This window comes from Salmo salar, chromosome 19 (genome assembly GCF_965601325.2).
Source record: "Salmo salar chromosome 19, fSalSal1, whole genome shotgun sequence".
Classification (NCBI taxonomy): Eukaryota; Metazoa; Chordata; class Actinopteri; order Salmoniformes; family Salmonidae; genus Salmo; species Salmo salar.
In genome coordinates this window covers 56,408,918-56,481,006 of record NC_138309.1, presented here as the reverse complement: position 1 = coordinate 56,481,006, position 72,089 = coordinate 56,408,918, and the positions used below count along the sequence as shown (strand labels likewise).

The following is a 72,089-nucleotide window of genomic DNA, read 5'->3' as shown; positions in this document are numbered from 1 at the left end:
TACTACATTGAGTAGCAGAGATATTACTACATTGAGTAGCAGAGTAGATTACTACATTGAGTAGCAGAGTACCTTACTACATTGAGTAGCAGAGTACCTTACTACATTGAGAAACAGAGTACCTTACTACATTGAGTAGCAGAGTACCTTACTACATTGAGTAGCAGAGTACCTTACTACATTGAGTAGCAGAGTACCTTACTACATTGAGTAGCAGAGTACCTTACTACATTGAGTAGCAGAGTACCTTACTACATTGAGTAGCAGAGTATATTACTACATTGAGTAGCAGAGATATTACTACATTGAGTAGCAGAGTAGATTACTACATTGAGTAGCAGAGTATATTACTACATTGAGTAGCAGAGTACCTTACTACATTGAGTAGCATAGTATATTACTACATTGAGTAGCAGAGATATTACTACATTGAGTAGCAGAGTAGATTACTACATTGAGTAGCAGAGTATATTACTACATTGAGTAGCAGTGTACCTTACTACATTGAGTAGTTGAGTCGCAGAGTAGATTATTACATTGAGTAGCAGAGTACCTTTCTACATTGAATAGCAGAGTACCTTTCTACATTGAGTAGCAGAGTACCTTTCTACATTGAGTAGCAGAGTATATTACTACATTGAGTAGCAGAGTATATTACTACATTGAGTAGCAGAGTACATTACTACATTGAGTAGCAGAGTACCTTACTACATTGAGTAGCAGAGTATATTACTACATTGAGTAGTTGATTAGCAGAGTAGATTACTACATTGAGTAGCAGAGTGCATTACTACATTGAGTAGCAGAGTATATTACTACATTGAGTAGCAGAGTACCTTACTACATTGAGTAGCAGAGTAGATTACTACATTGAGCAGCAGATTGCATTACTACATTGAGTAGCAGAGTATATTACTACATTGAGTAGCAGAGTATATTACTACATTGAGTAGCAGAGTACATTACTACATTGAGTAGCAGAGTATATTACTACATTGAGTAGCAGAGATATTACTACATTGAGTAGCAGAGTAGATTACTACATTGAGCAGCAGAGTGCATTACTACATTGAGTAGCAGAGTAGATTACTACATTGAGTAGCAGAGTACCTTACTACATTGAGTAGCAGAGTATATTACTACATTGAGTAGCAGAGTACCTTACTACATTGAGTAGCAGAGTACATTACTACATTGAGTAGCAGAGTACCTTACTACATTGAGTAGCAGAGTACCTTACTACATTGAGTAGCAGAGTACCTTACTACATTGAGTAGCAGAGTACCTTACTACATTGAGTAGCAGAGTACCTTACTACATTGAGTAGCAGAGTACCTTACTACATTGAGTAGCAGAGTATATTACTACATTGAGTAGCAGAGATATTACTACATTGAGTAGCAGAGTAGATTACTACATTGAGCAGCAGATTGCATTACTACATTGAGTAGCAGAGTATATTACTACATTGAGTAGCAGAGTATATTACTACATTGAGTAGCAGAGTACATTTCTACATTGAGTAGCAGAGTATATTACTACATTGAGTAGCAGAGATATTACTACATTGAGTAGCAGAGTAGATTACTACATTGAGCAGCAGAGTGTATTACTACATTGAGTAGCAGAGTATATTACTACATTGAGTAGCAGAGTATATTACTACATTGAGTAGCAGAGTACCTTACTACATTGAGTAGCAGAGTACCTTACTACATTGAGTAGCAGAGTATATTACTACATTGAGTAGCAGATATATTACTACATTGAGTAGCAGAGTAGATTACTACATTGAGCAGCAGAGTGCATTACTACATTGAGTAGCAGAGTAGATTACTACATTGAGTAGCAGAGTACCTTACTACATTGAGTAGCAGAGTACCTTACTACATTGAGTAGGAGAGTACCTTACTACATTGAGTAGCAGAGTATATTACTACATTGAGTAGCAGAGATATTACTACATTGAGTAGCAGAGATATTACTACATTGAGTAGCAGAGTAGATTACTACATTGAGCAGCAGAGTGCATTACTACATTGAGTAGCAGAGTAGATTACTACATTGAGTAGCAGAGATATTACTACATTGAGTAGCAGAGATATTACTACATTGAGTAGCAGAGTAGATTACTACATTGAGCAGCAGAGTGCATTACTACATTGAGTAGCAGTGTACCTTACTACATTGAGTAGTTGAGTCGCAGAGTAGATTACTACATTGAGTAGCAGAGTACCTTTCTACATTGAGTAGCAGAGTACCATTCTACATTGAGTAGCAGAGTACCTTTCTACATTGAGTAGCAGAGTAGATTACTACATTGAGTAGCAGAGTGCATTACTACATTGAGTAGCAGAGTAGATTACTACATTGAGTAGCAGAGTACCTTACTACATTGAGTAGCAGAGTACATTACTACATTGAGTAGCAGAGTACCTTACTACATTGAGTAGCAGAGTACCTTACTACATTGAGTAGCAGAGTACCTTACTACATTGAGTAGCAGAGTACCTTACTACATTGAGTAGCAGAGTATATTACTACATTGAGTAGCAGAGATATTACTACATTGAGTAGCAGAGTAGATTACTACATTGAGCAGCAGATTGCATTACTACATTGAGTAGCAGAGTATATTACTACATTGAGTAGCAGAGTATATTACTACATTGAGTAGCAGAGTACATTACTACATTGAGTAGCAGAGTACCTTACTACATTGAGTAGCAGAGTAGATTACTACATTGAGCAGCAGAGTGCATTACTACATTGAGTAGCAGAGTATATTACTACATTGAGTAGCAGAGTATATTACTGCATTGAGTAGCAGAGTACCTTACTACATTGAGTAGCAGAGTACCTTACTACATTGAGTAGCAGAGTACATTACTACATTGAGTAGCAGAGATATTACTACATTGAGTAGCAGAGTAGATTACTACATTGAGCAGCAGGGTGCATTACTACATTGAGTAGCAGAGTAGATTACTACATTGAGTAGCAGAGTACCTTACTACATTGAGTAGCAGAGTACCTTACTACATTGAGTAGCAGAGTACCTTACTACATTGAGTAGCAGAGTACCTTACTACATTGAGTAGCAGAGTACCTTACTACATTGAGTAGCAGAGTACCTTACTACATTGAGTAGCAGAGTACCTTACTACATTGAGTAGCAGAGTATATTACTACATTGAGTAGCAGAGATATTACTACATTGAGTAGCAGAGTAGATTACTACATTGAGCAGCAGAGTGCATTACTACATTGAGTAGCAGAGTAGATTACTACATTGAGTAGCAGAGATATTACTACATTGAGTAGCAGAGATATTACTACATTGAGTAGCAGAGTAGATTACTACATTGAGCAGCAGAGTGCATTACTACATTGAGCAGCAGAGTACCTTACTACATTGAGTAGCAGAGTATATTACTACATTGAGTAGCAGAGATATTACTACATTCAGTAGCAGAGTACCTTAATACATTGAGTAGCAGAGTACCTTACTACATTGAGTAGCAGAGTACCTTACTACATTGAGTAGCAGAGTACATTACTACATTGAGTAGCAGAGTATATTACTACATTGAGTAGCAGTGTACCTTACTACATTGAGTAGTTGTGTCGCAGAGTAGATTACTACATTTAGTAGCAGAGTACCTTTCTACATTGAGCAGCAGAGTACCTTTCTACATTGAGTAGCAGAGTACCTTTCTACATTGAGTAGTTGAGTAGCAGAGTAGATTACTACATTGAGTAGCAGAGTGCATTACTACATTGAGTAGCAGAGTATATTACTACATTGAGTAGCAGAGTACCTTACTACATTGAGTAGCAGAGTAGATTACTACATTGAGCAGCAGATTGCATTACTACATTGAGTAGCAGAGTATATTACTACATTGAGTAGCAGAGTATATTACTACATTGAGTAGCAGAGTATATTACTACATTGAGTAGCAGAGTACATTACTACATTGAGTAGCAGAGTATATTACTACATTGAGTAGCAGAGATATTACTACATTGAGTAGCAGAGTAGATTACTACATTGAGCAGCAGAGTGCATTACTACATTGAGTAGCAGAGTAGATTACTACATTGAGTAGCAGAGTACCTTACTACATTGAGTAGCAGAGTATATTACTACATTGAGTAGCAGAGTACCTTACTACATTGAGTAGCAGAGTACCTTACTACATTGAGTAGCAGAGTACCTTACTACATTGAGTAGCAGAGTATATTACTACATTGAGTAGCAGAGATATTACTACATTGAGTAGCAGAGTAGATTGCTACATTGAGCAGCCGATTGCATTACTACATTGAGTAGCAGAGTATATTACTACATTGAGTAGCAGAGTATATTACTACATTGAGTAGCAGAGTACATTACTACATTGAGTAGCAGAGTACCTTACTACATTGAGTAGCAGAGTATATTACTACATTGAGTAGCAGATATATTACTACATTGAGTAGCAGAGTAGATTACTACATTGAGTAGCAGAGTACCTTACTACATTGAGTAGCAGAGTACCTTACTACATTGAGTAGCAGAGTACCTTACTACATTGAGTAGCAGAGTACCTTACTACATTGAGTAGCAGAGTACCTTACTACATTGAGTAGCAGAGTACCTTACTACATTGAGTAGCAGAGTATATTACTACATTGAGTAGCAGAGATATTACTACATTGAGTAGCAGAGTAGATTACTACATTGAGTAGCAGAGTATATTACTACATTGAGTAGCAGTGTACCTTACTACATTGAGTAGTTGAGTCGCAGAGTACCTTACTACATTGAGTAGTTGAGTCGCAGAGTAGATTACTACATTTAGTAGCAGAGTACCTTTCTACATTGAGCAGCAGAGTACCTTTCTACATTGAGTAGGAGAGTACCTTTCTACATTGAGTAGCAGAGTATATTACTACATTGAGTAGCAGAGTATATTACTACATTGAGTAGTTGAGTAGCAGAGTAGATTACTACATTGAGTAGCAGAGTGCATTACTACATTGAGTAGCAGAGTATATTACTACATTGAGTAGCAGAGTACCTTACTACATTGAGTAGCAGAGTAGATTACTACATTGAGCAGCAGATTGCATTACTACATTGAGTAGCAGAGAATATTACTACATTGAGTAGCAGAGTATATTACTGCATTGAGTAGCAGAGCATATTACTACATTGAGTAGCAGAGTACATTACTACATTGAGTAGCAGAGTATATTACTACATTGAGTAGCAGAGATATTACTACATTGAGTAGCAGAGTAGATTACTACATTGAGCAGCAGAGTGCATTACTACATTGAGTAGCAGAGTAGATTACTACATTGAGTAGCAGACTACCTTACTACATTGAGTAGCAGAGTATATTACTACATTGACTAGCAGAGTACCTTACTACATTGAGTAGCAGAGTACCTTACTACATTGAGTAGCAGAGTAGATTACTACATTGAGCAGCAGATTGCATTACTACATTGAGTAGCAGAGTATATTACTACATTGAGTAGCAGAGTATATTACTACATTGAGCAGCAGAGTATATTACTACATTGAGTAGCAGAGTACATTACTACATTGAGTAGCAGAGTATATTACTACATTGAGTAGCAGAGATATTACTACATTGAGTAGCAGAGTAGATTACTACATTGAGCAGCAGAGTGCATTACTACATTGAGTAGCAGAGTAGATTACTACATTGAGTAGCAGAGTACCTTACTACATTGAGTAGCAGAGTATATTACTACATTGAGTAGCAGAGTACCTTACTACATTGAGTAGCAGAGTACCTTACTACATTGAGTAGCAGAGTACCTTACTACATTGAGTAGCAGAGTATATTACTACATTGAGTAGCAGAGATGTTACTACATTGAGTAGCAGAGTAGATTGCTACATTGAGCAGCCGATTGCATTACTACATTGAGTAGCAGAGTATATTACTACATTGAGTAGCAGAGTATATTACTACATTGAGTAGCAGAGTACATTACTACATTGAGTAGCAGAGTACCTTACTACATTGAGTAGCAGAGTATATTACTACATTGAGTAGCAGATATATTACTACATTGAGTAGCAGAGTAGATTACTACATTGAGTAGCAGAGTACCTTACTACATTGAGTAGCAGAGTACCTTACTACATTGAGTAGCAGAGTACCTTACTACATTGAGTAGCAGAGTACCTTACTACATTGAGTAGCAGAGTACCTTACTACATTGAGTAGCAGAGTACCTTACTACATTGAGTAGCATAGTATATTACTACATTGAGTAGCAGAGATATTACTACATTGAGTAGCAGAGTAGATTACTACATTGAGTAGCAGAGTATATTACTACATTGAGTAGCAGTGTACCTTACTACATTGAGTAGTTGAGTCGCAGAGTACCTTACTACATTGAGTAGTTGAGTCGCAGAGTAGATTACTACATTTAGTAGCAGAGTACCTTTCTACATTGAGCAGCAGAGTACCTTTCTACATTGAGTAGCAGAGTACCTTTCTACATTGAGTAGCAGAGTATATTACTACATTGAGTAGCAGAGTATATTACTACATTGAGTAGTTGAGTAGCAGAGTAGATTACTACATTGAGTAGCAGAGTGCATTACTACATTGAGTAGCAGAGTATATTACTACATTGAGTAGCAGAGTACCTTACTACATTGAGTAGCAGAGTAGATTACTACATTGAGCAGCAGATTGCATTACTACATTGAGTAGCAGAGTATATTACTACATTGAGTAGCAGAGTATATTACTACATTGAGTAGCAGAGCATATTACTACATTGAGTAGCAGAGTACATTACTACATTGAGTAGCAGAGTATATTACTACATTGAGTAGCAGAGATATTACTACATTGAGTAGCAGAGTAGATTACTACATTGAGCAGCAGAGTGCATTACTACATTGAGTAGCAGAGTAGATTACTACATTGAGTAGCAGACTACCTTACTACATTGAGTAGCAGAGTATATTACTACATTGACTAGCAGAGTACCTTACTACATTGAGTAGCAGAGTACCTTACTACATTGAGTAGCAGAGTACCTTACTACATTGAGTAGCAGAGTATATTACTACATTGAGTAGCAGAGATATTACTACATTGAGTAGCAGAGTAGATTGCTACATTGAGCAGCCGATTGCATTACTACATTGAGTAGCAGAGTATATTACTACATTGAGTAGCAGAGTATATTACTACATTGAGTAGCAGAGTACATTACTACATTGAGTAGCAGAGTACCTTACTACATTGAGTAGCAGAGTATATTACTACATTGAGTAGCAGATATATTACTACATTGAGTAGCAGAGTAGATTACTACATTGAGTAGCAGAGTACCTTACTACATTGAGTAGCAGAGTACCTTACTACATTGAGTAGCAGAGTACCTTACTACATTGAGTAGCAGAGTACCTTACTACATTGAGTAGCAGAGTACCTTACTACATTGAGTAGCAGAGTACCTTACTACATTGAGTAGCATAGTATATTACTACATTGAGTAGCAGAGATATTACTACATTGAGTAGCAGAGTAGATTACTACATTGAGTAGCAGAGTATATTACTACATTGAGTAGCAGTGTACCTTACTACATTGAGTAGTTGAGTCGCAGAGTAGATTATTACATTGAGTAGCAGAGTACCTTTCTACATTGAATAGCAGAGTACCTTTCTACATTGAGTAGCAGAGTACCTTTCTACATTGAGTAGCAGAGTATATTACTACATTGAGTAGCAGAGTATATTACTACATTGAGTAGTTGAGTAGCAGAGTAGATTACTACATTGACTAGCAGAGTGCATTACTACATTGAGTAGCAGAGTATATTACTAAATTGAGTAGCAGAGTATATTACTACATTGAGTAGCAGAGTACCTTACTACATTGAGTAGCAGAGTAGATTACTACATTGAGCAGCAGATTGCATTACTACATTGAGTAGCAGAGTATATTACTACATTGAGTAGCAGAGTATATTACTACATTGAGTAGCAGAGTATATTACTACATTGAGTAGCAGAGTACATTACTACATTGAGTAGCAGAGGATATTACTACATTGAGTAGCAGAGATATTACTACATTGAGTAGCAGAGTAGATTACTACATTGAGCAGCAGAGTGCATTACTACATTGAGTAGCAGAGTAGATTACTACATTGAGTAGCAGAGTACCTTACTACATTGAGTAGCAGAGTATATTACTACATTGAGTAGCAGAGTACCTTACTACATTGAGTAGCAGAGTACCTTACTACATTGAGTAGCAGAGTACCTTACTACATTGAGTAGCATAGTATATTACTACATTGAGTAGCAGAGATATTACTACATTGAGTAGCAGAGTAGATTACTACATTGAGCAGCCGATTGCATTACTACATTGAGTAGCAGAGTATATTACTACATTGAGTAGCAGAGTATATTACTACATTGAGTAGCAGAGTACATTACTACATTGAGTAGCAGAGTACATTACTACATTGAGTAGCAGAGTATATTACTACATTGAGTAGCAGATATATTACTACATTGAGTAGCAGAGTATATTACTACATTGAGTAGCAGAGATATTACTACATTGAGTAGCAGAGTAGATTACTACATTGAGTAGCAGAGTACCTTACTACATTGAGTAGCAGAGTACCTTACTACATTGAGAAACAGAGTACCTTACTACATTGAGTAGCAGAGTACCTTACTACATTGAGTATCAGAGTACCTTACTACATTGAGTAGCAGAGTACCTTACTACATTGAGTAGCAGAGTACCTTACTACATTGAGTAGCAGAGTACCTTACTACATTGAGTAGCAGAGTATATTACTACATTGAGTAGCAGAGATATTACTACATTGAGTAGCAGAGTAGATTACTACATTGAGTAGCAGAGTATATTACTACATTGAGTAGCAGTGTACCTTACTACATTGAGTAGTTGAGTCGCAGAGTAGATTATTACATTGAGTAGCAGAGTACCTTTCTACATTGAATAGCAGAGTACCTTTCTACATTGAGTAGCAGAGTATATTACTACATTGAGTAGCAGAGATATTACTACATTGAGTAGCAGAGTAGATTACTACATTGAGCAGCAGAGTGCATTACTACATTGAGTAGCAGAGTAGATTACTACATTGAGTAGCAGAGTACCTTACTACATTGAGTAGCAGAGTATATTACTACATTGAGTAGCAGAGTACCTTACTACATTGAGTAGCAGAGTACCTTACTACATTGAGTAGCAGAGTACCTTACTACATTGAGTAGCAGAGTATATTACTACATTGAGTAGCAGAGATATTACTACATTGAGTAGCAGAGTAGATTACTACATTGAGCAGCCGATTGCATTACAACATTGAGTAGCAGAGTATATTACTACATTGAGTAGCAGAGTATATTACTACATTGAGTAGCAGAGTACATTACTACATTGAGTAGCAGAGTACCTTACTACATTGAGTAGCAGAGTATATTACTACATTGAGTAGCAGATATATTACTACATTGAGTAGCAGAGTATATTACTACATTGAGTAGCAGAGATATTACTACATTGAGTAGCAGAGTAGATTACTACATTGAGTAGCAGAGTACCTTACTACATTGAGTAGCAGAGTACCTTACTACATTGAGAAACAGAGTACCTTACTACATTGAGTAGCAGAGTACCTTACTACATTGAGTAGCAGAGTACCTTACTACATTGAGTAGCAGAGTACCTTACTACATTGAGTAGCAGAGTACCTTACTACATTGAGTAGCAGAGTACCTTACTACATTGAGTAGCAGAGTATATTACTACATTGAGTAGCAGAGATATTACTACATTGAGTAGCAGAGTAGATTACTACATTGAGTAGCAGAGTATATTACTACATTGAGTAGCAGAGTACCTTACTACATTGAGTAGCATAGTATATTACTACATTGAGTAGCAGAGATATTACTACATTGAGTAGCAGAGTAGATTACTACATTGAGTAGCAGAGTATATTACTACATTGAGTAGCAGTGTACCTTACTACATTGAGTAGTTGAGTCGCAGAGTAGATTATTACATTGAGTAGCAGAGTACCTTTCTACATTGAATAGCAGAGTACCTTTCTACATTGAGTAGCAGAGTACCTTTCTACATTGAGTAGCAGAGTATATTACTACATTGAGTAGCAGAGTATATTACTACATTGAGTAGCAGAGTACATTACTACATTGAGTAGCAGAGTACCTTACTACATTGAGTAGCAGAGTATATTACTACATTGAGTAGCAGATATATTACTACATTGAGTAGCAGAGTATATTACTACCTTGAGTAGCAGAGATATTACTACATTGAGTAGCAGAGTAGATTACTACATTGAGTAGCAGAGTACCTTACAACATTGAGTAGCAGAGTACCTTACTACATTGAGAAACAGAGTACCTTACTACATTGAGTAGCAGAGTACCTTACTACATTGAGTATCAGAGTACCTTACTACATTGAGTAGCAGAGTACCTTACTACATTGAGTAGCAGAGTACCTTACTACATTGAGTAGCAGAGTACCTTACTACATTGAGTAGCAGAGTACCTTACTACATTGAGTAGCAGAGTATATTACTACATTGAGTAGCAGAGATATTACTACATTGAGTAGCAGAGTAGATTACTACATTGAGTAGCAGAGTATATTACTACATTGAGTAGCAGTGTACCTTACTACATTGAGTAGTTGAGTCGCAGAGTAGATTATTACATTGAGTAGCAGAGTACCTTTCTACATTGAATAGCAGAGTACCTTTCTACATTGAGTAGCAGAGTATATTACTACATTGAGTAGCAGAGATATTACTACATTGAGTAGCAGAGTAGATTACTACATTGAGCAGCAGAGTGCATTACTACATTGAGTAGCAGAGTAGATTACTACATTGAGTAGCAGAGTACCTTACTACATTGAGTAGCAGAGTATATTACTACATTGAGTAGCAGAGTACCTTACTACATTGAGTAGCAGAGTACCTTACTACATTGAGTAGCAGAGTACCTTAATACATTGAGTAGCAGAGTATATTACTACATTGAGTAGCAGAGATATTACTACATTGAGTAGCAGAGTAGATTACTACATTGAGTAGCAGAGTATATTACTACATTGAGTAGCAGTGTACCTTACTACATTGAGTAGTTGAGTCGCAGAGTAGATTATTACATTGAGTAGCAGAGTACCTTTCTACATTGAATAGCAGAGTACCTTTCTACATTGAGTAGCAGAGTACCTTTCTACATTGAGTAGCAGAGTATATTACTACATTGAGTAGCAGAGTATATTACTACATTGAGTAGTTGAGTAGCAGAGTAGATTACTACATTGACTAGCAGAGTGCATTACTACATTGAGTAGCAGAGTATATTACTACATTGAGTAGCAGAGTATATTACTACATTGAGTAGCAGAGTACCCTACTACATTGAGTAGCAGAGTAGATTACTACATTGAGCAGCAGATTGCATTACTACATTGAGTAGCAGAGTATATTACTACATTGAGTAGCAGAGTATATTACTACATTGAGTAGCAGAGTATATTACTACATTGAGTAGCAGAGTACATTACTACATTGAGTAGCAGAGTATATTACTACATTGAGTAGCAGAGATATTACTACATTGAGTAGCAGAGTAGATTACTACATTGAGCAGCAGAGTGCATTACTACATTGAGTAGCAGAGTAGATTACTACATTGAGTAGCAGAGTACCTTACTACATTGAGTAGCAGAGTATATTACTACATTGAGTAGCAGAGTACCTTACTACATTGAGTAGCAGAGTACCTTACTACATTGAGTAGCAGAGTACCTTACTACATTGAGTAGCAGAGTATATTACTACATTGAGTAGCAGAGATATTACTACATTGAGTAGCAGAGTAGATTACTACATTGAGCATCCGATTGCATTACTACATTGAGTTGCAGAGTATATTACTACATTGAGTAGCAGAGTACCTTACTACATTGAGTAGCAGAGTACCTTACTACATTGAGTAGCAGAGTACCTTACTACATTGAGTAGCAGAGTACCTTACTACATTGAGTAGCAGAGTAGATTACTACATTGAGTAGCAGAGTACCTTACTACATTGAGTAGCAGAGTACCTTACTACATTGAGTAGCAGAGTACCTTACTACATTGAGTAGCAGAGTATATTACTACATTGAGTAGCAGAGATATTACTACATTGAGTAGCAGAGTAGATTACTACATTGAGCAGCAGAGTGCATTACTACATTGAGTAGCAGAGTAGATTACTACATTGAGTAGCAGAGATATTACTACATTGAGTAGCAGAGATATTACTACATTGAGTAGCAGAGTAGATTACTACATTGAGCAGCAGAGTGCATTACTACATTGAGCAGCAGAGTACCTTACTACATTGAGTAGCAGAGTATATTACTACATTGAGTAGCAGAGATATTACTACATTGAGTAGCAGAGTACCTTACTACATTGAGTAGCAGAGTACCTTACTACATTGAGTAGCAGAGTACCTTACTACATTGAGTAGCAGAGTACATTACTACATTGAGTAGCAGAGTATATTACTACATTGAGTAGCAGTGTACCTTACTACATTGAGTAGTTGAGTCGCAGAGTAGATTACTACATTGAGTAGCAGAGTACCTTTCTACATTGAGCAGCAGAGTACCTTTCTACATTGAGTAGCAGAGTACCTTTCTACATTGAGTAGCAGAGTATATTACTACATTGAGTAGCAGAGTATATTACTACATTGAGTAGTTGATTAGCAGAGTAGATTACTACATTGAGTAGCAGAGTGCATTACTACATTGAGTAGCAGAGTATATTACTACATTGAGTAGCAGAGTACCTTACTACATTGAGTAGCAGAGTAGATTACTACATTGAGCAGCAGATTGCATTACTACATTGAGTAGCAGAGTATATTACTACATTGAGTAGCAGAGTATATTACTACATTGAGTAGCAGAGTACATTACTACATTGAGTAGCAGAGTATATTACTACATTGAGTAGCAGAGATATTACTACATTGAGTAGCAGAGTAGATTACTACATTGAGCAGCAGAGTGCATTACTACATTGAGTAGCAGAGTAGATTACTACATTGAGTAGCAGAGTACCTTACTACATTGAGTAGCAGAGTATATTACTACATTGAGTAGCAGAGTACCTTACTACATTGAGTAGCAGAGTACATTACTACATTGAGTAGCAGAGTACCTTACTACATTGAGTAGCAGAGTACCTTACTACATTGAGTAGCAGAGTACCTTACTACATTGAGTAGCAGAGTACCTTACTACATTGAGTAGCAGAGTACCTTACTACATTGAGTAGCAGAGTACCTTACTACATTGAGTAGCAGAGTATATTACTACATTGAGTAGCAGAGATATTACTACATTGAGTAGCAGAGTAGATTACTACATTGAGCAGCAGATTGCATTACTACATTGAGTAGCAGAGTATATTACTACATTGAGTAGCAGAGTATATTACTACATTGAGTAGCAGAGTACATTTCTACATTGAGTAGCAGAGTATATTACTACATTGAGTAGCAGAGATATTACTACATTGAGTAGCAGAGTAGATTACTACATTGAGCAGCAGAGTGTATTACTACATTGAGTAGCAGAGTATATTACTACATTGAGTAGCAGAGTATATTACTACATTGAGTAGCAGAGTACCTTACTACATTGAGTAGCAGAGTACCTTACTACATTGAGTAGCAGAGTATATTACTACATTGAGTAGCAGATATATTACTACATTGAGTAGCAGAGTAGATTACTACATTGAGCAGCAGAGTGCATTACTACATTGAGTAGCAGAGTAGATTACTACATTGAGTAGCAGAGTACCTTACTACATTGAGTAGCAGAGTACCTTACTACATTGAGTAGGAGAGTACCTTACTACATTGAGTAGCAGAGTATATTACTACATTGAGTAGCAGAGATATTACTACATTGAGTAGCAGAGATATTACTACATTGAGTAGCAGAGTAGATTACTACATTGAGCAGCAGAGTGCATTACTACATTGAGTAGCAGAGTAGATTACTACATTGAGTAGCAGAGATATTACTACATTGAGTAGCAGAGATATTACTACATTGAGTAGCAGAGTAGATTACTACATTGAGCAGCAGAGTGCATTACTACATTGAGTAGCAGTGTACCTTACTACATTGAGTAGTTGAGTCGCAGAGTAGATTACTACATTGAGTAGCAGAGTACCTTTCTACATTGAGTAGCAGAGTACCATTCTACATTGAGTAGCAGAGTACCTTTCTACATTGAGTAGCAGAGTAGATTACTACATTGAGTAGCAGAGTGCATTACTACATTGAGTAGCAGAGTAGATTACTACATTGAGTAGCAGAGTACCTTACTACATTGAGTAGCAGAGTACATTACTACATTGAGTAGCAGAGTACCTTACTACATTGAGTAGCAGAGTACCTTACTACATTGAGTAGCAGAGTACCTTACTACATTGAGTAGCAGAGTACCTTACTACATTGAGTAGCAGAGTATATTACTACATTGAGTAGCAGAGATATTACTACATTGAGTAGCAGAGTAGATTACTACATTGAGCAGCAGATTGCATTACTACATTGAGTAGCAGAGTATATTACTACATTGAGTAGCAGAGTATATTACTACATTGAGTAGCAGAGTACATTACTACATTGAGTAGCAGAGTACCTTACTACATTGAGTAGCAGAGTAGATTACTACATTGAGCAGCAGAGTGCATTACTACATTGAGTAGCAGAGTATATTACTACATTGAGTAGCAGAGTATATTACTGCATTGAGTAGCAGAGTACCTTACTACATTGAGTAGCAGAGTACCTTACTACATTGAGTAGCAGAGTACATTACTACATTGAGTAGCAGAGATATTACTACATTGAGTAGCAGAGTAGATTACTACATTGAGCAGCAGGGTGCATTACTACATTGAGTAGCAGAGTAGATTACTACATTGAGTAGCAGAGTACCTTACTACATTGAGTAGCAGAGTACCTTACTACATTGAGTAGCAGAGTACCTTACTACATTGAGTAGCAGAGTACCTTACTACATTGAGTAGCAGAGTACCTTACTACATTGAGTAGCAGAGTACCTTACTACATTGAGTAGCAGAGTACCTTACTACATTGAGTAGCAGAGTATATTACTACATTGAGTAGCAGAGATATTACTACATTGAGTAGCAGAGTAGATTACTACATTGAGCAGCAGAGTGCATTACTACATTGAGTAGCAGAGTAGATTACTACATTGAGTAGCAGAGATATTACTACATTGAGTAGCAGAGATATTACTACATTGAGTAGCAGAGTAGATTACTACATTGAGCAGCAGAGTGCATTACTACATTGAGCAGCAGAGTACCTTACTACATTGAGTAGCAGAGTATATTACTACATTGAGTAGCAGAGATATTACTACATTCAGTAGCAGAGTACCTTAATACATTGAGTAGCAGAGTACCTTACTACATTGAGTAGCAGAGTACCTTACTACATTGAGTAGCAGAGTACATTACTACATTGAGTAGCAGAGTATATTACTACATTGAGTAGCAGTGTACCTTACTACATTGAGTAGTTGTGTCGCAGAGTAGATTACTACATTTAGTAGCAGAGTACCTTTCTACATTGAGCAGCAGAGTACCTTTCTACATTGAGTAGCAGAGTACCTTTCTACATTGAGTAGTTGAGTAGCAGAGTAGATTACTACATTGAGTAGCAGAGTGCATTACTACATTGAGTAGCAGAGTATATTACTACATTGAGTAGCAGAGTACCTTACTACATTGAGAAGCAGAGTAGATTACTACATTGAGCAGCAGATTGCATTACTACATTGAGTAGCAGAGTATATTACTACATTGAGTAGCAGAGTATATTACTACATTGAGTAGCAGAGTATATTACTACATTGAGTAGCAGAGTACATTACTACATTGAGTAGCAGAGTATATTACTACATTGAGTAGCAGAGATATTACTACATTGAGTAGCAGAGTAGATTACTACATTGAGCAGCAGAGTGCATTACTACATTGAGTAGCAGAGTAGATTACTACATTGAGTAGCAGAGTACCTTACTACATTGAGTAGCAGAGTATATTACTACATTGAGTAGCAGAGTACCTTACTACATTGAGTAGCAGAGTACCTTACTACATTGAGTAGCAGAGTACCTTACTACATTGAGTAGCAGAGTATATTACTACATTGAGTAGCAGAGATATTACTACATTGAGTAGCAGAGTAGATTGCTACATTGAGCAGCCGATTGCATTACTACATTGAGTAGCAGAGTATATTACTACATTGAGTAGCAGAGTATATTACTACATTGAGTAGCAGAGTACATTACTACATTGAGTAGCAGAGTACCTTACTACATTGAGTAGCAGAGTATATTACTACATTGAGTAGCAGATATATTACTACATTGAGTAGCAGAGTAGATTACTACATTGAGTAGCAGAGTACCTTACTACATTGAGTAGCAGAGTACCTTACTACATTGAGTAGCAGAGTACCTTACTACATTGAGTAGCAGAGTACCTTACTACATTGAGTAGCAGAGTACCTTACTACATTGAGTAGCAGAGTACCTTACTACATTGAGTAGCATAGTATATTACTACATTGAGTAGCAGAGATATTACTACATTGAGTAGCAGAGTAGATTACTACATTGAGTAGCAGAGTATATTACTACATTGAGTAGCAGTGTACCTTACTACATTGAGTAGTTGAGTCGCAGAGTACCTTACTACATTGAGTAGTTGAGTCGCAGAGTAGATTACTACATTTAGTAGCAGAGTACCTTTCTACATTGAGCAGCAGAGTACCTTTCTACATTGAGTAGGAGAGTACCTTTCTACATTGAGTAGCAGAGTATATTACTACATTGAGTAGCAGAGTATATTACTACATTGAGTAGTTGAGTAGCAGAGTAGATTACTACATTGAGTAGCAGAGTGCATTACTACATTGAGTAGCAGAGTATATTACTACATTGAGTAGCAGAGTACCTTACTACATTGAGTAGCAGAGTAGATTACTACATTGAGCAGCAGATTGCATTACTACATTGAGTAGCAGAGAATATTACTACATTGAGTAGCAGAGTATATTACTGCATTGAGTAGCAGAGCATATTACTACATTGAGTAGCAGAGTACATTACTACATTGAGTAGCAGAGTATATTACTACATTGAGTAGCAGAGATATTACTACATTGAGTAGCAGAGTAGATTACTACATTGAGCAGCAGAGTGCATTACTACATTGAGTAGCAGAGTAGATTACTACATTGAGTAGCAGACTACCTTACTACATTGAGTAGCAGAGTATATTACTACATTGACTAGCAGAGTACCTTACTACATTGAGTAGCAGAGTACCTTACTACATTGAGTAGCAGAGTAGATTACTACATTGAGCAGCAGATTGCATTACTACATTGAGTAGCAGAGTATATTACTACATTGAGTAGCAGAGTATATTACTACATTGAGCAGCAGAGTATATTACTACATTGAGTAGCAGAGTACATTACTACATTGAGTAGCAGAGTATATTACTACATTGAGTAGCAGAGATATTACTACATTGAGTAGCAGAGTAGATTACTACATTGAGCAGCAGAGTGCATTACTACATTGAGTAGCAGAGTAGATTACTACATTGAGTAGCAGAGTACCTTACTACATTGAGTAGCAGAGTACCTTACTACATTGAGTAGCAGAGTACCTTACTACATTGAGTAGCAGAGTACCTTACTACATTGAGTAGCAGAGTATATTACTACATTGAGTAGCAGAGATATTACTACATTGAGTAGCAGAGTAGATTGCTACATTGAGCAGCCGATTGCATTACTACATTGAGTAGCAGAGTATATTACTACATTGAGTAGCAGAGTATATTACTACATTGAGTAGCAGAGTACATTACTACATTGAGTAGCAGAGTACCTTACTACATTGAGTAGCAGAGTATATTACTACATTGAGTAGCAGATATATTACTACATTGAGTAGCAGAGTAGATTACTACATTGAGTAGCAGAGTACCTTACTACATTGAGTAGCAGAGTACCTTACTACATTGAGTAGCAGAGTACCTTACTACATTGAGTAGCAGAGTACCTTACTACATTGAGTAGCAGAGTACCTTACTACATTGAGTAGCAGAGTACCTTACTACATTGAGTAGCATAGTATATTACTACATTGAGTAGCAGAGATATTACTACATTGAGTAGCAGAGTAGATTACTACATTGAGTAGCAGAGTATATTACTACATTGAGTAGCAGTGTACCTTACTACATTGAGTAGTTGAGTCGCAGAGTACCTTACTACATTGAGTAGTTGAGTCGCAGAGTAGATTACTACATTTAGTAGCAGAGTACCTTTCTACATTGAGCAGCAGAGTACCTTTCTACATTGAGTAGCAGAGTACCTTTCTACATTGAGTAGCAGAGTATATTACTACATTGAGTAGCAGAGTATATTACTACATTGAGTAGTTGAGTAGCAGAGTAGATTACTACATTGAGTAGCAGAGTGCATTACTACATTGAGTAGCAGAGTATATTACTACATTGAGTAGCAGAGTACCTTACTACATTGAGTAGCAGAGTAGATTACTACATTGAGCAGCAGATTGCATTACTACATTGAGTAGCAGAGTATATTACTACATTGAGTAGCAGAGTATATTACTACATTGAGTAGCAGAGCATATTACTACATTGAGTAGCAGAGTACATTACTACATTGAGTAGCAGAGTATATTACTACATTGAGTAGCAGAGATATTACTACATTGAGTAGCAGAGTAGATTACTACATTGAGCAGCAGAGTGCATTACTACATTGAGTAGCAGAGTAGATTACTACATTGAGTAGCAGACTACCTTACTACATTGAGTAGCAGAGTATATTACTACATTGACTAGCAGAGTACCTTACTACATTGAGTAGCAGAGTACCTTACTACATTGAGTAGCAGAGTACCTTACTACATTGAGTAGCAGAGTATATTACTACATTGAGTAGCAGAGATATTACTACATTGAGTAGCAGAGTAGATTGCTACATTGAGCAGCCGATTGCATTACTACATTGAGTAGCAGAGTATATTACTACATTGAGTAGCAGAGTATATTACTACATTGAGTAGCAGAGTACATTACTACATTGAGTAGCAGAGTACCTTACTACATTGAGTAGCAGAGTATATTACTACATTGAGTAGCAGATATATTACTACATTGAGTAGCAGAGTAGATTACTACATTGAGTAGCAGAGTACCTTACTACATTGAGTAGCAGAGTACCTTACTACATTGAGTAGCAGAGTACCTTACTACATTGAGTAGCAGAGTACCTTACTACATTGAGTAGCAGAGTACCTTACTACATTGAGTAGCAGAGTACCTTACTACATTGAGTAGCATAGTATATTACTACATTGAGTAGCAGAGATATTACTACATTGAGTAGCAGAGTAGATTACTACATTGAGTAGCAGAGTATATTACTACATTGAGTAGCAGTGTACCTTACTACATTGAGTAGTTGAGTCGCAGAGTAGATTATTACATTGAGTAGCAGAGTACCTTTCTACATTGAATAGCAGAGTACCTTTCTACATTGAGTAGCAGAGTACCTTTCTACATTGAGTAGCAGAGTATATTACTACATTGAGTAGCAGAGTATATTACTACATTGAGTAGTTGAGTAGCAGAGTAGATTACTACATTGACTAGCAGAGTGCATTACTACATTGAGTAGCAGAGTATATTACTACATTGAGTAGCAGAGTATATTACTACATTGAGTAGCAGAGTACCTTACTACATTGAGTAGCAGAGTAGATTACTACATTGAGCAGCAGATTGCATTACTACATTGAGTAGCAGAGTATATTACTACATTGAGTAGCAGAGTATATTACTACATTGAGTAGCAGAGTATATTACTACATTGAGTAGCAGAGTACATTACTACATTGAGTAGCAGAGGATATTACTACATTGAGTAGCAGAGATATTACTACATTGAGTAGCAGAGTAGATTACTACATTGAGCAGCAGAGTGCATTACTACATTGAGTAGCAGAGTAGATTACTACATTGAGTAGCAGAGTACCTTACTACATTGAGTAGCAGAGTATATTACTACATTGAGTAGCAGAGTACCTTACTACATTGAGTAGCAGAGTACCTTACTACATTGAGTAGCAGAGTACCTTACTACATTGAGTAGCATAGTATATTACTACATTGAGTAGCAGAGATATTACTACATTGAGTAGCAGAGTAGATTACTACATTGAGCAGCCGATTGCATTACTACATTGAGTAGCAGAGTATATTACTACATTGAGTAGCAGAGTATATTACTACATTGAGTAGCAGAGTACATTACTACATTGAGTAGCAGAGTACCTTACTACATTGAGTAGCAGAGTATATTACTACATTGAGTAGCAGATATATTACTACATTGAGTAGCAGAGTATATTACTACATTGAGTAGCAGAGATATTACTACATTGAGTAGCAGAGTAGATTACTACATTGAGTAGCAGAGTACCTTACTACATTGAGTAGCAGAGTACCTTACTACATTGAGAAACAGAGTACCTTACTACATTGAGTAGCAGAGTACCTTACTACATTGAGTATCAGAGTACCTTACTACATTGAGTAGCAGAGTACCTTACTACATTGAGTAGCAGAGTACCTTACTACATTGAGTAGCAGAGTACCTTACTACATTGAGTAGCAGAGTACCTTACTACATTGAGTAGCAGAGTATATTACTACATTGAGTAGCAGAGATATTACTACATTGAGTAGCAGAGTAGATTACTACATTGAGTAGCAGAGTATATTACTACATTGAGTAGCAGTGTACCTTACTACATTGAGTAGTTGAGTCGCAGAGTAGATTATTACATTGAGTAGCAGAGTACCTTTCTACATTGAATAGCAGAGTACCTTTCTACATTGAGTAGCAGAGTATATTACTACATTGAGTAGCAGAGATATTACTACATTGAGTAGCAGAGTAGATTACTACATTGAGCAGCAGAGTGCATTACTACATTGAGTAGCAGAGTAGATTACTACATTGAGTAGCAGAGTACCTTACTACATTGAGTAGCAGAGTATATTACTACATTGAGTAGCAGAGTACCTTACTACATTGAGTAGCAGAGTACCTTACTACATTGAGTAGCAGAGTACCTTACTACATTGAGTAGCAGAGTATATTACTACATTGAGTAGCAGAGATATTACTACATTGAGTAGCAGAGTAGATTACTACATTGAGCAGCCGATTGCATTACAACATTGAGTAGCAGAGTATATTACTACATTGAGTAGCAGAGTATATTACTACATTGAGTAGCAGAGTACATTACTACATTGAGTAGCAGAGTACCTTACTACATTGAGTAGCAGAGTATATTACTACATTGAGTAGCAGATATATTACTACATTGAGTAGCAGAGTACCTTACTACATTGAGTAGCAGAGTACCTTACTACATTGAGTAGCAGAGTACCTTACTACATTGAGTAGCAGAGTACCTTACTACATTGAGTAGCAGAGTACCTTACTACATTGAGTAGCAGAGTACCTTACTACATTGAGTAGCAGAGTACCTTACTACATTGAGTAGCAGAGTACCTTACTACATTGAGTAGCAGAGTACCTTACTACATTGAGTAGCAGAGTATATTACTACATTGAGTAGCAGAGATATTACTACATTGAGTAGCAGAGTAGATTACTACATTGAGTAGCAGAGTATATTACTACATTGAGTAGCAGAGTACCTTACTACATTGAGTAGCATAGTATATTACTACATTGAGTAGCAGAGATATTACTACATTGAGTAGCAGAGTAGATTACTACATTGAGTAGCAGAGTATATTACTACATTGAGTAGCAGTGTACCTTACTACATTGAGTAGTTGAGTCGCAGAGTAGATTATTACATTGAGTAGCAGAGTACCTTTCTACATTGAATAGCAGAGTACCTTTCTACATTGAGTAGCAGAGTACCTTTCTACATTGAGTAGCAGAGTATATTACTACATTGAGTAGCAGAGTATATTACTACATTGAGTAGCAGAGTACATTACTACATTGAGTAGCAGAGTACCTTACTACATTGAGTAGCAGAGTATATTACTACATTGAGTAGCAGATATATTACTACATTGAGTAGCAGAGTATATTACTACCTTGAGTAGCAGAGATATTACTACATTGAGTAGCAGAGTAGATTACTACATTGAGTAGCAGAGTACCTTACAACATTGAGTAGCAGAGTACCTTACTACATTGAGAAACAGAGTACCTTACTACATTGAGTAGCAGAGTACCTTACTACATTGAGTATCAGAGTACCTTACTACATTGAGTAGCAGAGTACCTTACTACATTGAGTAGCAGAGTACCTTACTACATTGAGTAGCAGAGTACCTTACTACATTGAGTAGCAGAGTACCTTACTACATTGAGTAGCAGAGTATATTACTACATTGAGTAGCAGAGATATTACTACATTGAGTAGCAGAGTAGATTACTACATTGAGTAGCAGAGTATATTACTACATTGAGTAGCAGTGTACCTTACTACATTGAGTAGTTGAGTCGCAGAGTAGATTATTACATTGAGTAGCAGAGTACCTTTCTACATTGAATAGCAGAGTACCTTTCTACATTGAGTAGCAGAGTATATTACTACATTGAGTAGCAGAGATATTACTACATTGAGTAGCAGAGTAGATTACTACATTGAGCAGCAGAGTGCATTACTACATTGAGTAGCAGAGTAGATTACTACATTGAGTAGCAGAGTACCTTACTACATTGAGTAGCAGAGTATATTACTACATTGAGTAGCAGAGTACCTTACTACATTGAGTAGCAGAGTACCTTACTACATTGAGTAGCAGAGTACCTTACTACATTGAGTAGCAGAGTATATTACTACATTGAGTAGCAGAGATATTACTACATTGAGTAGCAGAGTAGATTACTACATTGAGTAGCAGAGTATATTACTACATTGAGTAGCAGTGTACCTTACTACATTGAGTAGTTGAGTCGCAGAGTAGATTATTACATTGAGTAGCAGAGTACCTTTCTACATTGAATAGCAGAGTACCTTTCTACATTGAGTAGCAGAGTACCTTTCTACATTGAGTAGCAGAGTATATTACTACATTGAGTAGCAGAGTATATTACTACATTGAGTAGTTGAGTAGCAGAGTAGATTACTACATTGACTAGCAGAGTGCATTACTACATTGAGTAGCAGAGTATATTACTACATTGAGTAGCAGAGTATATTACTACATTGAGTAGCAGAGTACCCTACTACATTGAGTAGCAGAGTAGATTACTACATTGAGCAGCAGATTGCATTACTACATTGAGTAGCAGAGTATATTACTACATTGAGTAGCAGAGTATATTACTACATTGAGTAGCAGAGTATATTACTACATTGAGTAGCAGAGTACATTACTACATTGAGTAGCAGAGTATATTACTACATTGAGTAGCAGAGATATTACTACATTGAGTAGCAGAGTAGATTACTACATTGAGCAGCAGAGTGCATTACTACATTGAGTAGCAGAGTAGATTACTACATTGAGTAGCAGAGTACCTTACTACATTGAGTAGCAGAGTATATTACTACATTGAGTAGCAGAGTACCTTACTACATTGAGTAGCAGAGTACCTTACTACATTGAGTAGCAGAGTACCTTACTACATTGAGTAGCAGAGTATATTACTACATTGAGTAGCAGAGATATTACTACATTGAGTAGCAGAGTAGATTACTACATTGAGCATCCGATTGCATTACTACATTGAGTTGCAGAGTATATTACTACATTGAGTAGCAGAGTATATTACTACATTGAGTAGCAGAGTACATTACTACATTGAGTAGCAGAGTACCTTACTACATTGAGTAGCAGAGTATATTACTACATTGAGTAGCAGATATATTACTACATTGAGTAGCAGAGTATATTACTACATTGAGTAGCAGAGATATTACTACATTGAGCAGCAGAGTAGATTACTACATTAAGTAGCAGAGTACCTTACTACATTGAGTAGCAGAGTACCTTACTACATTGAGAAACAGAGTACCTTAGTACATTGAGTAGCAGAGTACCTTACTACATTGAGTATCAGAGTACCTTACTACATTGAGTAGCAGAGTACCTTACTACATTGAGTAGCAGAGTACCTTACTACATTGAGTAGCAGAGTACCTTACTACATTGAGTAGCAGAGTATATTACTACATTGAGTAGCAGAGATATTACTACATTGAGTAGCAGAGTAGATTACTACATTGAGTAGCAGAGTATATTACTACATTGAGTAGCAGTGTACCTTACTACATTGAGTAGTTGAGTCGCAGAGTAGATTATTACATTGAGTAGCAGAGTACCTTTCTACATTGAATAGCAGAGTACCTTTCTACATTGAGTAGCAGAGTACCTTTCTACATTGAGTAGCAGAGTATATTACTACATTGAGTAGCAGAGTATATTACTACATTGAGTAGTTGAGTAGCAGAGTAGATTACTACATTGAGTAGCAGAGTGCATTACTACATTGAGTAGCAGAGTATATTACTACATTGAGTAGCAGAGTATATTACTACATTGAGTAGCAGAGTATATTACTACATTGAGTAGCAGAGTATATTACTACATTGAGTAGCAGAGTATATTACTACATTGAGTAGCAGAGTATATTACTACATTGAGTAGCAGAGTACATTACTACATTGAGTCGCAGCGTAGATTACTACATTGAGAAGCAGAGTATATTACCAGCTTGAAATATACTTATTAATGTTACCATACTATAGCTTATTGATTACTTTATATGCATAAGGAATGTATATGTTAGGGGTCAAGGAAGGGTCAAGAGAAACATGGTGTGTGTAAAGTTACTGAGTGATATGTAAAGTTACTGAGTGAGAAAAGGGGAAGAGCAGAAAGTTGCCATTCTGTTCAAATATATTATTGTTGAATATGAATGTTCCTGAGGAGGAAGGCAAAGGGCAACAGTCTAATTTCAGTTCTTGATAAGGGAGGCCAGTTCGTGCGGAACAAGGACCATGAGGGATGTAGAACTCAACTCGAGACAAGGTCAACAGTTGACGAGAGAAGATACTGCCAGGGTGAGAGCCTGGGTATCTGCTGCCAAGAGTCAGTTAACATATTTTATAGTGACAGACAAAATACTTTATCTCCCTTGACACTTTATCCTCCCCTTGATCTTTTCTGGTTCACTCTCTCTATCCCCCTCTTATTCACAATATCTCTACCTTCCTCTGTCCCTCCACCTACCTACATTGTAGAATAATAGTGAAGACAAACTATGAAATAACACACATGAAATCATGTAGTAACCCAAAAAGTGTTAAACAAATCAAAATGTATTCTATATTTGTAAGGGCTGTCTTCAGGAATGGACCAAAATGCAGCGGAGTTAGTATTCATCTTTCAATTTAATTAGAAAGAACACTATAACAAACAAAACAAGGAAACTGACAGCCAACAGTCCTGTCAGGTGCAAACACACTAAACAAGAAACAATTACCCACAAAACCCAAAGGAAAAACATGCTCCTTATGTGTGACTCCCAATCAACCACAACCCTCTACAGCTGTGCTTGATTGGAAGTCACACGGCCAAAATCAATGAAACAATAAAAAACACACACTCCCTTCTGCCACGTCCTGACCCAACTACACCCTCTACTGGTCAGGACGTGACAATATTTTAAATTCTTCAGCTTTGCACACTTAGCATTCTCTCAACCTGCTTCACATGGGAATGCTTTTCCAACAGATACACATGGGAAATATTGTCCATACATTGGCTCTTTGTATCCACTTAATGGGAACCCCATAACTCTGCCTCCTTGTCTAGTCGGCCTGCCTGATCCAGGCAATTTGTCCCTTTCAAAATGCTTGCAGCCTGCCAGCATTCTTCTGGTCATTGCAAGCCCTATGTCCTGCATAGCAACACTAAGCAAAGGATATAGCTTGTCAATTTGTTGGAACACAATACAGTACTATGAATGAGAGAGCCCTTTTATGAATGATTGCACATTTCTGGGGGTGCTTGTTGTACAAGCATTGTGGTTGAGGATTCCATGGAGTTGGTAGCAGGTGTGATGTATTCATTCTCAGTGGTTGGTTCTGTGACCAGTACTGTGTCATGACACCGAAACCAAACAAGAAAGTGTTAGGACATGGCCTGTTGGCTGTAACGCTGACCTATTTTTAGTCACAAATCTGACTGAACTCCTTATGTATTTAAAATATTGCATGTGATTACTAAGATTCTTTCTTTCCTTCATTATTCTACTGAGCCAGGTCATTTAATGGAGGACCAAGGGCAATGGACGGAGGTCTTTGAGGGCTTTGACAGACAAGAGAACTCTGGTGGGGAGGATGATCTGCTGGGTAGCTCCATGCTCTCCTTGGCTCCTTTTGTGGCCAGCCCCTCCTCCCCTTCCTGTTCGCCGCTCCCAGCCAATCATCATCCACAGAAGCAGGTAGCTGACATGACTTACACAAAGGCCATGACTCAATAGCAATTGACACACGTTTTACACTTGCCACCGGCTCAGCAGTCACCGAGTTATGTTCTGATATTGAGTCATGTCACATGTTGTTTTTGTAACCTTCATAAATAGACTTTATCCTAAAAAGAGAAACTATTTTAATGGAAATGTATTGTGTACTTTATTGGTTATATTGTGTGAAGAGAAAAAAAACACGTTTCCCTTTGATATTTTTATACATTTTATCCAGGCCTCATTTGCGACTCACTTGTTCCATTTTCTGTTATTTTGTTTAGCAAAATTTTCCAGAATGAAAAGCTGGAACTGTCCTCCTTTGTTCCTCTATGCCCAATCCCTTTCCAGAGATGTGCAGCTCCTCTCAATCCCCAATCCCGATTGGCTCTCATTCACCTCTAAAAAGTGACACACGTTTAAATTCAAGGGCTCAATTCAGTCAAGCCTCCATGATATTGTTATTATAATGTGATTGGCTGTGCGGTCTTCAGGGATATTGTTCTGAATTCATTTGATTGGGTGTCACATTGATAACAATAGCTAAGTTACCATCCAATTTGGAAAGACTTTCATGCAAATGTTATAAAATCTGCTAAATAAATGGAATTGTGTTTCCATCAGACTGACTTTGTTACTGATAAAAGGCTGTGCGTGATTACGTTGGGCACAAACAATTTTGTGGTTTTGTTTTCATGTGTCTAAAAAAAAAATGTGTCCAATCAGATTTTCGCGTATGCTCTCTAGACAACATTTATGTGATGAAGTGGACACTGGACAAGTTTGGTTATAAAATTAGATGGATAGGCGCAATATCATTTTTATTTGTTAATTGGCAGTTAAGCACGGATCATCATGTCCCTAGCATACAAATTAAGAGCCTTGATTTTATTGGAAAGGCGCATGAAGCTCATCACTGTGCACTTTCGAGACTGTAGCCTAAACCGTGCATGCATTTCCAAGTCGCAGTGGGAGGACCACACAACATAGCATTGTGTGACTGCAAATTTACCTCGAAATGATGGTTATATATCAACAATTGCGCAAGAAATCTTTTCCACCTCAATTTGTCGCATAATTAATTTTACAGACACAAAAAGTACTCCACCATGTCAAACGAACAGATTGTCTGTCAACTTTTATAAAATTGTGCTGACACTTTCGGTTTACCAACACACTTGTCCTGATTTTTTTCTTTTTTAGATGGAATGACTTGACTCGCATAAAAACTGTGGATGGGAAACGTGGTTATTGACTCTTTGGAATACTGGAATACAGTAGGAGCTTGGGTCTGCAGAGGCCTCCAGAGGGGATATTATGGATTAATAATGTTATTGACTGTGTGACTGGCAGGGGTTAATTTGATTGGCAGAGGCCCATGAGTATGCTTGTGTGTATTTAATGCTAGGCAACAGACTGTCACAATGCCATAGATGCTCCGTGGCATGACAACACTCACAACATATAAGAGTGCAACACACATTAAAAGACACTTATTTTTTCTCCAATATCTACAGTATCTTTACTTGGGGTACAGTAGCACAGACAAACTCCATAACATTGTGACACCATCCATCACTGTCTGTATTAATATAGATGTATTAGTTTTGAAGGTCAGTAGCAGAGTATGTGAGCGGAGCTGAGCGGTCATTGCTCATGAAGCGGCTGCACATCCTTTCCAACCACTCCGCTAAAAACCACTCAGCGCTTAAAGGATAAAAAAAAAACTGCAATCACAATTTAATCAACACCCATCTATTTTTCTGACTACCTGGTCCTAACATTCTTTAAGTATTGAAACCAAACCTGATTTTTAGTTTAGAAATACTTTGATACAATGACACAGTTAGCTACCCACCTCGTTCCTTTGTTTTATCATGTGTACGTAGTAAATACTCCATCATGCTTTCTGGTGTATTTTGAAATTCCACAATGATTCTTTAGTTGTGCACTCCATCTCTTGGTCCTCATCTTTGTAAGTCAAACTGTTTTTTCTTTAGGAAAATACACTGCTCAAAAAAATAAAGGGAACACTTAAACAACACAATGTAACTCCAAGTCAATCACACTTCTGCGAAATCAAACTGTCCACTTAGGAAGCAGCACTAATTGACAATAAATTGCACATGCTGTTGTGCAAATGGAATAGACAACAGGTGGAAATTATAGGCAATTAGCAAGACACCCCCAATAAAGGAGTGGTTCTGCAGGTTGGGACCACAGACCACTTCTCAGTTCCTATGCTTCCTGGCTGATGTTTTGGTCACTTTTGAATGCTGGCGGTGCTTTCACTCTAGTGGTAGCATGAGACGGAGTCTACAACCCACACAAGTGGCTCAGTTAGTGCAGCTCATCCAGGATGGCACATCAATGTGAGCTGTGGCAAGAAGGTTTGCTGTGTCTGTCAGCGTAGTGTCCAGAGCATGGAGGCGCTACCAGGAGACAGGCCAGTACATCAGGAGACGTGGAGGAGGCCGTAGGAGGGCAACAACCCAGCAGCAGGACCGCTACCTCAGCCTTTGTGCAAGGAGGAGCAGGAGAAGCACTGCCAGAGCCCTGCAAAATGACCTCCAGCAGGCCACAAATGTGCATGTGTCTGCTCAAACGGTCAGAAACAGACTCCATGAGGGTGGTATGAGGGCCCGACGTCCACAGGTGGGGGTTGTGCTTACAGCCCAACACCTTGCAGGACGTTTGGCATTTGCCAGAGAACACCAAGATTGGCAAATTCGCCACTGGTGCCCTGTGCTCTTCACAGATGAAAGCAGGTTCACACTGAGCACGTGACAGACGTGACAGAGTCTGGAGACGCCGTGGAGAACGTTCTGCTGCCTGCAACATCCTCCAGCATGACCGGTTTGGCAGTGGGTCGGTCATGGTGTGGGGTGGCATTTCTTTGGGGGGCCGCACAGCCCTCCATGTGCTCGCCAGAGGTAGCCTGACTGCCATTAGGTACCGAGATGAGATCCTCAGACCCCTTGTGAGACCATATGCTGGTGCGGTTGGCCCTGGGTTCCTCCTAATGCAAGACAATGCTAGACCTCATGTGGCTGGAGTGTGTCAGCAGTTCCTGCAAGAGGAAGGCATTGATGCTATGGACTGGCCCGCCCGTTCCCCAGACCTGAATCCAATTGAGCACATCTGGGACATCATGTCTCGCTCCATCCACCAACGCCACGTGGCACCACAGACTGTCCAGGAGTTGGCTGATGCTTTAGTCCAGGTCTGGGAGGAGATCCCTCAGGAGACCATCCACCACCTCATCAGGAGCATGCCCAGGCGTTGTAGGGAGGTCATACAGGCACGTGGAGGCCACACAAACTACTGAGCCTCATTTTACTTTTTTTAAGGACATTACATCAAAGTTGGATCAGCCTGTAGTGTGGTTTTCCACTTTAATTTTGTGTGACTCCAAATCCAGACCTCCATGGGTTGATAAATTGGATTTCCATTGATTATTTTTGTGTGATTTTGTTGTCAGCACATTCAACTATGTAAAGAAAAAAGTATTTAATAAGATTATTTCTTTCATTCAGATCTAGGATGTGTTGTTTAAGTGTTCCCTTTATTTTTTTGAGCAGTATATTTAGCGAACTCCTTGACAGTAGCTAAAGCACTCCAGTCAAATTGGGCACCGTCGGCTCCTCGACCATTGCCGCAGGAAGTAGTTTGTGGGTGCTATGATTTTTTTTTATTTCACACACTGCAGATGGCTATATAGGTCCGCTAATACAGGACTATTAAAAGGCCCAGTGCACTACTCTGTGCATAAATTTGTTGACATCCCCATTAGTGAGCATTTCTCCTTTGCCAAGATAATCCACCCACCTGACAGGTGTGGCATATCAAGAAGCTGATTAAACAGCATGATCATCTGAGACCATTTACCCGGACAGCTAAGGAAATTCTGCACAAACTGTCAGAAACCGTCTCAGGCAAGCTCATCCGCATGCTCGTCGTCCTCACCTGGGTCTTGACCTTACTGCAGTTTGTCGTCGTAACTGACTTCAGTGGCCAAATGCTCACTGGCATGCTGGAGACGTGTGCTCTTCACGGATGAATCCGGGTTTCAACTCTACTGGGCAGATGGCAGACAGTGTACATGGCGTTGTGTGAGCGGTTTGCTGATGTCAACGTTGTGAAAAGAATGCCCCATGGTGGTGGTGGGGTTATGGTATGGGCAGGCATAAGCTACGGACGACGAACACAATTGCAATTTATCTATCGCAATTTGAATGCACAGAGATACTGTGACGAGATCCTGAGACCCATTACCGCACCATTCATCTGCCAACATCACCTCATGTTTCAGCATGATAATACATGGCCCCATGTCGCAAGGATTTGTACAAAATTACTGTAAGCTGTAAATGTCCCAGTTCTTCCATGGCCCGCATACTCACCAGACATCTTAGCCATGGAGCATGTACAACAGGTGTACAACAGGTTACGAGGTGTACAACAGGTGTACAACAGGTTACAATCAACAGCCTGATCAACTCTGAGTTGTGTCACGGTCACACCAGATACTAACTGGTGTTCTGATCCACGCCCCTACCTTTTTTTAAAGGTATCTGTGACCAAGAGATACATTTCTGTATTCCCAGTCATGCAAAATTCATAGATGAGGGCCTAATGAATGTACACTGCTCAAAAAAATAAAGGGAACACTAAAATAACACATCCTAGATCTAAATGAATGAAATAATCTTATTAAATACTTTTTTCTTTACATAGTTGAATGTGGTGACAACAAAATCACACAAAAATAATCAATGGAAATCCAATTTATCAACCCATGGAGGTCTGGATTTGGAGTCACACTCAAAATTAAAGTGGAAAACCACACTACAGGCTGATCCAACTTTGATGTAATGTCCTTAAAACAAGTCAAAATGAGGCTCAGTACTGTGTGTGGCCTCCACGTGCCTGTATGACCTCCCTACAATGCCTGGGCATGCTCCTGATGAGGTGGTGGATGGTCTCCTGAGGGATCTCCTCCCAGACCTGGACTAAAGCATCCGCCAACTCCTGGACAGTCTGTGGTGCAACGTGGCGTTGGTGGATGGAGCGAGACATGATGTCCCAGATGTGCTCAATTGGATTCAGGTCTGGGGAACAGGCAGGCCAGTCCATAGCATCAATGCCTTCCTCTTGCAGGAACTGCTGACACACTCCAGCCACATGAGGTCTAGCATTGTCTTGCATTAGGAGGAACCCAGGTCCAACCGCACCAGCATATGGTCTCACAAGGGGTCTGAGGATCTCATCTCGGTACCTAATGGCAGTCAGGCTACCTCTGGCGAGCACATGGAGGGCTGTGCGGCCCCCCAAATAAATGCCACCCCACACCATGACTGACCCACCGCCAAACCGGTCATGCTGGAGGATGTTGCAGGCAGCAGAACGTTCTCCACGGCGTCTCCAGACTCTGTCACGTCTGTCACATGTGCTCAGTGTGAACCTACTTTCATCTGTGAAGAGCACAGGGCGCCAGTGGCGAATTTGCCAATCTTGGTGTTCTCTGGCAAATGCCAAACGTCCTGTACGGTGTTGGGCTGTAAGCACAACCCCCACCTGTGGACGTCGGGCCCTCATACCACCCTCATGGAGTCTGTTTCTGACCGTTTGAGCAGACACATGCACATTTGTGGCCTGCTGGAGGTCATTTTGCAGGGCTCTGGCAGTGCTCCTTCTGCTCCTCCTTGCACAAAGGTGGAGGTAGCGGTCCTGCTGCTGGGTTGTTGCCCTCCTACGGCCTCCTCCACGTCTCCTGATGTACTGGCATGTCTCCTAGTAGCGCCTCCATGCTCTGGACACTACGCTGACAGACACAGCAAACCTTCTTACCACAGCTCGCATTGATGTGCCATCCTGGATGAGCTGCGCTACCTGAGCCACTTGTGTGGGTTGTAGACTCCGTCTCATGCTACCACTAGAGTGACAGCACCGCCAGCATTCAAAAGTGACCAAAACATCAGCCAGGAAGCATAGGAACTGAGAAGTGGTCTGTGGTCACCACCTGCAAAACCACTCCTTTATTTGGGGGTGTCTTGCTAATTGCTTATAATTTCCACCTGTTGTCTATTCCATTTGCACAACAGCATGTGAAATGTATTGTCAATCAGTGTTGCTTCCTAAGTGGACAGTTTGATTTCACAGAAGTGTGATTGACTTGGAGTTACATTGTGTTGTTTGTGTTCCCTTTATTTTTTTGAGCAGTGTATTTCAATTGACTGATTTCCTTATATGAACTGTAACTCCGTAGAATCGTTGAAATTGTTGCATTTATATTTTTTGTTCAGTGAAGTATGATACCTTACTCTAAATGGAATGGCACGACAATAGCATGACAGTTTGTGCATGAGAAGCTATCCATAAATGTTTCTTAACGGCTAAATTATACCCTTGTTTGTTCTCACAGATCTCTTTGGCAACACCAGATTTTATGATCAAATCATATCGTTTAATATGTTCAGGAAAACCCCACAGAAACAGTAGCGGGAAAAATGGACAGATTTCCAATCATTCTTAACAGACATGTCAGCATAACCTCCCTATGACCAGGTAGCCCCTCCTGCCCATGCCCCCTGTAGTCCTTACAGCTCTGGGAATAAAGGTACTAGTACTGATACCAATACCTTTTGTGTTGGTAACTGAAGTATGTAGTACAAAGTTGCTAAATGTAGCCAATGTTGGCGCTCATACCCTTGACCTAGGCTTATTTCCTTCATTAGCCATAGCGTTACAGTTAAGAGCATTCATAGTATTTGGTGCTTTTCCTTCATCACATCCAGGAAATTAGCAAGCAGCTGGGTACAGCATGCTGAGGTCCTGCCAACCTCAGACAATAATAATATTGTGACCATTTCCAGGTAGAAAACAAAAATGTAGAGTGTTGGCACCCTTGAGGGGACACTACATTTAATATACAAGATTTGTCATACTGCTCAATTGCATTTGGTTTAGCAGTTGTACAAAGAAATGCTAGAACTAGAGAAAACAGACATGTAACATTTCTAGGAATAAAGTTTGAAGCTTCTGAATGTCCACCTTCGACCAGCCCAATGCAGCCCATCAAAACAACCATGTATTGAAATGCCCAGTTGAATAAATAGGTGACAAGATGAATATGGAGGAGCAACTTTTACCATTAGGACAACATTTGCTTTCAATTCATTCAGTCAAAATGTCAAGTTTTCACAATTCGAAAAATGACCAAGAGGAATTCATGTAACATTCGTTTTTAAATTCAAAAGGTAATTTTAACATTTCCTTATGGTTATTAGGTTGTGCTTCATCTCTCTTTCTCACAGGGAAAAGGTAGTGTTCGCTGGAGAACCATTAAAAGGGGTTGGTAATATAATTTTACAAAAAGAAGAAAAAGCATGGTTTTCAAATAACGCGAAGAATGTCCAACGGTGGGACGGCATCTTTTTCCATTTACTTCAACCTGATACAGGTTACGATGCAGTTTTATCACAGGTGGGGCTAGGTAAGGTTTCAAAATGCACATCCTATCTTACAATCTCAACACTGGTAGTACAAATAAAGTTATATCTACCATGGAGAGAGGAGGACCGTTTACACCATTGCTCTTTATTTGCCTTGTGAAAACCATGCTTGGTGTAGGGAGGATGGGATCGTGCATGACAGAGTGGGGCTGGGTGGGATGTCGCTCGAGGAGCCAGACCACTATTTCCACTGCAGGTGTTTTAAAGGCACGCCGGGGTTACTCCTAATCCCAGCTAGACACTTCACACCCACACAACGCACGCGCTCACCTGACTGCAAACACACAGTACACACACAAGCAGCACAGGTTACAGCCCCAGGAGTAAGGTTCGATACAGAAAAAGAGAGGTGGAGGATGAGGTTTTTGGAGAAAGACTGGGAGGGAGGAGTTCCAGGGTGCAAGGGGCTTGGAACCGGTGCTGCCATCGTGTTAGACAGAGGGAAAACTAAAATGGTGGAATGGATCATTTCTGGTTCTTGAGCTGGTTGGAGAGCCAGTCGAGGCCCTCGTAGAGGCCGTCCCCGCTGGTAGCACAAGTGGCCTGGATGTACCAGCTGCGCTGGCGGAGGGCGTGGAGCCCCAGCTTGTCTGTGATCTCTGCAGCATTCATTGCATTGGGAAGATCCTAAGAAACAACCAGGTTCAATTATTAATCCTCTGTCTAACACACTGTGCAATATCTTACTCAAGCCCAGTGAAAGTGCAAGGGGTTGGCAATTCAAAAAATTATTAAGTATGCATGGTCAATGAGTATGGTCCACTTACAATTTTTAGCAGGATAAAAGAGCACTACAAGGGGTCAAGGCAGTCAGAATTCAGATATGAGTACCCATGTGCACCTGTTTGTTTGCAAAAACGAGCAGCACCGCATCTCTCAGCTCGTCCTCTGCGAGCATTCTCTGCAACTCCTCCCTCGCCTCATTCACTCGCTCCCGGTCGTTGCTGTCCACCACAAAGATAAGCCCTGCAAAGAAGTACATAGTTAGATGACAATATGACACTGGTTCTCCGAAAAGCAACTCTGATTCTTGTAACGATGGCACCATCTATGGACCACCAATGCCAACGATGCTCAAAGCTCCTTTGAATCTTACCTTGAGTGTTCTGGAAGTAGTGGCGCCACAGCGGCCTGATTTTGTCTTGACCGCCAACGTCCCACACTGTGAAGCTGATGTTCTTGTATTCTACCGTTTCTACATTAAAACCTGGACAAAGGACACAGAATGGTAGAGGCACATATTCCATAAGTAGCCTAATTTGGAGAAGAAAATTGTGATAGGCTAATGCATTCAAGAAAAATTGTCCTTACCAATTGTTGGAATGGTGGTAACAATCTCTCCTAGTTTGAGTTTGTACAGGATAGTCGTTTTTCCAGCAGCATCGAGTCCAACCATGAGAATCCTCATCTCCTTCTTGCCAAAAAGGCCCTTGAACAGGCTTCCAAACATATTCCCCATGGTCACTTATCTGAGAGAAAGAGGAATGCAAGGTGAAGAAAATCAGTAATGGTACACGTTTAGATTTCTACAGGGTTCATAAACATTGACAAATTGAATTTCATGACTTTTCACCAAATTTCCATGGCCAAACGTAAGTGGCGTCTACGTAAGTATAAAAAAAGTTGTGGTATTGACACTGGGAGGCTGCTCTCTGATCCCATGTATCATCTCCTGTCCTTGTGCAAGGCACTTAAAACCCCACCAGGTAGAATACCTGTTAGGCAACTATATAAATCACATGTGGTCAACCTTCAGTCTGGAGAGCTACTGGGTGTGCAGGCTTTTGATACAGCTCTGCTCTAATACAGAGACAGTTAATCAAGGTCCGGTTGAGCAGCTAATTCCTAAAAATGTGGTTTGTCAGAGGGGGACTGGAATAAAAGCCTACGCACCCATTCGCTCTCCTGGAGGATGGTTGCCCACCCTCGATGTAAAATATATTGCAACATTACAATCAAATAGGTTTAGGACTTTTTAAATAATTCATTCATTCAATATATCAAAGATCAAATGGCTATGGTAGGCTACAAATATTTGTATTTAGCTGAAGCATGCCCACAAATTTTCTTCAGGAAATGTAAATTTTAGTTTAGTCATTTATCTTACAGGTTGACCAGCATCTAACGTCCCATACATCAGATGCCCAAATCAACAACTTTCTAAACCATATAATCTAAAAGATAGTCTACATCTAATATGTTTTCCTAAAATTACTGTCCACAATTAACAAATAATTATTTTGATTCATATTCGATTCATCACGATTGAACCGAATCCCAAATAATAAAATGGCAACGTGAATAATTTGTTTAGTCAAAAAGAATTGTTAAAATTAATTAATCAACTTTGTATGGCCTTATTAGCGAGTGTCGCTTTTTGGAGGACATGACTTAATGAAAACGAACTTTTTTATTTATTTAACTAGGTAAGTGAGTTAACAACAAATTATTATTTACAATGACGGCCTACCCCCCCAAACCCTAACCCGTACGACGCCGAGTCAATTGTGCGCCGCCCTATGGGACTCCCAATCACGACCGGTTGTGATACGGTCTGTAATCGAACCAGGGTCTGTAGTGACGCCTCTAGCTACGCCACACCACTCGGAGCCCAACACATGCTAATAAAAGCAACACAGTTAACTACAGGGTACAATATATATGTTTTGAACGGACTACCCATTTAGTCTGTTCTCTATCATATTTTATAGGCTATATATGGGCCTACCTGCTGCTGGAATGTCCGACTGTCTCTCTCTGAGTAATGGCCCACTCGTCAAGCAACAATTGCAGGTTATGCGCGCAAACACAGACGTACTAAACATTCATTCCGATCCTGGCTGATATGTTGACTTTAAACTGTGCCTAAATAAATTACTTTAACAGAAATTGAAATGAATTTCCATGACTTTTCCTGAACTTCCGGATTGAATCACCCAAAACTTTTCCGGGCCGTACGAACCCTGTTTTTAATGCCGGAATGGCATTAGCTACCTAACTAACGTTAGTTTGAAGAATGTTGTCGGCCCTCCAGTTCACTATCCACCGGGTACGCCTGTTGCCAATTAAATTCGGATATTTATTTTAATCATGAAATTGTATGATCGTTTCTAGATCCTGATGGGAAACATTCAGGCTTGCTTAGTTAGCCCTGCCCCGGTTAAGAAAGGCCTAGCTAACTTGAACGTAGATTCATGCACAATTGCACAGTGTTTAGAAGCTAGGACTTAGGAGCAAGCACCAACTTGGCTAAATAAATACTATATTATATTGATGATTTTTGTCACATAACACCAGCTACCGAAATCATAAACCTGACAGGCTAAAAGCAGCTAGCCTTGGCGAGTCAGCTGACGTCAGGATCGCCTTCATTGTTGTCATTTTTTAAGTCGTTTGACGTTAAATGAACGGAATGCATCCACAGCCATACAACTAGCTAACTATAGCAGTATGCTGAGGTAGGCTGTTGGGTTTGGGGAATATACTGGTGGCTTGGAGTTAATTCCTGCAAACGTATGTCCCCTTGAATGTACATATTATAGCTAGCTAGGTACTATAACGTTAAAGCTAAAAGAAAAAGCTCTAACTAGCTTGGGCGGATGCTTAGCATCAAGCTATCTTATTAACTAGCTAGTTAAGTTAGCGAATAAACTGGGGATCTCAGGCATTTAAAACGTTTACCGAACATATCGTTTTACACGCATTTGCTATTCATCTTATGACAAAACTAGTCAGCTTGAAAGAAGACTGTGTCCGCTAACTTAGCATCACTAGCTAGCCATATATATGCCGCAACGTCAGATGTAGAGGAAATTGTGACGTCATTTGAAGAACGGACAAAGGGAAAACTGAGCGTTTTTGTCAAATTCTAGTTCACTCGAACATACATTATTATATGTTAAACATAACATGATGTATGATATATTCACCTTAGAAAGACTGCTTCGAGATCTTGCTTCTCTCCCAGTCACTCCAAAATGGCGTTTGCGCAACTCAGTAGACACCGGTGTGTGGACAGGCACTTCCCACTGTTAATCTTATCCAATCATATCACCTATTGTATTTAAAGACCCCGCCTGTAATACCATTTCATCCAATCACGGGGCCGATATGATTTGTAGACAACGAGGAAGTGAACGTACACATTTTAGCCAATTACTTTTGAATCACATTATTAATGCAACGCAAGTTATCAATGCAAGTGGCAGATAATAGATTCGGATCAATGCAGTCAGTAGCAGAATATTCTGTGATTCAACTCATTGTGCACTTACTCTCCAGTGAGGTGATAAGGGTGTCTTCTTTCCCAAGCCCACAGAGCTTGTTGATTGAAACTTTGTTTTAACACAAGCTTTTCAGAACTATTCCAACTCAATAAACCAGATGTTGGTGGACTTGTTCACGTGATTCATTTATTCTCTACATGGTGGATTGTTTAAAAAAAACACATGAATTGTAGGCCTATGCATCATCACACTGATAAAAGTTAGAATTGTTGAGAGACACCCCATCTATTCTAATGAGTAGCTAGAGACCTACTATTATAGGCTAATAATTACAGAGAGAAAAATCATCACAATGTGAAAATGTTGTGCCTGAGTCTCAATTTAGAAAATAGCTGCATGTATACACCTTCAAAGTTGTCTCATTCCCGAATCTCAAGCTTTCCCTCTTTGATCCTCCAGCTCCATCGTGGACAACAGTCTGGGGAAGGAATACAGCACAGCCACAAGCCTGACTCCTGGATTTCCTGTTGGAAGGACACGGGCTTCCTGTCCAGAGTCTCCAGACTGAAGGCCTTCACTGTGATCTAAATGAGACACAGCACACTCTCATGTTATCTGTACATCAATTAGACAGGTTAATGGTATGTTCAACCTTACTCAGATCTACAGTGATCTCTTACCTGCTCGCTTATCCCTATGGCAACATGACCCACTTTGACCTTACGCCGTTCACGGATCCTCAAACACTCCCCGCCAATGTTTTCAATCCATATCTCAACGCCTAGACCAGCAATGCACAGAGAACAGTGAATGTATCAACAATCATACCCTTCTCCCCTAATGGTTACAGGCAAGTCTACCCAGATAATTTTCTCTTACCTTCAAAGCAGTAAGCTGGTGGCTGGTTGGTGGATACCACCAGCCATTCCAAGTTGAAGCTCTGTCCATCTGTCTGGCTGTTGTAGGAGAAGACTCCAGAGCTGAGGTCATCAGACGAGCAATCAGAATCTTTGTCTGTGTCTGTATCATCCTTCTGGGATGAACCAGTGCTGCTCATACAGGAGGGAGGGTGGTCCCTTGGCTCAGGGGAGGGGGTCTGGGCCAAAATGCCCACGGTAACACCTGGAGTGAGACAGATCACCTTACATTCCTGTCTCAAGAATATACACTGCACTGCATGTTTTAGATGTGCATAAAGCCTGACTGTCTGTGCAGCAGTAGCCACTTAACTCACCATCTCTTAAGTATTCCAATTCAGGCTCTGACCCCCAGGATTGGTCAATCTCCGGCTGGCCTTTCCGCAGGACTGGGAAGTGGGTGTGGAGAGCTTGGTAAAGTTCTGTGGAAGACTCCTCTTCCTCCCAATCGCCTTCATATTCCCAGTCACTTTTCCTCTCCAGATCTCCATCCTCCCCCAAGTAAATATCCACCTCGGAATCTGTCTCAGATACCCAATCTTCCACCACATGGCTCTCCTCCAAGGAATTTTGATAAGATTCCCAGTCCCTATCCTCCAGAGAGTATGTCACTGATTCAGAATCTCTCTCCAATTCCGATCCGCCCTCCTCAGAATCACTACTGTCTGCGCCAGCGGCCATTGCTCTCCAGGGGCTCACCCAATGCATTTTGGGTGCTGACTGTGTGGCTGCTGGCTTTGCAGGGGCAGAGGGAATGTAGGGTCTGTTATGATTCCCAGCCTTGCTGTTCACAAGTTTCTGACAATCACCTTGACCAGAACTGTGACAAAGTCCTCCCACTGAAGAGAAAAAAGAGGCGCTCTCATTATTCTAAACATACACTCGCTCCATCTCACACACAAACACCCATGTACTGAGGGAACATCTTCACAACAATCACAATGATTCAATTCCGGCCATAGATACACACTTGTAAATAGCTAATTCAAGTTTGTCAAATGATAGATAGATTACCTGCTATCAGGGCCTTGGTGGTCATCTGCCTTAGCGCTGTGGCCGAGGCTCTACTGGCGGGGTCCTTCTGTAGTCCAGCTCTCAAGACCTCGGCAGTGTAGGGGTTACAGCTGGGGGGCACCTCCCTCAGAGGAGGTGGCTCATTGACAATCTGACCAGTGAAAGGAAATGTTTTAAATTACATGTTTGCAGCAAGGACTTTTCTCTGATCCTGGATAACATTGGTTGTTTTTTTGCAGCAAGGACTGATCCTGGATAACACAGGTTGTTTTTTACCTTGAAGCACAGCGGGTGGTTGTAGTAGCGGATCCAGGGGTGGCATCCGTTGAGCATGTGCAGTAGCATGCAGCAGCTACTCCACACGTCTGCCTTGGCACAGCGGAGGTCCCCTCGTGCCACCTCGGGCGCCATGTGGGTCTCTGTGCCAGCGGGCCGCCCAGATTCTGAAATGTTAGGAAATAGTTGTGTGGGCATCGTTTTGTTTTTGTTTATCCCATTGAATAGTAACTGAAAGATTTTTCATTGTATTCACACATATACACTGACGTCTAAAGGCTTTCGTGCTCTGTCCATTTGGGTCCAGCGTCTCAGAGAGACCAAAGTCACAGAGGAACGTGTCCCTCCCATCCTCAGACAGCAACACATTGTCAACTGCAACAAGAAACAAAGAAAAGAGTAAACAGAATGTACAATTAGAAGGCTATCTGAGGAATAAGGAGTTAGAGACGAATAGGGAACTGCTTTCTGCCAGACATAACAGTACTGTACATCCTGAAACTACAGGATGTGCTTTCTTATCTTCTGACACTAGAGGGAGTACAACAACCACAAATAACTTTGCTTTACAAAGTGTGACTAGTAAACCACACTCAAATTTACCTATGCTATTCTTTCAGATCTTACATGTGTCTAGGGGGGTAGGGCAAAAGGGGTTGTTAACATGCCTTTAACATCCAGATGCAGGACGTGTCTGTGATGCAGGTGTTCCAGTGCTCCCAGGAGCTGACAGAGGTAGCGCAAGGCCAGTTCCTCTGGTAAACTTCCCCTCTCCCTCAGTAGCTGGGCCAAACAACCTGTCTTCAGGTCCATGAAGAGTGTGACATATGGACCCTCCCTCACAGCCCCAAAGAGCTTCACAACGCCAGGAGAGTTCAAAGCACTCCACGTGCTCACCTCCTCACAGTTGAAATGACTCAGTGGGATCTGGAATGAGTAAAACAAATTATTTTATGAGATTATGGACCAGGTTTACTAGGCGCTTGCATGAAGTGAAATGTTTGAGCCAATTGTTCTACAGAGGGAAATCAACTTTGAAACTGCTGCTTATCGTGTATAGGATCATACGACAACTCTGTTGTATTTGGGACATACTTTTTTGGCAGCACACTCGAACCCGGTACTTCTGTCCTGAACACTGAACACATCACCATACGATCCATTCTGAATGTGGTATAGAATGTGGTATTCCTTTCCCTCCCTGTATTCAAACTTATTGGGCTGGAGTTGCTGAAAGACACACAGTACACATACATGCACATTCTGGTTTTTCATGCATTTTTTATAAAACAAGGATACTTAATATTGATGAGGAAATAAATGAGCAGGATTCCTACCTTGTGGAATATAAGGCCTTCATTGATCTGTGCAGTGACCTCTTTCATCTCATCCGAGACATCTTTGACCAGTGCTTTGAAAAAAGGTGAGACGAATCGCTGATGCTTCTGGGTAACTCTGCTGCGCAGTTCCTCCAACATTGTCTCAGAGCTAGACACTCCCCCAACGCTACACAACAATCCAGACACATCCCCTGGGATGTTAGACACACCCACCAGACTGCAGCAGGAGTTGGACCTACTCTCCACACTGGAGGAGGATCCGGATTCCCATCCTCGGCTGCAGGTGGAGTCCGAGTCAGACACGCCCATCAGACTGCAAGACGAGTTAGAGTCGGACACACTCTCTGGCGCCAGGACGTTGTCCGACACACACATCACACTGGAGAGACAGTCCGACACGTCCACCAGGCTGCAGACTGAGTCCGACAGACCCCCATCCCCAAAACTAGAAGAGGAGTCTGACTCGCTCTCACGAGTACGAATGGATTCAGAATCAGATATACTCTTCAGACTGGATGGAGACTCAGACATTCCTCCTATTTCACTAGAAAAGTCGGACACACCTATGAGTTCGTATGTGTCTGACAGGCCATCTGCACATTTTGACACACCTTCCAAGCTGCAGTGGGATACAAGTTCAAACAAACCCTCCAAAATGCAGCCTCCGCGGCTATGAGGTACCCAGATAGAGTCTGTGTGTTTGGGGAGGTCCACAGGAAGTTGGTTTACCTCTGAGGCCCAGCTCATGTCCTTGTTGGTTGATTTAGACCAGTCGATCTCCTGCACCCATAAACCTTGGATGACTGGTGGCTCTTGTCCTTCCTCCCTCTGTCTTCCTTCCTGAGGCTTTTGCCGAAACTTCCTTCGAATGTGGTGGTGTGGGACTGTGCTGGTAGTACCCACATAGTTCTCTTCGTCAGTATCACTCTCGGTTGTAGTTTTCTTGGCTATGGACCTGAAAATTAAGTGACATTGAGTGAGTTGACGAGACCGCTAGGGGCGTCTGGGGGCATGTAAACCCTGAATAATATTTTGGGGGAAATGAACAGCTAATTGTAATGAGCCTAAAATGTACTAACTTTATTACGAACAATTTATTGTGCCTTGTTAAGGATAAAGTGCAAACGCCATCTATCTGCAGTACAGTTTTCTAGTCCCAATTCAATTTAAAAATTGAGATTAAAGATGGTCATGCTCCGGTAAGTAAGTACCTGTGGCTTTTGAGCAGGTGAGATCTGGAGTAGACACATTCTGTGCTTGTAGGGCTGAACTCTTGGGAGCCTTCACCTGGGACACACAGATTTACTCTGGATCAAAGATGGCTCACTAAATGACATGGGCTTGTTATTCCCTCATTCTGCCCTAAGAAATAGGGCAAATAAGGCCAGAAGAGAGGGAACAACTTTCTAGAATGTAACCCCTATCCCTCCTCCTGGCTGCATGCAGATGCAAAACTATTTCTGTGCTACTTAGCCATTTAGCAGCATACAACTGTCACGTCCTGACCAGTATAGGGGTTATTTGTTATTGTAGTTTGGTCAGGACGTGGCAGGGGGTATTTGGTTTATGTGGTTCGGGGTGTGTGTCTATGTAGAGGGGTGTTTGATTTATGTATTCCGGGGTTGTTGGGCACTGTTCTATGTTAGTGTATTTCTATGTTCTGTCTAGTCTAGTCTATTTCTATGTTTAGTTAATTGGGGGTTGGACCTTCAATTGGAGGCAGGTGTTTTTTCGTTGCCTCTGATTGAGGGTCCTATAAAATTAGGTATGTGTTTGTTAGGGTAATTGTGGGAGGTTGTTTGTTGCATAGCTGTGTGTCGTATGCAAGGCTGTTTGTCGTTCGTTTTCTTGTTTTGTTCAATTGTGTTCAAATAAAGTGAATATGAGCACTCAACCCGCTGCGCCTTGGTCCATCCACCACAACAACCGTTACAACAACCCTACATCCCACTGCTGGCGTGCCTCAGAAGCTAAGCAGGGTTGGTCCCTGGAGTGGAGACCAGATGCTGATGGAAGTGGTGTTGGAGGGCCATTAGGAGGCACTCTTTCCTCTGGTCTAAAAATAATATCCCAATGCCCCAGGGCAGTGATTGGGGACTTTGCCCTGTGTAGGGTGCCCTCTTTCGGATGCGACGTTAAACAGGTGCTGACTCTCTGTGGTCACTAACATATCCCATGGCACTTATTGTAAGAGTAGGGGTGTTAACCCCAGTGTCCTGGCTAAATTCAACAACTGGCCTTCATACCATCATGGTGACCAAATCATCCCCAGCTTACAATTGGCTCATTCATCCAAAATGTTTACAAAAAAATGTGTCACTGTGTAACTACTATGCACTTTGGAAAAGAAGAGTTCTCCATTAGTTACTGGCTTACCCTCTGCCTGGGCGATGATGGAGACACATGGGACTTGGTCCCTGTCATCATGCCCCCCTGTGCCCACCTGCTTGGCAGTGCCCTGCTCCATCACCATGCTCAGGGTAGGAAGGACCGTCCGAACCAACGGGTCCTTGTTCTCTTCACCCTCCATGATGTTTTCCTTCCCCAAAGAGAACAACAGTGACGCCCCCTTCACATCAATGAATGGCGTGTTTGAGTTGAACATCCTGGGTATGGCCATTCCTCTTGCACTTGGCACCCTTAGAGAAACTGAGATAAAATCAAAGACATGATAAATAAAAAGTCAAATGAGTGCTAACATGCTACTGCAGAGAAATGGGGTAAGTTTACTTTTGGGATTAGTGAGAATGGTGACAAACCCTCTCCTCAAGATCTTCTTCAAGGAGATCTTTGTGGCAATAAGCACTGATGCTCAAGAGCTAAGGCTATGTGGTAGTTAGTAGTATAATTTTATTTGAAATGCTCTAGGAAATGTAAAGGGATACCATACACCGAACAAAAAGCATTATGTAAATTAACCAAATTGTCTTATAATATACGGCAAAATAATTCTCACCATGTCATAAGATAGTTATTGACCCCTAAGGGAGGGTAAATGTACATAACTCAACAGGCTTATTCACTGTGCGGATATGCTGACGTTAGCTATGCATTTGGCATGTATTTTAATGTGATGGCATTTGTTATGGTCGGTGTGAATGAACTGAGATGGCTAGTGATCCAGGCGAATATGTATAAATAGCATGCAGAGATTCAGCATGCTCTGAACTAGTTACATGCCTTCCACTGGGCTGCTCAGCTGTCAAAGTCTCTCTTTCTTAGCGCCCACCATATTGACAGGGAAGGCCGGGGATCAAAACAATCCTTTGTCAACTTACACACAGACAATGCTACACAGGTTATGTGTCCTTGTCCTCTCATAACTGCATTTCCAACTTGGACTAACTTATCCACTGACTTAACTTAGTTCAAGTGTTTCCTATGTTTCTTAGTCCACGTTTTGGAAAGCAATAATAAGTAGTATTTCTAAAAGTTCTTCATTACATCTTTGTTCATTGTTATGTGTGTGTGTGGTTCCACTGCAAAGTTGTAGGAATTTTAGATCGCAATCCTGATTCTTGAACATGCACCACTGTAAAGTTCCCATTCCCTGTGAAGTTGGCATTCAACTAACACCCTCAACCCTCAAATCTTACTGTATGAGAACCTTTATATCTAAGTCTTCTGTTCACCTAAGGGAAAATAATGGCCCATCTTTCCCATTACTTCCTGTTATCTTCATTGTCTGTCAACACCTACACCCACATCCCCTTCCTAGCCCTAGTAGAAATAAAACATTAATACCAAGAAAATACATTGGTTTGAATGACAATAAAACATCAATAGGTAGTAGTCCAACATACCTTAAAGGCGACACAGTTGCTCCTTTTCTGTGAGAAGTTATCTTTGTGTTAGTAGTAGTAGAGACAGAGTACTTGGGCCAGTTGGACTAAGCTACTTGCTTCTGTTCTGTGAATGTGTGTGGGTGTCTGTGTATGTGCTGTCTCCAAGTGTGACCCACCGGCTTTCTGCTGACAGGCCGTGCTGATTGGTGGGCCATATGTGAGAGTTATGAGACAACTTTCAACCCCGGCACGCATTACTGTTACTGAATCGAGACTCGGGTACTGTCTTGAGCCTATCCATTTTTTCACCTTTCAAAGTGTCTTTTGACTAACGATGTAGTGATTGTTAATTAAATAAACAAACACATACATCCGCCTCCCCTCATGAAACTGTGCTCCCAATCTCTGTCCTCATCTCATTCTTTTGTACATTCACCTTCAAACATACGTTCAAGTTTGTGTTGATAGCTATGGCAGTCCTAGAGAATGAAATACATAGGTATAACATGGATATAACGTCGATAAATAAGCAACAAAATAAAGGTAAGAACCACAAGTGCAAAGAAGTGTAACTCAATGAAGGTAGAATATCAGTATTGAGACTGATTGACAAAAAAAGTGCAATTTAGTAACAGATTTAATCAAAGTGACGCTGGTAAAAGTTATGGTAGAGTCAAGTCAAGCTTTTCATACAAGTCTGGTAGTTAGCACTGGTTCAGTAATACTTCCCATCCAACACCTGTGTATTGCCCTGTCCCAAATTCTGATCGGCAGAATTTGCACATTCCCATGGGAATTAGCAACATGCCAGAGGAGGGGGTGTCAGCAAAAAACACATACTACCCATGAGACATTTTCCCTGGCAACATCTGAATGGCGAAGGGACAAACCAATGGTGAGGCACTCAGCAGGAGTACACATAGGCAGGTCAGCGAGTTTCATCCGTGTACTGGTCGAGTGCCCTGGGATCTATCTATACATAGACTTGGAAAAGGTCCATTATCAGAACTCCGTCTCAGAGTGGTGGTCAAATTCAATTCTGTTTCTAACCATTCATGACAAAGTGGTACAGTTGTACTTTATCTAATTACGGTACAAAATGTATGAATCGTATTCTTCAATCATGAATTGAAATGACTGGAAACCTTGGACTTGTGGCCCTTTTACAATCGTGTCCATTGGGCAAATACAACAAAGGGTTGTAAAAGCCAAAGGGGCCATGGGCCAGAGCATTATAGTGCAGACGTGCCTCATTGGAGTTAAACCTCGTTCTCTCTACCCGTGCCCTCCACTGAGGCTGATTAGTCCATGGCTCTTAGCAGCCAGCAGAGAGCACCAGAGCCAAGCCTGGCTGTGTCCACTGGTAACTGGGACACATCTCACCAGCTGTGATATGCCAGGGCAGGGTCAAGGCTTCTGTTACTCTTCATGCCTCTGCTTGCTACTCACACCTCTTGTTTTCATTGGTCGTCATAACAACTTTAAGGGGAAAAAGGGTAAGGGGGAAAGCAAATAAACAATGCGTTTCTATGGACTTATTTTGGACCGAAGCTTGTCACCTGCCTTTCCGCCTTTGGGACGATTCCCATTGTTTGAGCGGAGACATGAGCATCTTGTCATTATATACAGATCTCTATGTAAAGGGAGAGGGGAGAAGTGCATAGGAAGTGAGGTGTCCTTTCCTTGGGGAACTCTATGAACCATACCCTCCAATGTTCAGGCAAAAATATGACTCATACATTGCTTATTATTGGGGCGTCAGGTAGCCTAGCGGTTAAGTGCGTTGGGCCAGTAGCAAAATGTCAATGTTTAAAATCCCTGAGCCGACTAGGTGAAAAATCGTTTGATGTGCCCTTGAGCAAGGCACTTAACCCTAATTGCTCCTGTAAATCGCTCTGGATAAGAGCATCTGCTAAAGGACTAAAATGAAATTGTCCTACAGTACAGCTCAGGAAATTATATGGCTTGTGTCTAAATTCAAGCACACAAATGTAAAGTATGTCAGATAATCCATTCACACATGATGGACTGGAAAAGGACTAGTCCCCAATGGAGTTATATACAGTACAAAATCACAATTATAAAAAATAAATAACTAGGCAAGTCAGTTAAGAACTAATTTTTATTTACAATGACGGCCTACACCGGCCAAACCCGGACAACGCTGGGCCAAATGTGCACCACCCTACAATGCCACAAATACACCCAAAATGGTTGTTTTACAAATGAAAACGATCAAATATTTTTTTTTAAACAATTCACTTCAGTTTGCATACACTTATCAGTGACACAAATTCACCCTCTCTTCAATGAGAAAATCTTTTAGAAGGAATTTCTTTTTTTAATTAAAAGAAATAAGAACAGTGCGTTTGGTGTAGATTTGTGTACATTTTGATATCAACTAACATTGTGCAAACCAATCATACATAATTCCTAGGAACTAGACGTACTATGAAATAGACTTCCCTATCACTTTTGTAAAAGCACCACAAATTTCATGTAGAAATAATTTAACTGGGGTTTACCAGTAATTCCTACACTGAAAATCAATTAGGATTAGAATCGTTTAATAGGATCTCTATGGGCACAATCCTGTTTAAATAAAGTTATTTATGATCATTTGTATTGATCACAATAGTGATCAACAATGAGTATTATGACATCAAGATAAAATGACTGATTAAAAAAGTTTTGCTTTAAATACATTGTATATAAGTGATTGTAATGTATTCCAACTATATGATTATAAAGATGTATATAGATCAATGGAAATTACACATTTAAGAAAATGGCTATGACTTGACGGGTTTGAGTGACAGCATTGGTTGGACCATCCATCTTGATCCTCACTTCACAGAAAGTAAAGAACCAGCAGCCAAAACATACATAAAATCGAGAAAATGTTTAAATCACATTAACACTGTCGGCTGATCAATGGCTATAAAAGTACTTCCAGGTGATAAACTAACAGTCACTTACTAGGTTGTGCCCTGCATCAACGAAACATGAAAATCAGCTTTCTTATACTATGTAGCTGTGTTCTTAAAAGAGTTTGGTATACAAATTAATTGTTGATACATCTCAAAGCAGGCTTATTCTGCAGTGATAGTTCCAACAAGAGGCTATAATACCTTCAGGTTTCTCATTTGTATAGAGAAAAAGCCATGATATGGGGCAGTAGTAATTAAACGTAAATCTAAAAGACATTAAGGATAAATGGAGAAGCTAGCTGGATGGGTGTTGGGTGGATGTTGGGTGGAGATGCTGAATTCTCAAAACATTTCTATTTCCTGGTTCTACCTCAATTGAAAACCAAATAAAATCACGTAAAAAAAAAAAGATGGATAGAAAAATACAAACTCTTCAGTCCCTTGTCCATAAGGTTTTGTTCCTCTCATGGCATGTTCTGCAGGTTAGTAAGTGTGCTGGAGGGAGGAACATCAGATCAGTGCTGCTCCTGATTGGCACAGAGTACAGATCAGCGCATCCTGATTGGCTCAGAGTCCAAAAGGAACAAAGTCTCTCTTTTTGTTGTGGGTGAAGAAAATATCCCAGGTCAACTCAGCCTGCTGGGAGCAGCCTCCCTGCCCTAGGTTACATGTGTATCCCATAGGGCAGCAGTGCTTGGCGTCTGCGCAGCATACTGCCTGTGAAGAGAAAGCGAGTTTAAAGGAGTAGTTCAAGATTTTTCAACTTGATGTTAGATGGTTCCTCACCCTGAAAGTAGTCTATGGGTCAGGAGAAACTGTAATCTATGGTTAGGTTCTCTTTAAAACAACCACCACAAACATCAGCAAACTTTAGCCACAACAAGCTAACAATCAATGGAAGTGATGGGGGTATGTAAGCATGTTGTTTTTGTTTTTTTATGCAATTACCGCCTACACATTGGAACGTATGCACGGCCTATTCACTTGAATTGACGGGCATGTTACCGCCTAAACGAGTAGAACGTTATATAAAAAGTTGAATGCCACTTACGGTCAAAATCCAAAATTACATATGTCAAGTTAATATTCAAAGTATTTGAAAGACGCTGTGTCGCTACCTTTGGTTCGGGGCAGCAGGACCATTCTGTGGGGGAGGTCTTGCAGCATGTCTGCAGTTTGGGACAGCGGTACTCTCCAGCGCCGTCACACTTCACATCTATCCCCGTCTCCACTGCTCTCTGCTGGGACACCTTTGTCTGGGGAATCGTATGGGTGAGAACACCCTCTACCGGTTTCTCACAGGTCCCAGTCTGCATGTTGCAGCTGTAGCCCTGTGGGCAGCAGTGCTCGTGGTCTGTACAGCAAACAGCCTGCGGATAGAGGGAAATAAAGAGAGAGAGAGAGAAAGTGTCCCAATTAGACAAAGTGTGTGTACTATATAAATCCAACCCATTATCACAGAAAGTCAATGGAGACGCACCTTGACCAGAGGACAGCAGCCCCATTCTCCCGTGGGCAGCTTGCAGCAGGTGGTCCCAGAGGCACAGCTGCTCTTGTTGTCACACTTGACGTCTTTCAACATGGCTCCCACAGTCAGGGCCTTCTCCTTGCGGTACCAGGGGATGGTCAGGGGGCCCTTAGTGCAGCAGGTCTTTTGGTCGTCACAGCTGTAGCCACCGGGGCAGCAGTGGTCTCCATCGGCACAGCACACCGCCTGGGGAGGAGAAGAACCTTACACTGAGGTCATACAGAGATTACTACTGTATAATCACCATTTCACCACGTCATTTCAAATCAAACTTTGTCACATTTGCCGAATACAAGTGTAGACCTTAACCAACAGTGCAGTTCAAGAGTTAAGAAAATATTTACCAAATAAACTAAAGTAAAAAATTATAAAAAGTAACAATAAATTAACAACGAGGCTATATACAGGGGGTACCGGTACCGAGTCAGTGTGCGGGGATGCAGGTTAGTTGAGGTAATCTGTACATGTCGGTAGGGGTGAAGTGACTATGCATAGATAATAAACAGCAAGTAGCAGCAGTGTACAAAATAAATGGGGGGGGGGTCAATGTAAATAGTCCAGTGACCATTTTATTAATTGTTCAGCAGTCTTATGGCTTGGGGGTAAAAGCTGTTAAGGAGCATTTTTGGTCCTAGACTTGGTGCTCCAGTACCACTTGCCATGCGGTAGCGGAGAAAACAGGTCATGACTTGGGTGACTGGAGTCTGACAATTTTTTTAGCTTTCCTCCTTTCCTCTAATATATAGATAGGTCCTGGATGGCAGGAAGCTTGGCCCCAGTGATGTACTGGGCCGACGCTCCACAAGGAGTAAAGATGAGTGAGTAACCCCAAATACTATTTTCATAATTTCAACTATGTGGTAATTTTCTGTTATGTATAATAGCGACAACTTCCAATTGCCTTGTTCATCATAAATAATAATATTTTGAAAGGTAGCTGAGGTTGCCACAGGTAAAGGATCCATAGTAAACTCCTTACCTTTGGTAAGGGGCAGCAACCCCACTTGCCAGACCTTTTCACGAAGCAGCAGGTGGCATCTTTGGGGCAGCTGGTGTGGGGGTCACACATGTTCTTGGCTGGGGGGACGGAGGGGGCACTGGCCTGGGGAAGCCCTCTGTGCGGTGGCAGGCCTGGCAGCTTGGGGACCCAGGGCAGGCTGAGGAGCCCGGGCTTGTCACAGGTCTGCTCGGCCACGTTACACGTGTAGCCTTTAGGACAGCAGTGCTCATGGTCGTCGCAGCACACCGCCTAAGGGGCAACAATAACATTATTTCAATGCGGAACTTCTAGTTAAGAGCACCTTGTTTTGTAACCACAACAAATCTGCGCCGGTATTCATAAAGAGTAGGTGTGTTGAGACACTATGAATATTGGCCCTGATCTACAGTATCTAGTGTCTTAAAGTGAGAAAACATAAGATACGGCAGCTTAGGACGCTTCTGTAACACACACCCTGGGCCCGAAGTCGAAAAACAGTGTTTCTCCAGAATTATACACAACTCTTCAATTCATCTCAGTATCTATGAAGGGAGTCATTGAATGGGAGAAAATTAAACTCACATGAGGTAGAGGACAGCATGCCGACTGTCCCGAGTTCTGCCTGCAGCAGGTGGTGCCCCTGGGGCACATGGTCGGTTGGTCACACTTCTCAGTGGCCAGTGGTGTCTGGGTGGCGAGAGCTGGCACCTTGGCGACCCATGGCATGGTGAAGCCTGAGGGGTCATCACAGGTACTGGCCTCCAGGTTACACACGGTGCCGTGGGGGCAGCAGTGGAGGTGGTCGTTGCAACACATCGCCTGAAGGACACAGAACGCACAGGCTTGTTACTACTGAGATAAGTTAGGCTACAAACGTGATGCTTATTTGCCTCTAATTTAATTACTTACTGAGATGACTGGAATAAAAAAAGACTACTCATAACAGACTACTCATGTACAGGGACAGTTGTGGTTTTCAACTAGAGCCGAGAAAATTATATTTCATGTCTAGTTACTTCCAGAATAGAATTTAACATCAACATCATTCAATCAGATTCAACCTAAGGTAAAGTTGCCCAAAGGTTAGACCCTTAACTTAGCAAGGAACAAGTCAATGGGGGTATATGTGGAAATGGCCGTACATTGGGCAGGGGGCAGCAGGCCCAGTTTCCTGTGGTGGTCTTGCAGCACGTGGATTGGCCTGGGCACGATGTGGACTCGTCACATTTGCTGTTGGGCAGCGGCTCCTCCGACACATAGCTGAAGGCGGGCACCTTGTCCAGCATGGGAACCAGGGCAGAGCCCGATGAGGGGTCATCACATGTACTCTCTGCCAGGTTACAGATGGTCCCGTGGGGGCAGCAGTGGAGATGGTCATCACAACACACAGCCTATGGGGGAGCTCAAAAGAATCAGTGTGGGGTTCGCTGGTTCAGAAGAGTCCACAGTTTATATAGTGTTTCTGTTTGCATATCTTTAACGCTACAAGACAAATTTAACACCACCGACCGTAAAAGAATGGCAACGCTTGCAACATGAATAAAGGGAATTAAGGGCTGAGCTCTACTGTCAAGTGTGATAGGAATTATGACTGACACTCTCTCACACACACACACAGTACCTTGGGCAGGGGGCAGCAGACCCATTCTCCATCTAGTGATTTACAGCACGTACTCCCATCAGCACAGGCCACAGAGTCATTGCAGGGCACAGCATTGACTGGAGGACACAGACCTTCACATGTTAACGTATGGATTTGACACCTCTGGCGAGATGCAGAATAGCAGCAGATCTGCCCAAATATAAACTTTCATTCCATTGGTCACTATGCAGCCGTCTATCTTGAATAGCCCGACTTGGATAGTCGGTTGCAAATTGATGTTAATATCACGTGCTAATGTTTGATGTCTAACTTTGTCTCAGGCCTCTGCTCTGTAGGGATGAAGTGGTCAATGTGGCGGGGATTTTGACAGCCATGGGGGTTTGGCTGTTTTTAGACACACAGGTGCCCTGTCCCAGGTCACAGGTAGTGCCCTCTGGACAGCAGTGGAGGTGATCCGAACAGCACACAGCCTGCGGAGAGCAACAGAGGGGTCATGATGAATCAAATTTGCTTAAATTGATGCATACTTGTACTCTGTCACACAAAAATTCAGGACAGACAGACAAAGAGACAGACACAGAAAGAGCGAGAGAGAGCGAAAGAGCGATCTGGCGAAACTAAAATAATCCTACTTCATCCAGCTAAATTCTACGACAGCTGACACATTTCCTTGCAGCTGATTATGGATGTGTGGTGAGTCACTGGGCTCAGAGCATAGTACTCACACTGGGCATAGGGCAGCAGCCATAGCTCCCACTCCCCTTCAGGCAACAAGTGGTGTCGTCAGGACACGATGACAACTTGTCTGGACAATCCACTAAAAGAAAGATGCACATTAAAAAAATATTGTATACCAACAAACTCAAAATAATTGTGATATTATTTATTTACAACAGCACAGAATTCAAAAGGACCACATACAGTGCATTCGGGAAAGTATTCAGACCCCTTCATTTTTTCCAGATTGTGTTACGTTACAGCCTGTTGGATCGTTGTCCTGTTGGAAGGTGAACCTTCGCCCCAGTCTGAGGTCCTGAGCGCCCTGGAGCAGGTTTTCATCAAGGATCTCTGTACTTTGCTCCATTCATCTTTCCCTCGATCCTGACTAGTCTCCCAGTCCCTGCCGCTGAAAAACATCCCCACAGCATGATGCTGCCACCACCATGCCTCACCGTAGAGATGGTTCCAGGTTTCCTCCAGACATGACACTTGGCATTCAAGCAAACGAGTTCAATCTTGGTTTCAAGTGTGCTGTCATGCGTCTTTTGCTTAGGAGTGGCTTCCATACGGCCACTCTACCATAAAGGCCTGATTGGTGGAGTGCTGCGGAGATGGCTGTCCTTTTGGAAGGTTCTCCCATCTCCACAGAGGAACTGAAGCTCTGTCAGAGTGACCATTGGGTTCTTGGTCACCTCCCTGACCAAGGCACTTCTCCCCTGATTGCTCAGTTTGGCCGGGCGGCCAGCTCTAGGAAGTCTTGGTGGTTCCAAACTTCTTCCATTTAAAAATGATGCCACTGTGTTCTTGGGGACCTTCAACGCTGCATAAATCTTTTGGGTACCTTTCCCCAGATCTGTGCCTCAACACAGTCCTGTCTCGGAGCTTTACGGACAATTCCTTCCCCCTCATGGCTTGGTTTTTGCTCTGACATGCACTGTCAACAGTGAGACCTTATATAGACAGATGTGTGCCTTTTAAAATCATGTCCAATCAAATGAATTTACCACAGGTGAACTCCAATCAAGTTGTAGAAACATCAAGGATGATCAATGGAAACTGGATGCACCTGAGCTCAATTTCAAGTCTCATAACAAAGGGTCTGAATAATTATGTAAATAACGTATTTATGTTTTTAATTTGTATTCAATTTGCTAAATAAATTAAAAACCTGTTTTCGCTTTTTCATTATGGGGTATTGTGTGTAGATTGACAAGGATTATTTTATTTAATCAATTTTAGAATGCTGTAACGTAACAAAATGTGGAAAAAGTGAAGGGGTCTGAATGCACTGTAACCCCTCATTCCACTGGAAAGTTACATGCTTACACTACAAACTCAACTAGTAACATCCCAGTAGCCAGGGATTAGGGTGAGAAGTGGTCGGTGCCTCACCATCGTTGGGGATTGCAGGGATCTTCTTGGCCAATGGAGTCTGTGTATTGGGGGAAGTGCACATCTCATGCTCCAGGTCACAGGTTGTGTTGCCAGGGCAACAGTGGAGTTTGTCAGTACAGCACACACCCTGTACAGAACACATGATTTAAGACAGTTCCTCAGTTTTCAAATGTTCAATCTCCACATCTCCCTTTAGCTACACTTTCCTCACATTGAAACACTTTTTCTTAGACTAAGACATATGTGACTGACAGTTACTACACATCCGCCTGTGTGTAACACACATTGTGCAACACACAGCTGAACAAAATGGCTTCAGATTGTGTGACCCAGGATCTACTCTGTATTATAAACTGGGTGGTTTGAGCCCTGAATGCTGATTGGCTGACAGCCGTGGTATATCAGACCGTATACCACAGGAATGACAAAACATTTATTTTTACTGCTCTAATTACATTGGTAACCAGTTTATACTAGCATTACGGCACTTTGGGGGTTTGTGATATATGGCCAATATACCACGGCTAAGGGCTGTATCCAGGAACTCAGCGTTGCGCATAAGAATGACCCTTAGCTGTGGTATATTAGCCATATACCACACCTCCTCGTGCCTTATTGCTTAAATGACCCAGCACCAGCTCCACTCACCTCAGGGTAGGGGCAGCAGCCAAAGTCTCCACTGGCCAGCAGGCAACATGTGGTTCCGTCTGGGCACAAGCTCTTACCACCTGGGCAGGTCACTGCTTGTCCAATCACAGCTACTGAGACACCAGGAAGAGAACTGTGTTGTGTTCATTCTGCACCAAATTGAAGAAAACAGACTGAAAAAGGAAGAGACTGGACTTTTCCAATTAAGAAACAAAAAAGGGATTTATTTTTAAGTTTTCCTTTGTGTGCCCTAATGAACACCACCCTGGAACATAATTCAACAACAACTTCCTGATAATCTTGTAGTTTATTTCTGTCTGTCCCTTCAGTACCTGTCTGCCTCTTCCTTGCAGGCACTTTCTCCCTCATAGGGAACGTGTCCAGGGTGGGCGACACACACTTGGAGTGAGCTAGGTCACATTTGGTGCCCTCTGGACAGCAGTGCATCTTGTCCTCACAGCATACCGCCTTGAGAGAGAAGACAAGGTTTAGAATGCGTTCAGGTGGGCTTTTGCGCTTCAGCAAACAAAGGAAAGGAGCTTAACAATGACAAAAAGAAGGGCTTGCCCTCACATCAAATTACTTCCAATATGCAGGCAGTTTCCACCAATTCGGGGTACAACAATGTGAGCTGCATTCACTATGCGAATGTACTATGGTACACTGGAAGGAGACCTTAATTTAACCCATATTTTCAGAACGTCACCCTTTGGAAAAGATACATAGTCGACATCCTACTGGTACGGAGCGGAACTGATGCTCTCCTTAATTTCTTATATTAACTTATCTGACCTCAATCTCAAATTTACAGCAGAGAGAAGTCTGTAGAAAATAGACTTCTTGAATCTTACAATCCACAAAAATAAAGAAAACAAGTTGGAGTTTGCGGCTTGTGGAAGATGGTAGAGTAGGAATACACTTTTACACGCAACCAGTAACGATCCGGTACACCTTAAGTGGAACATATCGGTGGGTCAATTCCTAAGACTCCTACATAACTGTAGTAAAGACATAGATTTCAAGCACAAAGCTAATGATATGCGCTCCAGGTTCCTGAAACGCGTGTATGATAAGTGTCATTGAACAGACAAATACCCGTGCTAGAGAGACTGAAAGTCAAATCCCATTCACTGGCACTAATTGAAACCAGAACAAAACATCCCCACATTTGGGTATGGAGTACAGACTATGTGCCGGTCACATCAAACCCATTGTATTGAAATACTGGAAACATCCTCAAAAAGTGATCCAGGGCTTGGGCCCCTCTCTCGGGGCGAACCCATTCCAGGGCTCCCTGCCTCAGAAACGTGAGGGCGAGGCGACATAGGGTCACAAAACTGTGAACCGCTATATAAAAATTTGAAATAAAATGGTAGAAAAGTATTTTGAAATACAAAATACCATTCTCTGAAGCATCTTGTTCCAAATTACATGGCGATTTTTCCCCCAAGACTTTCAAATACATACGACTAAATACTCAAAAGTAATTAAAATACCTATTTCAAATACATGCAGCTAAAAGAAATAGGCCGACTGCCCATCTCTGTGTATATGCACACCCAAGTCAACTCAAATACATTTGCCCCACAAGCACTGTTCCAAAGTATTAATACCCTAGGCTGAAGTAGCATTTTGCCCCCTATTCTGGAGTGTTAACCATTACAATCAAATATTTACCATCATAATTCAGAGACCAAGAGAGTATTTCACAAGGCAAGGGTCAGTGTGCCCACTTTTGCAAATACTATAGAAAAAGGAAGTTAAAAAAAACATTACATTTTCACGTATTGTAGCCAGGTCCTTCATTCTGCTTAGTGAAAAACCCCTCCAGCCGTCACTTGGACTAGCTTCATTAACTAGGTCTAATCTGCTGCCTAGTAGTCAGGTCAAGTCACTTTCTAAACAAAGGCTTACTCTGTTAATAGCTGAAGCCAAGCTTACCATTTTATTATCATGCTCAAGAAGACCAGAGCAACTTAGAATTAGAGGTCGAACGATTATGATTTTTCAATGCCGATACCGATTATTGGAGGACCCAAAAAAGTCGGTGCCAATTTTTAAAATGTATTTGTAATAATGACAATTACAACAATACTGAATGAACACTTATTTTAACTTAATATAATACATCAATAAAATCAATTTAGCCTCAAATAAATAATGAAATATGTTCAATTTGGTTTAAATAATGCAAAAACAAAGTGTTGGAGAAGAAAGTAAAAGTGCAATATGTGCCATGTAAGAAAGCTAACGTTTAAGTTCCTTGGTCAGAACATGAGAACATATGAAAGCTGGTGGTTCCTTTTAACATGAGTCTTCAATATTCCCAGGTAAGAAGTTTTAGGTTGTAGTTATTATAGGACTCTCTCTCTCTATACGATTTGTATTTCATATACCTTTGACTATTGGATGTTTTTATAGGCACTTTAGTATTGCCAGTGTAACAGTATAGCTTCCGTCCCTCTCCTCGCTCCTACCTGGGCTCGAACCAGGAACACATCGACAACAGCCACCCTCGAAGCAGCGTTACCCATGTAGAGCAAGGGGAACAACTACTCTAAGTCTCAGAGTGAGTGACGTTTGAAACGCTATTAGCGCGCACCCGCTAACTAGCTAGCCATTTCACATCGGTTACGCCAGCCTAATCTTGGGAGTTGATAGGCTTGAAGTCATAAACAGCGCAATGCTTGAAGCACAGCGAAGGGCTGCTGGCAAAACGCACAAAAGTGCTGTTTGAATGAATGCTTACGAGCCTGCTGCTGCCTACCACCGCTCAGTCAGATTGCTCTATCAAATCATAGACTTAATTATAATATAATAACACACAGAAATACGAGCCTTTGGTCATTAATATGGTCGAATCCGGAAACTATCATCTCGAAAACAAAACGTTTATTATTTAAGTTTTTCAGGAAACGTTCCGTATTTTAACTAACGGGTGGCATCCCTTAGTCTAAATATTCCTGTTACATTGCACAACCTTCAATGTTATGTCATAATTACGTAAAATTCAGGCAAATTAGTTCGCAACGAGCCAGGCGGCCCAAACTGTTGCATAGACCCTGACTCTGTGTGCAATGAACGCAAAATGACGCAATTTCACCTGGTTAATATTGCCTGCTAACCTGGATTTCTTTTAGCTAAATATGCAGGTTTAAAAATATATACTTCTGTGTATTGATTTTAAGAAAGGAATTGATGTTTATGGTTAGGTACAGTCGTACAACGATTGTGCTTTTTTCGCAAATGCGCTTTTGTTAACTCATTCCCCGTTTGTCGGCTGTCTTTGTTAGGAAGAAATAGTCTTCACAGTTCGCAACGAGCCCGGCGGCCCAAACTACTGCATATAACCTGACTCTGTTTGCAAGAGAAGTGACACATTTTCCCTAGTTAAAATAAATTCATGTTAGCAGGCAATATTAACTAAATATGCAGGTTTAAAAATATATACTTGTGTATTGATTTTAAGAAAGGCATTGATGTTTATGGTTGGAGCAACGTGTACCTAAGCGATTATATGCAACGCAGGACAGGCTAGATAAACTAGTAATATCATCAACCATGTGTAGTTTACTAGTGATTATGATTGATTGACTGTTTTTCTATAAGATAAGTTTAATGCTAGCTAGCAACTTACCTTGGCTTCTTACTGTATTCGCGTAACAGGCAGGCTCCTCGTGGAGTGCAATGTAAAGCAGGTGGTTAGAGCGTTGGACTAGTTAACCGTAAGGTTGCAAGATTGAATCCCCGAGCTGACAAGGTAAAAATCTGTCGTTCTGCCCCTGAACAAGGCAGTTAACCCACCGTTCCTAGGCCGTCATTGAAAATAAGAATGTGTTCTTAACTGACTTGCCTAGTTAAATAAAGGTCTAAAAAAATTGTGAAAAAAAATATTTAAAAAAGGCGTCCAAAAATACCGATTTCCGATTATTATGAAAACTTGAAATCGGCCCTAATTAATCGGCCATTCCGATTAATCGGTCGACCTCTACTTAGAATGTGCGGATGAATCAATTATTTCAATAAAGGTCCTTAGGGTATTTTAGTGCACAGTGTTGACGGTTGCAGAATCAACTGAAACATTGTTTCAGCACATTACAGTGGTTGTTCCAGGTGAATATTGTACCACCACAGGAAGAAAGAATGGTCCTGAGGCAGCAGTTAAATGCAAGGGGCCTCATTTTGACAGCACTAAAATATGCAAAACACTACGGTATTATTCACCTACAGATTTTTGATCAATGCAATTTTATACTCACAAAATGTCACCCAAAGAGGACTTCTAAATATGGAATAGGCCTTATGGAAAAGTATGTAATGTACCTTGGCCAGGGGACAGCAGCCCCAGGAACCGCCTGGGAGTTCACAGCAGGTAGTGTCGTCTGGACACTCGGCCTCGCCGTCGGGACAAATGACTGCCTTCACTCCCTCCAGCATCTAAAAGAGTGACAGGCAACGCATATCAATGAGTGAGTTTGAAACATGCGTTACATTTATTCAGGCAACAAAGTTCATTACCATGAATTAATAGGCTTGATAATATGAAGAAGTCTAATCTATATTAAACAAAACAGACACAATAGATTATAATAGACAGAAATACATAGATATATGGATATCGTTGTATTCCCTTTACCAGAGGGCCGATTAGGCGTTTGGCAGGAACTCTTCTGACCCACGGCAGAGAGACCGTTTTATTAAGGCACTTGGAGTGCACTAAATCACACACTGTCCCCTCATAACAGCAATGCAGGTGGTCCGAGCAGCACTCAGCCTGGAGACGGGATTCAAAACAGCGTCATGTTTCACACTACGAGTACGATTCAAAGCGGGGTCTGCTGGACCGTTAATATGTCCTGCAGTAACCTCCTTTAATCAAGCAATCACAGACACAAACTTTAGACCAGACACTAGTCACTTACATTCGGTAGTGGACAGCAGCCATATCCACCGCTGGGCGTCTTGCAGCAGGTGTTCCCCTCCGCACACATCCCACCATCGGGACAAATCAGGGCTGAGGTCAGGCCTAGCAGAGCCAGACACGCCACCCCTATCTGCACAGTCTGAGGAGAGAGATTAAGAAACCCTAAGACTGTGTGCTTGTGTGTGTTTGAGACATATTTCTTCATTTGTTTGATGATGCTATGTCAATAGGTGGGTGGTGGTGAATAACGTTGTGCACAGGGTAATCCATGTTTCAGGAATGCAGAAGTCTGTGCTTAACTCCATAAATTTGCTCTGAGGTTCATGTCCTTTCTAGGAAAATATTTCTATGTGCTGGATCACACTAGAACATTTAAACTACTATCTTTAAGTCTTTATCTACACAAAACCGCAATAGCTAGTATGTCATCTGGGGACTTATGAACCTGAAATGGACTACTTCACTCACTCACTCACTGTAGCCTAGTCAGCCATTTCGAGAAACATGATTACTCAAATGTTATCAGAATGGACTTTTAGCACGTCCAACTCATTCCAAATAAGTAATGTAGCTTGCTAACTAACTAAGCTACAATGCTTATTTAATACTATGGTGTTCAAAGCGGGTCTGCTGGACCGTCAATATGTTCTGCAGTAACCTCATTTCATCAAGCAATCACACATATGACATATTACCTCGACTAACCGGTGTCCCCCGCACATTGACTCTGTACCGGTACCCCCCGTATATAGTCTCGCTATTGTTATATTACTGCGGCTCTTTAATTACTTCCTAATTTTATTTCGTATTCTTTTATTTTTTTTTTCATTTAAACGTAATTGTTGGTTAGGGGCTCGTAAATAAGCATGTGACTAATAAAACATTTGATTTTAATACTACTACAATGCTTTTAATTTAGTCTCAACAAAGTGTTGGAGGTGAATCTCTTACCATTGCCAGAGAGTCTGAGAAGAGGGCTTATGAGGGAATATCGTCATATAAAAGTTAGCCTTCTAAAGATGAAAGAAAACAAGAGTAACAGTACGCCATTATCAGACGGTCACAACAACAATGAATGACAGAGCTGACAGTTGTCGCTAGCGAACGTTAGATAGCTGGCACTGGCTAGTAGCATATTAGCTAGCAAGTTAAGCAAACTCAATTGGTCAGGCGTGACGCCCGACAAAAAATTAAAAATGTGTTATCTACCTTCGTGTGCGATGTACAAGTTCAAACTTGTTAAATTATCATTCATTCAAAGCGGCGTTGGAGTATTATGCGATCTGCGGTGACTTCGGCTTTTTTCTGAAAACAAGATACTCGCACCGTGTGACCATGGGCCTGGTTCCAAATCGTTATCAGCCGCCCTACTGGGGCGCGTTCCACAGGGCGAGGAGAGGCGACGCAACAACCAACGTTGACTGTGTCATCGACTGACAATTGGCTACAACATATGATGTGGTTAGCTGATAGTTAAAATACCTATCCAGGCGTTGTAAAATCTGTTAGGCGTCAGCAACGTCTAAGCATCGGAACCGCACATTAACTGTCATATTTTTCTCTCAAAGTTGGAGAACCTGTAGAACTGACTTCTCAGTAACTACATCAATATAATACATTGTTGTTAAATGTATTTGTCAATACTGTAACTAACCAAGCGTTGATAAAACCTTACCAGATTGGTACAGGAATAACACAAATAGAACAAAGAGACACGTTTCACCAGATGTATAAATCTGAAGCATCAGTTTGGGATGTCCATTCCCCACCAAATATAGCGAGGAGAGGAAGCACAGTGACTGGCAGTGGGAGAGTTTTTAGAGCGAGATGGAACTGGGCCGACATTCTACAGATGTGTTATGTGTTATGACTTTTAACCTCTGTCATATCTGGATTCAGAGCTATCTATCTAATAGAAAACAGAAGGTTTTATTTTATGGAAGCTTCTCTAATGTTAAACATGTAAAGTGTGGTGTATCGCAGGACAGCTCTCTTGGCCCTCTAAACTGGCATTAAACAAAGCCTGTGTGTCAAGGTATGCTGATGATTCAACCCTATACGCACCAGCAACCACAGATTCAGATTCAGATCAACTTTATTATTTCACCAGGGGGAAATTCATTTGGTCATGTGCTCAAAAAGACGGCACATAAAACATAAAACACAGAAACTACACAACAGAATCCAATCAAATTGCCACAGCTACACGCTTAAAGTGAACGTGCATTATGGTGTATACTCGAGGGACCATCAGACTATGTATTATGCAGCCTAATGGCTGTTGAAATAAAAGACTTCCCATATCTATCTGTTTTAATTTTCTTTTGAAGAAGTCTCTTTTCCCTTGTCCGGCTGCTGCTGTGACTGAATTTTGAGTGCAGGGGATGAGTACTGTGCTGTAAAATGCTTTTAGGTTTTAGGAGGATGAGTTTTGTGTACAGGTTGGTGGCTGATTCTTGATCTATACCAATTATCCTTCCAGTCGTCTTAATCAAGTGCTGAAGCTTGACTTGGTCTTGCCCTCGCATGTTTCCAAAGACGCATATCAGACCAAAGGACAGCACACTCTGCAGGACAGATTTATAGAACATTTGTAAGATGTGTCGGTCGACATAAAAAAAAACATTCTCTGTTGCAATTTCTTTATCTTTGCAAAGGCACAGTCATTGAATTTCAGTTTATTGTCTATTTAGATTCCCAGGTACTTATATGTTGTCACTCTAATGACTGATTCCCTATTGATCTTCGTAGGGGTTAGTGGTGTTGTTCCTTCTGAAATCCATTTCCATCTCTTTTGTTTTCTCAGCGTTTATTTCAAGAAATTTATCTACGCGCCACTGGACGAGTTTTGCAATTTCTCTGTCAAAACCTTGAAGAGAGACTTGGTCTGGGTGGAGCAAATCCACAACAGCTGTGTCATCTGCATAATAAAAAATGTATGGGCTGCGTCAGAGGCTTGACAATCATTTGTATACAGTGTGTACAGTATCGGTGAAAGTACCCAGCCTTGAGGGGCTCCCGTATTCACCGTTCTAGATGTAGAGATTGTGGAGTTAAACTTCCCTTGTTGAGTATGGTTCACAAGGAAACGATTAATCCACTTGATCAGTAGAGAGTTGACACCCACATTTACCAGCTTATCCACCAGTAGGTGTGGTTGGATGATTTTAAATGCGCTACTGAGGTCAATGAATACAATTTTCACTAGGCTATTTGCCTTTTCTAAATGTTCGTAGATATTGTTCAGCATGACCAGTAACGCATCATCAACACCCCTGGAGGCACGGTAGGCAAATTGGTTTGCGTGTAATTGGGATGAGAGACAGCTAGTGAAATCACTGCAACCCTAAACAAAGTGTTGCAGTCAATTTTAGAATGGGTGGCCAGTAATAAACGGGTCCTGAACATCTCTAAAACTAAGAGCATTTTATTTGGGTACAAATAATTCCCTAAGTTCTAGACCTCCGCTGAATTTGGTGTGGCTGTTGACCCAGTTGAGCGGACTAAATTACTTGCCGTTACCTAAGATAGTAAGCTGTCATTGTCAAAACATATTGATTCAATGGTTGTAAAGATGGAGAGAGGTCTGTCCGTGATAAAGAGATGATCTGCTTTTTTGACACCACGCTCCACAAAGCAAGTCCTGCAGGCTCTAGTTTGATCTTATCTTGATTATTATCCAGTCATATGGTCAAGAGCTGCAAAGAAGGACCTAGTAAAGTTGCAGCTTGCCCAGAACAGAGTGGCATGTTTTGCTCTTCATTGTAATCAGAGGGCTAATATCAATAATATGCATGCCAGTCTCTCTTGGCTAAGAGTTGAGGAAAGACTGACTGCTGTATCGCTTCTTGTTTTTCTAAGAAACATTCATGTTTTGGAAATTTCAAATTGTTTACTTACACACAGCACTGACACACACATTTATGGAAATGTACAGTATTTTACAGAGCCATGATTTCATGGAACTCCCTTCCATATCATATAGCACACGTGAACAGCAAAACTGGTTTCAAAAAACAAATAAAGCAACACCTCATGGCACAAGGCATCTCCCCAATGTGACCTACTTTTTGTGAGTCTTTTGGTACTGACAATGTATGTGTAATTGATAAATGCAAACACGCACACTACATGTTAATGTTTTAAAATGTATGTAAATTGTAATGGGGATCCTAATAAAAATCTAATAAAAAAAAATCTAATTGAAGAAAAGCCCGATATCAATACAGTTTTCACTTCCCACAACTAGAATCTGTTATGAACATAGTGCACTAAGTTATGTAGACATGACCCTTTGTCAAAGTTTCTGAAAATGGCGTTGTTTACAAGGAGCGCAAGGGCGAAATTAGCTATTGCGCAAGTGCACTTCACAGAGAAGGCGTTCCTTAACGGAAATATAAATGCTAAAATGTGCCAATAGGATCTCGCTAGCTCATGCTTGGCTCTGCCCACCTCCTTGCTTGTTCTGCCCACTATGGTTCATTTGCTCCCATTGAAAACAACATAGATTAACTATTTTGGGTTAGTTATTTATTTGGTGATAATCTTTCGTGACAGGGCTAAAATGAAGATGATCTGGAACGCGCCCATTCTTTGCCCTCAGCTGATTTCCGTTTCCGCTCTGCTATTGAAGCCCTTACCGTCCAGAAAGAGAACCGAAAACACGCAAAATAGTTTTAAAAAGCTTCTAAAAGCTGTTCAAACCGAGAACCCCCCCCCCCCCCCCCCCCCCCACACACACACACAATGTCATGGTTTAATTCTCACTAGTCTCCGAGGTAAACCATACAAATGAATCAAAGGATGGAGGTAGTTTTGTGCCAACAAAAATAAAGAGTTAAATAATGAACCACACCTATTGGTATTTGATATTTTATTAGGATCCCCGTTAGCTGTTGCAAAAGCAGCAGCTACTCAAGATAAGACAAAACTAGAGCCTCTCAGAACTTGCTTTTTGGATTGTGGGGTAAAAAAATCAGACCACCTCTTTATTACGGACAGACCTATTCAATATGCGTTTCTATGGGCTAAAATGAAATATCCCAAAAAATGTATATTCCTAAATGAGTCCTACAATTCAAAATCAAATAGCTAAATGATCCATGGTATAACCGTCTTAAAATAATTTCATATGTTAGCTAACACTCTAAAAATTAGGGGTTCAACTGGAGTTCTTCTAAGATCCTCAAAGATCCCCGAAGAACCTTAGGGTTCTTGGCAATGAAAAACAGCCCCAAAAGGTTCTTCAAAGAACTTCTTAGGATGTGGGGTTCATCGAGGAACCCCAATTGTTAATGGAGTTCTTCGGGGAACTTCACAATTGCACCTGAAAACGCTCGTGCCAAGTTTGAATGTGACAACAGTTAAAAAGGTAAGTTGGGTTGATGTTTGGCTCTGAATATGTATTGAAATAATTGATATAATAATATTAAATACTAACGAATAACGAAGACATTTATGGTCTTCTGTGAATAGCTTCCATAACGTTACTATAGCTATAGTTCAGAAGAATTAAGGTAAATATTAGAAAGCCGGTGTTGTGCCGAAAAGCTCCCCCCTGCCAGAATCCCCCTCGCGTGAACGCGCACTCACTCAATTCTTCATTGCTGCGACTTGCTTGCTAGTTAAGATTTCTGATCAAGTTAGGCTGCGTTTCATTCGATTTTTTATGTCGGTTTGATCGCTAGTAATGTCTGCAGTTTTCAGTTTGGCTATTTGTTTGAAGTGTATTAGTCTATAAATAAATCTCTTTGCCAGAATTCGTCATCTCTCGCATGTCTTATTCGACTAGTAGTTGTTCTGAAATGTTTATTGCTTGCCTACATTTTACTCCCTTCTCTATGTTTAATATAACACACATACATTAATTATTAATTTCGGTTGCCTATCCTGACGTGAAGTTTGTTCTATAGAAAGTAGTTGTCTCTGATGTCTGCCACAGAAAGTATTTGACTCTATCCACAAAATTAAGGAAATTAGAAGGGGCGGAGGATTTCGGCCAGGCAATTTTTTGCCTGCCGAAATTCTCTCCCCCCTTCTATCTTGGGACTGCAAGGCCTGGCACACTTCTGAATAATTTTGGTAGCTCATGTTGACCAGTAGTATGTGCCACATAAAGTATTTGAGTCTAGCCACAAAATTAAGGAAATTAGAATGGGGGGGTGGGGATTTCGGCAAGGCTATTTTCTTGCCTGCTGAAACCCCCCCCCCCCCCCCATTCTATCTTGGAATTGCAAGGCCTGGCACACTTCAGAATCATTTTTGGTGACCTATCATGCCCTCTGATGTGTGCCACAGGAAGTATTAGACTCTAGTCACAAAAGGAAGTAGTTATTTCAGCAACAATAGTTTTCAGAGCCCTCTACTGTTCTCTCTACCCATTCCTCAATCCCCCATCTCATTGTGCTTTTCCCTCTTATGGCTTTTCCTAAAAAAAAATTACACTTTTTCTGATTTAGTTTTTAAGAATGTAGGTACAGTAGTAATAATAACAATAATATCAATAATAAATCAAAAATGTGTACTCTGGGCGAAAAAGAAAGTTCAAATATATAAGTCAACATGAGTGCATATCCATAATCACAGTAAACTGTTATAATAATAGAATAAATAAATAAATAATAATATAATAAACACAACTATGACTGAATGTGCCTCCATGAAGAATCCCCTCCTCAATAGGTCCCTTCGCCCTCAATAGGACACCCCCAGCACCTCCACCACCCCCATCAACCCCGCCACCCTTCAACCACAAAACACAATAATGATAATAATAATAGAAATTAAAAAAAAATATATATATATACCAAGATATATATACACACACGTACAGTACATATACATAAACATATTCACAGCACATAATCAGCAAGACGGAGATGATCTTCATCCGAGGGAATGCCTGCCCATTCTCAGATGTTAGATAATCCAAGATGATCACATGTCATTTACATTTCAGCCCTTGTCAGCTCCAGATTTGACTACTTCAACTCACACCCTGCTGGAATCCCTACATTCTCAGATTCCCCTCAGTTATTAATCTCTATATTGTAATCAATAAAGTGTTTCAAAATGCGGTACTTTTATTAACATATAAACTCAGCAAAAAAAGAAATGTCCCTTTTTCATGACCCTGTCTTTCAAAGATAATTTGTTAAAATCCTAATAACTTTACATATCTTCATTGTAAAGGGTTTAAACACTGTTTCCCATGCTTGTTCAATGAACCATAAACAATTAATGAACATGCACCTGTGGAACGGTCGTTAAAACACTAACAGCTTACAGACGGTAGACAATTAAGGTCACAGTTATGAAAACTTAGGACACTAAAGAAGCCTTTCTACTGACTCTGAAAAACACCAAAAGAAAGATGCCCAGGGTTCCTGCTCATCTGTGTGAACGTGCCTTAGGCATGCTGCAAGGAGGCTTGAGGACTGCAGATGTGGCCAGGGCAATAAATAGCCATTTCTGTACTGTGAGACGCCTAAGACATCGCTACGGGGAGACAGGACAGACAGCTGATCGTCCTCGCAGTGGCAGACCACCTGTAACAACACCTGCACAGGATCGGTACATCCGAACATCACACCTGCGGGACAGGTACAGGATGGCAACAGTAACTGCCCGAGTTATACCAGGAACGCACAATCCCTCCATCAGTGCTCAGACTGTCCGCAATAGGCTGAAAGAGGCTGGACTGAGGGCTTGTAGGCCTGTTGTAAGGCATGTGCTCACTAGACATCACCGGCAACAACATCGCCTATGGGCACAAACCCACCGTCGTTGGACCAGACAGGACTGGCAAAAAGTGCTCTTCACTGACGAGTCGCAGTTTTGTCTCAGCGGGGGTGATGGTCGGATTCGCGTTTATCGTCGAAGGAATGAGCGTTACACCGAGGCCTGTACTCTGGAGCGGGATCGATTTAGAGGTGGAGGGTCCGTCATGGTCTGGGGCGGTGTGTCACAGCATCATCGGACCGAGCTTGTTGTCATTGCAGGCAATCTCAATGCTGTGCGTTACAGAGAAGACATCCTCCTCCCTCATGTGGTACCCTTCCTGCAGGCTCATCCTGACATGTCCCTCCAGCATGACAATGCCACCAGCCATACTGCTCGTTCTGTGCGTGATTTCCTGCAAGACAGGAATGTCCGTGTTCTGCCATGGCCAGCGAAGAGCCCGGATCTCAATCGCATTGTGCATGTCTGAGACCTTTTGGATCGGAGGGTGAGGGCTAGTGCCATTCCCCCCAGAAATGTCCGGGAACTTGCAGGTGCCTTGGTGGAAGAGTGGGGTAACATCTCACAGCAAGAACTGCCAAGTCCATGAGGAGGAGATGCACTGCAGTACTTAATGCAGCTGGTGGCCACACCAGATACTCCCTGTTACTTTTGATTTTGACCCCCCTTTGTTCAAGGACACATTATTCCATTTCTGTTAGTCACATGTCTGTGGAACTTGTTCAGCTTATGTCTCAGTTGTTGAATATTGTGTTCATACAAATATTTACACATGTTAAGTTTGCTGAAAATAAACGCAGTTGACAGTGAGAGGACGTTTCTTTTTTTGTTGAATTTATGCTCAGATCATTCCTGAGAGAGAAGTGGTGTAATATTTCCAGATGGGCGTGTGGTACCCTTCCTCACCCATGCCAACAAGATGTTACTTCTTGTGGGGTCTTTGCCTTGAAAGTAAGTATGAGAGTATAAGTAATGTACAATTAACCTACTGAAAGTATACTGACTAAAAGGCAAAACAGAACTGTCAAATTATATTATAGCTGTGTCGTTGTATACTTGCAAATTAGAATCTTAAGTGTAACATAATTTTGTTGGGGAAAACTGAAATGCCCATAAAAAAAAATTCCCACTATGCTGAATGTGTTCTGAAGGAGGAGTCGATTGTCTTTTCAAATACAGACAAAGATGTTATCATCATGAGAGAAGAAATAGCAGTCACTCTCCTCCAAAACACTGGTATATTCAACTTCTAATTTAATATAATTGTAGATTAAAAAAATATATATATAAACATTTATATGGATCTTTCAAGGTTATCTTTGATCCAACTTCTGACTAGATGGCCACTAAAACACATGTATTTAAATAATTATGTTACAAGAATCCTATACTATTCCCTTGTTCCCTGTTCCCTGTTTGCTCAGAAAAATACATGTAAAGATATAGACTACGTGACATTATGTTTTGCTAGATGACCTGAGCCAACTGTGCCACTTCTGTGGTGAGGTGGACAGTAATGAGGGTAATTGCTTGTTCACTTCTAAAGGCATTTTTAGGAGTACGAATTTGTATAAGCAGTAATATTTCTAGAGGTAGTATCATCCGCTTTGTCTGATAATGAAATAATTGTAATTCAAGAAAATGTATTTAATATTTTAAATATATTAACAATTTTCATCATACATTTCAGGTTGGTTGTGACCGCTGCCCACAATGGTTCCACCAGTCCTGTATGAAAACCATCCCATCAATAGAGGATTATTATCATGACACAAGGCGAGACCCAGACGCAGACACAGGAGGCAGATGGTTGGAGTCTTATGTTTATTCATCCAAAAAGGGGTAGGCAAGAGAATGGTCGTGGACAGGCAAAAGGTCAAAACCAGTTCAGAGTACAATAGGGACTGAAGGGCAGGCAGATTCAAGGTCAGGCCAGGCAGGATGATCAGGAAGGCAGGAAAGTAGTCCAGAGTCAGGCAGGGATCAAAACTGGGAGGACTATAAAAAGAGAACAGCAAAAGGAGTACAGGGAAAACCACGCTGGTTGACTTGACTAAACATACAAGACGAACTGGCACAGAGAGACAGGAAACACAGGGATAAATACACTGGGGAAAATAAGCGACACCTGGAGGGGGTAGAGACAATCACAGGAACAGTGAAACAGATCAGGGCGTGACAATTATATCTGCGCTGCATATACATTTTAGTCATTTAGCAGACGCTCTTATCCAGAGCGACTTACAGTACTGAATTCATACATTTCATTTGTACTGGCCCCCTGTGGGAATCGAACCCACAACCTTGGCGTTGCGCACACCATGCTGGCATTGCACACACCATGCTCTACCAACTGAGCCACAGGGAAGACGCTACCTGTCAGTACTAGGTTAGGCTTGAGTTCCAGGTGACGGTATCACCTGGAAAACTTTCCATAAAAAGTGGACTAAATATTCAGTCGAGCTGTTGCAGCTTTCCAATATTTGTTTATGTTATTTATTGTCTTTTTATATTTGATTTATTGTCATTTTATATCTTATTATGCAAAGATCTAAATTTGTATTTCTTATTTAATGTTTGTTAACAAACTTAACTTTCTGTGATGTTTTTCTGTTATTGTGTGATAATATTTGTATATTATCATTATTTTCTTAAACATTACAAAATGTTTCTAAAATAGATGTTTATGTTTCTTTATAATATATCTTCTTAAGGATAGCCCCCTTTTTTTTCAATTTTCGCCTAAATGACATACCCCAAATCTAACTGTAGCTCAGGTCCTGAAGCAAGGATATGAATATTCTTGGTACCATTTGAAAGGAAACACTTTGAAGTTTGTGTAGATGTGAATTGAATGTAGGAGAATATAACACAATAGATCTGGTAAAAGATAATACAAAGAAAAAACCAACCAGTGTTTTTTTACCACCATCTTTGAAATGCAAGAGAAAGGTCACTGTTAAAGCATCACTCTGGTAGGTTAAATGCAGCATTTGAAGTGTACATTTAACCTACATAGCAGTCAATACAAACTGAAATCTATTAGCATACAAATGTGTGCAAATGATCTTTTCAGATCTTCTCAGAAATGAATCAAGTCCATGGAATGGATATAGACAAAAAGTTAATTCAAGGACTATCAGAGATAGAGAGGCGAGGCAGGGGTGAGGACATCATCCTGCTATTTTGACAGTCCCTGAAGGACAATAAAGAAGAGGCATATGCTCTTATTCCTTCCATTTCTCTAATGCATTTTGGAATAAAATTAGCAATAAAATTAGCAAGTGTAGTAAGATCATTGCTTTACTTTACTAGTACTCGAGACCACAGCAGCAATCCTGCTCTTGCCCTACCTCTTCAATGATGACCCGAGTGACCTTTATAGTCCGTGACAAGGTATGCTTATGCACAAATAATCTGTTTCTTTAAAACTACAGCTGAACATTTGTTTCTGTTCTTTGTTAATTGTATGTGTATTAATCTTTTCTTACTTTTGTTGACACAGATTTCACAGCTCTTCACTCCTTTACTGCACATCGGCGGAAATCCATTTCACCAATGAGAGTGAAATCCCGCTGGCCTTTGATGTGGAGAACATCCACACCCTCGAGGACGTCCCCATGGGACTTGGGGCTCTGTTAGGGCTGTATTTTTTTATTTTCCGTTAAATCTCCCCAAAATGTCAGAAAAACACTTATGTTCTTAAGTTACTGTGTTCTGGGGATAAGAGAAGTAGGGGTGAAGTTACCAGGGCCGGT

At 40.7% G+C, this 72,089-nt stretch overlaps 3 protein-coding genes across 4 annotated transcripts; all 3 read right to left on the bottom strand.

Moving 5' to 3' along the window:
- Window positions 1-33,236: 33,236 nt before the first annotated feature.
- arf1l (ADP-ribosylation factor 1 like) lies at window positions 33,237-38,268 on the bottom strand. The gene is made up of 5 exons (NM_001173559.1): window positions 38,236-38,268; window positions 35,618-35,775; window positions 35,403-35,513; window positions 35,148-35,272; window positions 33,237-34,933 (listed from the first exon to the last, which is right to left on the bottom strand). The coding sequence occupies exons 2-5, from the start codon at window positions 35,763-35,765 to the stop codon at window positions 34,772-34,774; spliced, it is 546 nt and encodes a 181-aa protein (NP_001167030.1). The 5' UTR covers window positions 35,766-35,775; window positions 38,236-38,268; the 3' UTR covers window positions 33,237-34,771.
- A 430-nt stretch (window positions 38,269-38,698) lies between these two features.
- LOC106579033 (mitogen-activated protein kinase kinase kinase 14) lies at window positions 38,699-46,007 on the bottom strand. The gene is made up of 13 exons (XM_014158465.3): window positions 45,883-46,007; window positions 44,456-44,728; window positions 43,291-43,366; window positions 42,077-43,034; window positions 41,835-41,969; window positions 41,408-41,666; window positions 41,010-41,114; window positions 40,740-40,906; window positions 40,464-40,614; window positions 39,767-40,288; window positions 39,412-39,654; window positions 39,213-39,313; window positions 38,699-39,116 (listed from the first exon to the last, which is right to left on the bottom strand). The coding sequence occupies exons 2-13, from the start codon at window positions 44,697-44,699 to the stop codon at window positions 38,952-38,954; spliced, it is 3,126 nt and encodes a 1,041-aa protein (XP_014013940.1). The 5' UTR covers window positions 44,700-44,728; window positions 45,883-46,007; the 3' UTR covers window positions 38,699-38,951.
- A 2,554-nt stretch (window positions 46,008-48,561) lies between these two features.
- On the bottom strand, window positions 48,562-61,991 carry LOC106579032 (progranulin). Of its 2 annotated transcripts, none has more exons than XM_014158462.3 (17): window positions 61,801-61,991; window positions 61,543-61,604; window positions 60,590-60,730; window positions 60,304-60,441; window positions 59,991-60,104; window positions 56,000-56,135; window positions 55,668-55,780; window positions 55,017-55,146; window positions 53,630-53,721; window positions 53,215-53,374; window positions 52,923-53,020; window positions 52,444-52,692; window positions 51,884-52,120; window positions 51,302-51,571; window positions 50,275-50,508; window positions 49,913-50,164; window positions 48,562-49,511 (listed from the first exon to the last, which is right to left on the bottom strand). In XM_014158462.3, exons 2-17 carry the CDS (start codon window positions 61,543-61,545, stop codon window positions 49,362-49,364), a joined length of 2,517 nt encoding a protein of 838 aa, XP_014013937.1. In that variant the 5' UTR covers window positions 61,546-61,604; window positions 61,801-61,991; the 3' UTR covers window positions 48,562-49,361. The 2 variants fall into 2 exon arrangements, with proteins under 2 accessions (XP_014013937.1, XP_014013938.1); XM_014158463.3 differs by having other exon boundaries at window positions 55,668-55,777.
- Between the last annotated feature and the right edge of the window lie 10,098 nt (window positions 61,992-72,089).

Coding starts and splice junctions, on each gene's coding strand:
- arf1l (NM_001173559.1), bottom strand. CDS start 35,765: ATGGGGAATATGTTTGGAAGCCTGTTCAAGGGCCTTTTTGGCAAGAAG. Junction 35,514..35,617: donor TACCACCATTCCAACAATTG/GTAAGGACAATT, acceptor TCCTTTGTCCAG/GTTTTAATGTAGAAACGGTA. Junction 34,934..35,147: donor TCGTTTTTGCAAACAAACAG/GTGCACATGGGT, acceptor GTTGTTTCTTAG/GATCTTCCCAATGCAATGAA.
- LOC106579033 (XM_014158465.3), bottom strand. CDS start 44,699: ATGGCCATACCCAGGATGTTCAACTCAAACACGCCATTCATTGATGTG. Junction 40,289..40,463: donor CACCAAGGCCCTGATAGCAG/GTAATCTATCTA, acceptor TTTTCTCTTCAG/TGGGAGGACTTTGTCACAGT. Junction 39,117..39,212: donor CCATAGGGATAAGCGAGCAG/GTAAGAGATCAC, acceptor TGTCTCATTTAG/ATCACAGTGAAGGCCTTCAG.
- LOC106579032 (XM_014158462.3), bottom strand. Junction 50,165..50,274: donor GCTGCTGTCCTCTGGTCAAG/GTGCGTCTCCAT, acceptor CTCTATCCGCAG/GCTGTTTGCTGTACAGACCA. Junction 49,512..49,912: donor CCTGCTGCCCCGAACCAAAG/GTAGCGACACAG, acceptor TTCTCTTCACAG/GCAGTATGCTGCGCAGACGC.